Source organism: Orbicella franksi, chromosome 11 (assembly GCF_964199315.1).
Source record: "Orbicella franksi chromosome 11, jaOrbFran1.1, whole genome shotgun sequence".
In the NCBI taxonomy this organism is placed as follows: domain Eukaryota; kingdom Metazoa; phylum Cnidaria; class Anthozoa; order Scleractinia; family Merulinidae; genus Orbicella; species Orbicella franksi.
Window position 1 is genome coordinate 10,289,668 of NC_138155.1, and position 70,821 is coordinate 10,360,488.

Below are 70,821 nucleotides of genomic sequence, written 5' to 3' on the forward strand. Positions count from 1 at the left end.
GTCTGGCCGATACTCATACAGCCGGTCAAGTGTCCCTTTGGGCTCCCCCGGTGGAAATTGATCTTGTGATAACAAAAATTACACTCCTCACTCCTCTAAGGTAGTTAATTTGTCATGCCGACAATTTTTCCGATGATCACAAGTTTTCTCGCTAAGCTTCGGAAAAGAACTCGGCGCTTCTAATAACAAAAGGGCTATTGTTTATGTTAAATCACCAAAACGGACCCACTACAATAGACCGTTTCTTGATTTTTGGTTAAAACGAAAATTAAGTTTAACTGCTTTTTGAACCAAAACCAGATTTTCTGTTTAATTGTGACATTCCCCAGGCCGTATGCGTTAATTATTCAGGTTAAGGTCGACCTAACTCGTACTTGTAACCATGGGAAAGAAATTTCTATCGTTCAAACGATCTGTTCCTTGAAACTCAGAGAAATAATCAAATGCAAGTTTTCCTTTTTCCGTTTTTCTGTATTTTGGATTAGTCCTTTCTTATTATCCAGATGCAGTTTATTTTGTGACTGACAGATGGATTTGTAAAACATGGTTTTGTAGTGATCACCAAAATGCAAAAACAATAGAAAGTAGGCAGGGAAAAAAGTACTGACTAACATGACAAGAAACGCAAGGAAATTCCACACTTTTTTCCTTACTGAGCCTCGAGCGAAACAAGCCGCGGCCCTTTATGCTTGTTTCCGTGGGTAATCTTGTACACGGCCAAGTACAGAAGGGTAATGTCGACCCGCAGAGTTTTCATATCAGCTGGACGAACTCTGTTTGGTGACCTTCGATGCTATTTGGTACCAAAATCACTGAGCGTGACAGAAAAGATATTGTATTTAAAAGGCCTGAAATAGTTCGCCTGCGCCGCAGACAGAAATTTACCTGTTAACCCGCGGTGGGTTGCGCCTGCGACGTAGGCTAGAAATAAAGCAAGTTACTTTCCTGTACAAACTGGGTGCATTTGTCAAAATCAAGATTATTGAAAAAAAAAAAAAAGGAAGAAGAAAAAATAGTCACCAATTTTAGCGCAGACAGCAAAGTTGATACATTTACATTGTTTTGCGTGCGTGACAACTGTTACGTGACGCCAAATTGCATTGCGTGAATGTCCTATATTTACTAGTTGTCAGACTTGTCAGACTCTGTAATGGCAACTCAACATGGCCACCGCATCATTAACAACAGTTCAGGATCTTGGCAACTTACAAGACCTTTCCAAAAAAGAAAAAACCTTCTTTGTGAATGGTCTGAAAGATAGAAAACTTTTTCCTACACTTCCAGAGCCAGGTAAACACGACTGGCTGTCATCACATTCGGAGACAAAACAGTCGCACAATTCTTGGTGGCAAAGACTACAAACTGCCATTCCGCCATCACGAAAAGACAAAAAAAAGATATGTCTTGTACCTCTAGGCGATGAATGGACGCAGTCTAAAGTGGAAATAGATAAAAACGGGAAGAAAGAGAGTTTCTTGTCGTTGCTTCAGCATTTCGCAGCTGTCTCCTTTACGGGTTTTCAAGTTGATGTCCTCCCGCCGGTGTCGATAGGGAAACTCAAGTGTAAAACGCGAATGAACGGTGGAACACTTCAGTTATACATTCCAGATGTCTATAAATACTTACAAGCTAAATGGCCTCCTGGTGCTTTTTGCGTTGTCGGAATCACAATGATTGATCTCTACCCCAAAGAGAGTTGGAATTTTGTCTTTGGGCAAGCTAACTCCTCAATTGGTGTGGGTGTGTTCAGTTTTGCAAGATACAATCCACTTTTCTACGAGGATGATCCCGAGAAAAGGGTGTCACTCTGTACAAGTACCCTTGTGCTATGGAGGAGTTGCAAGGTATAGCATGCATGAAAAAGAAGAAGTCAAAAGGGGCAGGTCAAAAACGAGGGGTGAGGGATGAGGGTGAACCTAACTGGCACTCTGGTTAGCTGTCTACAGTAAGGCCCCAGTACTGATGATAGTAACACCCCCACCGGTGGGGGTAAGGGGTTACCGAGAAAGGTAAGGGGTACCCCTTGCCTTTCTCGCCACAGTGAATATTCCTAGGAGAAATCTTGACGGGTAGGGGGGGGGGGGGGAGGGGAGGGCGGGGGTAATGTGTTCCAACCATTTTTGAGGGTCACTGGACCCTCACTGTTTCCCTTGAGGCCAGTCATCAAGTGCTTATATGGAAACTGATTGCTATGCAGCAGAGATATAACAGGAAAATCATTGAGTAAAGGCAGTGTTTCATAAGTAAGTTAAGACGGACAAAACTTTAGACAGGAAAGCTTATTGAATGTAAGCTCAAGTTTAACTGTACAACTCTGAACAGCTGAGAAATACATGTATATGAAAGACTTTTTAAAGACTTTTGGAAGCTTCATGATATATGATTGCTGTGACATGAACAAGTTCAACATCGTTATTTTCCATAGAAATTAGAGAAGATTTCCTTCGCAGTTATTGCAGAGGAAATCTTCTCTTTCGTCAGTGTGAAGATGGGAGGTATAAAATCTTAAAATGCCACAGCAGAACAAAAGCTTCAGCTTAGTTATCCTCCTGGGACATCGAAAACTCAAGAGGCAACCAAAATTGTGAAATCTACCATGCTCAGCAGGAAAATTTCAGCCTGAAAATTGTCACTAATCTGACACAAAAATGGGAGTTTGTTCTCTTAGTCCTGATTGTCTGAGAGCTGTTGCTAAAAATTGCTAACAGCGAGTAAAACATCCTCAAATTGAAGGCAAAACCTGAACAGATAATGGCAGTGAAACATTTTGCGGTTTCCTTGCATTTTGTTATCTTCATGTTATGCACATACTCGTTATGGTTCTCAAATGACTGAAAGATTTCTTTACTGGAATAATCATCAATACCAGAAAAGTGGAGAGATCAAAGGTAGCTGCCAGGTCCCACCCCTCTCCTTGACTAAAACAATTAGATTATGAGCTCGGGACTTCTATGAGGTGACAGTTGATGAGGCCTTGATACACCTAATCTGGTTACCTTATAATTTAGAGATACTAACTATGAATGTTTGATTTCTTCAAAGGTGATGGTTCATGAGATTTGTCATTTATTCTGTCTGCAACACTGTGTCTACTTTTCTTGTTCTATGAATGGCAGCAATCACCTAGAGGAGTCAAACAACCGTCCAATGTTTATGTGTCCAGTCTGCCTTCACAAGTTGAAGTCCTGGCTGGGTTTTGATGTGAAACAGAGGTATCAAGCAATGCTGGATTTTTGTACATCAATTAAAGATGAAAACTTTGATGGAAGTTGTCGTTGGTTAGAGAAAGCAATTGACGAACTTTCTTGAGTTTCGTTTATGCCACGTTAACAATTACTATTGCTACTTTTACACCAGTAAACACTAGTACTAAACAGAGGATGTGTTAAGCCAATTAGTCAAAACACAGAGCCTCAAATTTGGAAGCTGCATCCTTAAATTTTCAAAAAAATAATATAATTAAGGTGGCTCTGAACCCTGTAGACAGGTTTCTGCAAAAAATTGTGTCTTGTAATGTTAATGACAGTTTCACAATAAAGAGTGTCTAAAGGGTCACCAATCTGTTTTTTGGTTATAACTAAGGTAAAGCATTAACACTGCTTTTAACAGGTTACACTGTTGCTATAGTAACAGTTTATACCATTGAGATAACCACAACTTGTTCACCAATGACTGGGCATTTACATGATGAAAATATTGTAACATCACTTGATAAAGAGTGGTAGCATTGGTCCCTCAAAGTGTATTACGTACAGTTAATTGCTTGAAAGTACCAGAAACCATTGCCAGTTATATTCAGTGCAATTTAAGTACATTTAAAGATGATTTCCAGTTCGTACTGCGCACTCTTGACAGTTTGATTACATTTTTTGTTTTGTTTCATGTAAGATATCACAAAAAGTAAACATTTCACATGGGGGCGAAGCTTCAGTCAGCTCCTGCATCTCGCCCAGCTAGTCGTGCTTCCGTTTTTGAGTTTATGCTCAAGGGGTTAAGTTTGTTGTTCGTTCTAACCTTGCTCCGAGGGTTTTTTCTCTGGGTTTTCTGGTTCTCCACCCTCCACAAAAGCCAACACTCCAAATTCCAATTCTGCCAGGATAGAGGACCCGCATGAAAACTAGCTAAGGCTGATGCGGCATCCTCTGTTTAATCTCTAAATATTATAATTCTGAGAACTGAGTCTAGCGGTATGCAGGCTAAACAAGTCGTTGTTCATTGCTTACTTCATTATTCTTTACTTTTCTTTGTTTCGTCCAGCGATTTAACTAAAGCCGTTGCCGCGCGAAAGCCGCGCGAAAGCCGCGCGAAGGCTGCGCGAACTTCTGCGCGTGCATCGCGTGTAAACTCTCTCCAGTCCTTTCTCGCAACGTATTCGAATCAAATCAAAGATGGCGGATGGACTTGACGTTTTCTGTGACACTTGTTTTGATCACATTTGATAATCATAATCATGGAAAGTGAAGTTTCGTCCGAGGAAGGCACCATTAAAAGCTCAAAAGGCTTAAGATTGTTCTCCAAATGTTGGAAATTGAAAGGCACAAGACCACGGTAAGTCATCAAAGCTTGTTGAGAAGAAGATTCGATCATGGCGAATTTGAAATAATCTATTTGGGCTGCAAGTAAGATCGTGTACATGTGGAGAGATCGGAGGCCAATTTTCCCTCGTCGTGTGTAAAGGAAGTTTATTCATTCATTCACAGCATCGGTGTGAAGTATTGTACGTTATTTGTAAATTTACATTTTTTTTGCACTTGCCAAATGCAATGTAAGCTTAACGTTTTAGTGCAAGGTGCAGCAGTATTTTTCTTGAGAAAGTGATCAGCTTATTAGGTTTTGCCTATATTTTGTTTAGCAGGATCCCGTTAATTTCGTACAGTGACGCGTTAATTTTATACCGGTCGTTTCCTTCTTGTCCTTCTTGGTAGTCAGGAGATCAAACAGACGTCAGCATCACCCCCAGGGTCTCCCAGGGCAATTACCCCGTGTATTCGACAGGTCGATGCGCCCATGGGGGTTGAAATTTGACATCAGTGGTTGATATTGGGGTGACGTGATAGGAATACAATAAAAATATGTGACTTTATAGCTTTAATGCACCTATTGGGGGAAATTTTGAAAGATGACACGGAAAAAGAAGAGTTAGTTTGGTAATAAGATTTGATTTCAATTAACAGTGCACTTATATTTGTGAGCCATGGAGTGGGTGAGCATTGCTCAAGATATGAAGAATTTGGACATCAGTTGGCCAAACAGGGTTTCCTTGTTGTTTCACATGATCATGGTAAATCTTTGTTTTTAATTTCATATTTTTGTTGTATTATTTAATAAATAAATTTATATACATTGTACAGTGTACAATCATGTAAATGAAATTTGCTGCAGTAATTTAAGCCATCCTGTTTAGTGGATTGGGAAGGGGGGGGGGGGTAGGAAATTAGTGACCTTGGACAAGGGAGGAGACTTATAAAGAACCATTTATTTTTAAGTTCAAAATATCCCCCTTCTATATGGTGTCAAAGAATTATTTAAATTTACAAATTACCTCTCTTAGAGGGATCCTTATGCCATGGGTCAAATTAACAAATAGATTGCATGTTGCAATGCGTCTGTTCAGTAACTGATCACAGAAGACATCAAAAGGTTGTAAGAACATCAGTGTCCAGTATCGCGCTGTGTGCCACTTTTTTGTTCTTACCACATTTTGATGTTATCTGTCCAGATGAATCTATCTGTTTTTTCATATAAATCTACTAGTGTTCTATCACGAATGCCGTTCTCTGATTGGCTACACTACTCACTATCTATTCTGTGATAGATAGTGAGTAGCCGCTTCTTGGTGTTTTCGAAGTGTCTGTGAAGAGGATTAGATAAATTTTTGAACGACTAGTAGATTTATACTAAAACAATTAGATTATGGGCTCTCAATTTCTATGCGTGATAGTTGACTCGGGCTGCGCCCTCGTCAACTGTCACATGATAGAAATCTCGAGCTCTTAATCTAATTGCTTAATATAACAAAGAAACAAAAACAAATGTTTACTTAGAGATCTCATCTATATGCTTGTCCTCAAGTTGATCATAAGTAAGAACCAATCAAAATCTGAGAATAATTTGGCTTTTTAAATTAAATTAAAATTGACCGAGTACATACATGGTTTATAAAATTGTGACATCTAGTAAGTATGTACATTGTAATAGTGGAGCCCCGGTGGCCCAAAGGTTGCCAAGCGGAGCACCATACTCATAAGAACCCATGAATTGCTTTTCTCATGGTCATCATGGCTAGTGGAATTGCTCGTGGGCACATTTGTACAATGACAATGACAATGACAATGTGATGAAGTCGTGCAACATGGCAGCCAATTACTCCAGCTAAAAGGTTGACCAAGTCGTGAAATACAGCCTTGGTTTACAGCAGACATATTTGATATTGGACATCTGTGTTATAGTCAATTGTAACCTGTCAAAACAAGGTATCTGCTGACGGGTGTCACCTGACCATATCGCAGGCTCAAGTTTAAAGCTCAATGAGTTCACATGTTTTTTTTGAAGTTGACTGTTGCCCAGGTACTGGTTTTGAATCACAGGCTCGAGCCAGGTTAACTTATTCTAATCAGGATCTCCACGTTTAGCTTTGGTAAAATCTACATCTGTATATTAAAATTGTAACATCTAGACTGTATGTGTAACGTAATAATTTAAACATAACTGTGAAGCCTGAATCCACAATGTGCTTGTTTTGCAGTGGGTCATGGTAGAAGTGAAGGGGAGAAAGTTCAGATCTCTTCCTTTAAAATCTATGCTGCTGATGTATTGAAACACATTGACGAGGCATCTGTGAACAATGGAGGACTTCCTATCTTTCTTTTTGGTCATTCCATGGCAAGTTTATGTCAACAGTTTTTAGTTTAGAATTTCTTGAAGTCTATGGGTTGATTTTCTGAATAGGCCATTTTCAGTATATTAATATTTCTAGCTTGGCTATGAGGCTTGGGGGAACTTAGTGATGGACATTAATTGAAATATGCATCTCTCGACCTTAATACGATTTCTGTTAATTATTTTCCCCAAGCCTCGGAGCCAATTTTAATACATATCGAAAATGGCCTATTAGACCACATAATTTTCTTTACCAGGTGAAATCCTATCAAGGATCTTCAAGGATCTTCACAAGTATCTTATCAAGTCCTGTTTTTAATAAAGACCCTTGAGGATCCTTGTCAAGAATCTTCAGAATCTTTAAGGTTTGTAAGTTATATTTAATTATCTTAGGATATTTTGCTCCTTGAAAGATCTTGCCAAGATCTTTGAAGAATCATCTTAGAGGATCTATGGCAACCAACTTTAAGATCTTTATAACTGTTTCAACATTTCAGAATCCTTGAAAGATCAATTAGTAAGTCTTTACAGATCTTGTAAGATTGTCAGAGATCCTGTGAGGTTTTTCACCCGGTGTGCTTGAGTTTTGTATGAACTAATTGTTATGCAATGAGGTGAAGCTGAGTTGACATAGAACATGACCCATAGAAAAAGAGGGCAAATTATTAGTCTTTATTAACTAATTGTTGTAGCCTGACTATAAAGAACTGAGAACAGTTCAAAATTGACAATTTTACAGCCGAAGCTAATTTACTAGTGAATAATGTTTCAAGTTTAAAGGACAACGTGCATGTGTCCATATTTTATCAGTGGATTAAATAGCAATGAGAGAATTAATCAGATTCATGGCTTTCCAGGTATCCTGCAGAGTGTCCTTTATGTTTTTTTTTTTTTTCAGGGAGGAACTGTTGCAATCATGTGTGCAATGGAAAGGCCCCACTTTTTCACTGGCATTGTACTTAGTGCACCTGCTATTTTGGCGAATCCGGAGACTGCAACGCGTTTCATGGTAAATCAAATGTCAACTAATAGCAAACTCATTCCGTTCCTTCCACTCCAGGCAGCGTCCAGACTACGCTGGAGAAATTTGAAAACGCAGCTTTATTTCTTCGGTTAGGCCTACCGTCCACACTAATACGTCACGAAAACGGCGCTTTTCCAAAATGCTCTTCAAACCGGAGGAAATTGAAAACGCCGGGTTTTTGTTTACGTGTGGACGGAAAGCACTTTGAAAACGGAAGTTTTCGAAAACGATGGCGTTGCGATAATCGTATGATTTCCCTGACCGAGTTTTCCTCAAACACAGATCTAAAATGACCGGTGATTGGTGCGTTTTGAAATTCCTTTGGCGTGGTGTTGACGGAAGACGTTTGAGTCGTTCTTAGAGTGAAATTTCCGTTTTAAAATTTCTCCGGCGTGGTGTGGACAGAGCCTTAGTGCCAAAGTCAACCAAAAAAAAAAGTGACTGTCGAATTGGACTTTGGAAGGTATTGAAAAATATATACACACTCATGAAATTACTGTGCGATAACCAACGTTTGAATTATCGTTTGTCATTTTATTTACATATCTGAAAGAAAGAACCCGATCTTGCGCAGCAAAAACAATTATACATCGAAAGTACATTGACGTATAGTTCAATGGCGTTCTTGAATTTAAGGATTTTTGTACAAAATTCATTGAAAACCGGGTCAACAAATGAATACTATCATGTACACCAATATAAAACAATGCAAGATCAAAAATTTCTGATTCTAATCGACATGTAACCCAGTATGAATATGCTTGAAAGGTTGTTGTCAACCTGCGTTATCCATTAAATAAATGTCAAGTTGTTTGCCTTTTTACAGATCTTTTTAGGAAAAATAGTATCGCGCGTTGCACCTTCGTATCAAGTTGTTGGATCTGAAAATTCCTCTCTTCTCAGTCGAGACCCTGAGCAGGTAAGACCATCACCAAACGATTATTGGCTTTCCATCAAAAACGAAACTTTTTTTTTATTTTAGTGGAGGCTCGGTGGCCTCATGGTTAGTGCGCTCGCCTCTGGATCGACCGGTCCGGGTTCAAGCCCTGGCCAGGGACATTGTATCGTGTTCTTGGGCAAGACACTTAACTCTCACAGTGCCTCTCTCCACCCAGATGTATAAATGGGTACCGGCGAACTTAATGCTGCCAGGGGTAACCCTTCGATGGACTAGCATCCAATCCTGAGGGGAGGAGAAAGACTCCTAGTCGCTTCGTGCTACGGAAACTAGAGATAAGCTCTCGTCCAGATGGGCCACTTGGCTTGTATGCAGACCCTTCCTTCCTCTTACATTTCTCTCTCGATCCCCCCTATCCCCCCCCCCCCCCCTTCCCGCCTAAACGTTCCCTTTCTCTCGTCTCTCTCCCATTTCTCTCATCGTGAAAGTGGATCGGTCGGGTGGTTCAAAACGAATAAAAAACAGTTCAGGCAAAGAAACGTTGTGTAGTAAACTAATAATTGCAAGCGGGTTCTTTCGTTATCTTTCGTTATTGTCTTATTGGCACTCACAAGGTGTATTTTGAATTGCTGCTATGAGAGATGATTTCTTTGATGTCAGAGTTACTTTGAGATGCATACCGGCCATATTGAACGAACTATTGAATTTGCAAGCGAGTTCACTTTATACTTAGCTGTGAGAAGCTTAAGTTTTGTTATGTTTTGACTGTACATTTGTCTCGTATTTTGATAAGGTTGAAGCGCTGAGCAATGACCCATTAGCGTGGAAGGGAGGTCTTAAAGCCAAGTGGGCAATGGCCATCCATGATGCCATGGAACACATCAAAGAAAATCTGCCCAAAATTGAGTGGCCGTTTCTAGTGCTTCATGGAGATGCAGATCAACTCACGATGGTCGAGGGCTCAAAGATGCTAGAGCAAAAGGCGTCAAGTAAAGATAAAACCATAAAGGTGAGGTGTGCATAGTTCTAATTCTTCACTGGGCGTTCGTCTTGTGCTTATGGGAGAATCTTTGTTTATAACATTTGCTTCATTAGCATAAGCGATATGGTTTCTGATGGAGCTACAAAAACATTAGTTCTGAATATTGAAAGAGCACAGCACGATTAACTGTCCCAAGGAATTTGAGCCCGACGAATTGAATACTTTTTGTCCGACGTGGATTTAAAAACTCAAACTTTTACAAAGAATGTATGAGCTCATTATCGCTTTTACCATCCAGAAATTTAACAGTTTTTGAAAGCCAATTTCCTTGAATATTACACCCAAAGAGCCAAAAATTTCACCAATTACTAAGTTAATCACAAGCTCTTTAAATGCTTGTAGTCAATTCGTGTCTCGCGTGATGCCTTCTCTGCGCAAACATGTATGCTCAATTAATGGGGAAAACATGTAAACATTGACGTCAGCAAAGGTTCGCCTATTAACAAGTGTTTTTTTTTTCTTCTTCTTCTTCTTTTTTTTTTTGACAGATTTATCCAGGTTTTTACCACAAGCTTTTGAATGAGCCAAAAGAAGATGCAGCTCTTGTTATGAGTGATATAATTGCGTGGATAAACCAGAGATTGCCGTCGACAGACGCAAAATAATGTTCATTAAACAACTTACGGGGGTAACGATCTTTTTAGTGGAAAGGTCCTCCAGTTTGATAGCCTGCTACATGTAACATGGCATAAACTGTCCATGTCAACGGTGACATTTTTAAATACTGTGCGCCTAGAACTATGAGGCGTTAAGACATTTTATCTTCAGTTCTTAGGACAACTGTAAAAAGTGAAAACTGCTTAAGTGCTGGAAAATAATTCTACGTAGCATATTTTTAGGTTATAAAATAAGAAAAGGTAATGCCTTTTTTTCTTGTTTAGCTGTAATTTCGTACCCAGATTTCACTCTGTTTAACGCTTGGCCATGGGAGATAAGGGTTCGTTTAGCTGGCCCTTTGTGAGCTGAAAATCGCCGGATACCATTGATAACAAAAAATCAATTGCAGCTATTGTAATCTTTTGTTTTTTTGTTTTTTTTTACATTTTTTTTTTTTCACCTCGTCCCTCTTCGTTTTCAATACCCGCTTGTAAATGGTTCTGTTTCGGTGTTTTTTTTGTAGCATGTCGAGTCAAAATTCACGGCTCACAAAACACATGTAGGTTAAATTATGCTTCTGCCGGCTAACAAGTTTTTTTTTTTTAATTAATCGCTGAACCTAAATGTCGGTTATATTTTACTTGTAATGTCAATTAAACTACCATGCAATACTATCATCAGTTGGAATCATCAAATGTCAGTCAGATCAGGACGTAAAACATTTAACGCCTGCTCTGGGGACTTAAGTTAAAAATGCAAATGTGTCAGCTAACGCGAAAAAATAATATTCTGCTCTGTGTACCTACAAAATATAAAGGAAATAGCTAAGGCTAACACTTGAGAAAATTATGCTCTGTGTGCTTAAGTTAATGGAATGGAAACGGCAAACAACTAGAGTTTGCTTTGCTCAGTTTCTAACGCGTAAACAAAGCGGTTAAGTTCCGCTTAACTTCATGATAATCAAAAACTAGAGTAATTGGAGAGAATCACAAATAACGAATCTAACTTAACTAATAGATGTAATAAAGAAACTCGCCTTACTTAAGAGACACTAAAAAAGCGATTTTTCGGCATGTTCTTTTTCCCAAAAAGGGCGCCAACATTACGACTAAATAACAAATGCTAATATGAACATCAGTAACTTACTACAGGAATGGAAATCTGCAATTAGTATTTGGCGCCAATTTATGGAAATCTGCAATTAGCATTTGGCGCTAATTTATAGAAATCTGTAATTAGTATTTGGCGCCAATTTATGGAAATCTGCAATTAATATTTGGCGCCAGTTTATGGAAATCTGCAATTAGTATTGGGCGCCAGTTTATGGAAATCTGCAATAAGTATTTGGCGCCAATTCTTTTAAGACAGTACTTCATCTAATATGCGAAAGTCAGTTCGGCTGACTTAACCTTTTCAATCTTTTCTAATGTAGACTATTAGGTTTATATCAGTGTCAGTGTTTGAGATTTGATTTGTCGAAGTCCTGATATGGTAGTGTCTCTTAAGGAATGCGAACAGTTCCTTTGCTGGAGGTGTTCTTCGCAGAGTTAGTCAGTCTAACTCCCGGCGTTGCAACCACCTTTGGTTGGCTTGCTCGGCGGTTTGGGCTCTGTCTTGGGTCGTGTTGGTTTAGTTGTTACTTTGGGTTTCCAGGCTTGTACAATTTCTACCATTGCGGCTTTGACGGTGGTCTCAATTTGTGTACACTTTGTTCCTGCTACGATCGGTGAACAATATTGCGCACGAGTGGTCACTGCAAAGAACTTAGTTTTCGGATTCTGCAGATTAATGGTTCCGTCAATTTTTGTCGGCCATGTCATCCCCCATCCATTGTCAATCGAGAGTGAGTATATAAATTTAACCAAGTTGTCATCGATTCCTTGTTCAAGCGTCTTCATCTCGGCGGATTCTCCCAAGCACAAGTTTCCTTGATCATCCAGCAGTTTTAATTCTTCTTTGGAAATCCTGGCAGCTCTGTCCTTTAGAAGGGAGATGAAATAGCGGTACAACGGATATCCCTGCCGATACACTGGAGCATTGCTAAACTCGTACTCTTGCACCAAGTGACCGAAGGCAACCTTCTTGAAAGTGTCCGAGCGCAGACCCGGTATAGTTTGGCTGATGAGAACCGGGGTGCTGAATGATGTTGGCTTGATAGGTTCCACAGCGTTGGATAATTCCATCATCGCAAGAGTGACGGAAAATGCAAGGAACGATGTACTGATTCGCATTATTGTTGGCAAGACTGACAGAACTTTGATCTTTCTTCTTCCTCCTCCAGTTGTAAATGACACACCTTGAACAGAAAACTATGTAATAAATGAAGACACGTTGGTGACGTCATACAAACAAAAGGGACAAACATCCGACCGTCTTTAGTTATAACCTTCTTATTCACTTGAGAAACGCCTCTTCCTGATTGTGTATTGTTATAATATAATATAGCGCCAAACATGAGAGCAGGACTAGCGATAAGCACCGCCCTCGCACTGGTAGACGCGTTGTGCTCCTGGAAATGATCTTAGAGCTTAAATAGCGTCAATCAAAATGAAAAAAAGCAATGTTTGTTAAAATAATTGCATAAATTAATTATCATTTACAAGTGACCTTTGGTAAAAAAAAAATTGTTCTCTCTTCTATGAAAACTGCTTTCGGCGACTTTCTCAGATTACAAGCTGCGCCTTCGCAGGAAAAATAGCTCTCTTGAATCGACGCTTAACGAAAGAAAGTGTAATTAAAATAATAGCTTCCTTGAATAGGTAGCGCATAATATGGAGCGAGAGAGGGACTGGGAGTGATATTTAGCGTTTTTGATCCTGGGGCGAGTGTTCGAGTCATATGATGTAAAAATGTACGAGTAATGGAGCTGCTGCTTAGGTCGTGAAAATGTAAAACTGGAGTAATTCTCTTTTTTTTTTTCCAATTCTCCATAATTCACTTTGTTTTACCCCAAATTTTGCGCAAAACAAAGTCGTGAAATGCTCTTTAATTTTGAGGTTTGCATAGAGCATTTTACAACAGATTATGCGAAATTTGGGGAGCAAATACAGTGAATTATGGGGAATTGGAAAATAGGGAATTGAAGAGAATTACATGTACGAAGCGAATCTTACTTATCTAATTGATCTTGATCTACTAAAGAAATAGCGCCAAAGAAAGAAAGGCGCCAAACTGATGACTCAATAAAAAAAATCCTAAGATGAACTTAAAAGTTCCTTACAACACCCAAGAGGGAGAGAAAACATCAATTAGTAGTTTGCGCCAATGTTTTAAAAATTCCAGGCGGCTACTTAGCTTAGCTAAGACTCGATGCTTTTAAAACAGCTTCTCTTAAATTCTCTCCGTCTTTGCAACCTTTGTTGTCCCTATTAATTTTATTTTCCAAAATTTTCTCCCACTTGTATTCATACATTGGTACTTGTGGCCAAAGCTCACGGTTTAAAGAACACTTTTTACTAGACAACAGTTTTTTCAGCGTCTTGATATGTTTAACCTTTGGTTGCTCCGTTACTCATACATTTTTACATATGACTCGAACAGGGTGAGAATGAACCACTTGCACCTTCAGAGTAGAAAAACGTACTGCACAGATTTCTGCGCATCCCTTGCCCTGCTTGCGGGTTCAGGTGATAATGCAAGCTGCAATGGTTGGGAAGAGCGGCGGATGTAAGGGACTGTAATTATGTACGCGAGGATGTCGCTCGGTTGATTTATTTATACTTGGGCGAGCATGAATTTTTTTCGGCATTTCACTGTTAAGAAAACAAGGCTCTCCCTGCCTGCTGAGAGGCTTGTAATATAATTCAAAAGGACAGAATACCAAACGAAAATCCAAGTAATTCACATAACTAGAGCGGTGCGTACTCGACAAGAATCGCTGACAGTAACGTCAATGTGTGTGAGGGGAGAATTTTCCGATATTCGTAAACATGAAAAAGCCAACAGTTCGCAGTTAAGTGAAAGTCAAATAACCATGGTAACCACCTGTCTATCTGTATTATGGTGCAACACCTTGTAGTGAAAACTACCTGAAGTTGAAAGTAGTTAATATTTACGAGCAGAATAACTGACTGCCTATGATGGAATAGCCTAGAACAAGGATGAACTCATTGGCAGCCAAAAGGGGTTTAGAACTTCTAAACGAAACATTAGATCATTTGTTTGGAGCCTAGCCTAAATACAGGGCCGGGTTGTTCAAAGCCTGATTAAACTAACCCAGGATTAGAGAGAATTTTGATTTCAGTTTTGTAACTTTTCGGTCCAGTTTTCTGTTTATGTTGTTTGTCTTTCAGTTTTGAGTTTGATTCATCTTAAACCATAAGCAGAAAACGATATTTCTATACAAAAAATAAAATATTACTTCTTTTAACTTTTAATCCTGGGTAAGTGCTAACCGGCTTTCGAACAACCCGGGTCAGGTGTTTTTAAAATTGTTCTTTGGGTACGCCCCCGGTGGTGGGACGCCGGATACCACTATGCCGTATTGGTTACATTCTGGTTACATTCTGGTTGTGTCCTTGGATTAAAACGATATCGTTGGACCTTAGCTCTGAGTGCTGTTGACGTCTCTGAAGAATGATTCCCTGCTGTAACAGATTCTGGTACTGATCCCCGCAGCAAGAGAGTTTCCCCAGGTTTTTACAGAAGTGCTTTCCCAGGCCAAAAACTATTATCACACGTGAACAGAGTTTATTGAAGAGTGATACGGTTCGTAGTAAAATAATCCAGAACTCAATTGAAGATTAAAGGCAGGCAATTCACGTAACGAATGCCGAGAAAATCGGTTCGAACTGAAATACGATAATGAAAAAAAGAGAAATCTAAATTTACTAATAGACATAAGCACTTGAACATAATACAAAACAAGACTACTAAACGATTACAAGCAATAATGCGTGGTATAAAGATAAGTCTACTCGTGCTAATAGCATTAAAATAACAAAGGCAATGAAAACTTAAGGTATCTGGGCACGCTCGACCTTCGAATAGTCGATAAGCCCACGATAGCAATCAAAAAGAGAAATAGAGCTAACTTAGCAGGGTAAACGTTACACGTGTCGAAGAACGTTCCGAGCATACTGCGTATACATTAGAGTAATATCTCAGTGAGACACAAATCAAAAAGAAAAAAAGACCTAAATACAGGAAATAGAAGGTTACTCACTTAATTTGGTTATATTAACACACGCACCCAACTTGACTTGACGAAGGAAGACGTAGATCTATAGATAATGGCTGGAGAGCCGGACAGTTGCTATCACGCTAGCGTCTACTCTTGAACTGAACTTATTAGGTGGAAAAACGTGTCCGATGAAAGTAGCGGTTCCTTGCCGTTTGTTGAAGGACGGAAATGCCAGCCTAGGGCTTGGCAACCATAAAGATCATCACTTCACGATAATTTCTTGGCATAAACAACTGTCTTATCCTTAGAAAATTCTAGCGTAATAATAATAATAATAATGACACGTCCCGTAAAAGACATCACGCTTCAAAACCAACAAGGCTCTCTTGCTTGTATATTCAGTGGGTTGCTTATGCATATAGATGCAATATGTAAAAAGTGTTTGTGGAAAAATGTGCCTCGCCTAGAAATTTCTTGTATACTGCGAGAAAATAAAGGGTTCAGAAACCGTCTTTACTTGTTTAATATGTTTTACACGATGGACAAAATTCCCACTATTTTTTCAAACTGGGAGCCTGGCGCACAGCCAAAACTCGCGCATGCTTATTACGTTTTTTTTCCTCTCTAGGCCGAAACTCAGTCCCAGTTTCCCCACCTCAGCTCACTCCTTAATTTAGCATGCGCTATTGATTCAAGGGAGCTTTTTTTTTTTTTCCAGGGAAGGCGCAGCTTATGATCTGAAAAAATCGCGAAAACGTTTTCATAAAAGTAATATGACAACAAAATTTAGTACAAAAGGTAAGTGCTTACATGATAATAAATTTATGCAATTATTTTAACGATCATTGCTTTTTCACGTTGATTGACGCTTTCCGAGTAAGCTCTGCGTTCAATTCATGTCAAGAGGTACAGCGCGTCTACCAGTTTAAGGGCGGTGCCTATCACTAGTCCTGCTGTCATGTTACGCTGTTATGACAGCACTCAATCACGGGGAGGCGTTTCTCAAGTGAATAAGAAGGTTATAACTAATGACGGCTGGATGTCTTTTTTTTTATTTGTATGACGTCAGCAAGGCGTCTTCATTAATCACATAGCTTTCTGTTAAAGGAACAACAACTGGAGGAAGAAGAAGAAAGGTCTAAGTTCTGTGTCTCGCCAACAATAATCAGGTGAATCACTAGAGCGCTCCTTACATTTTCCATCCCTCTTCTGATGATGGAATGTTTCAACTCTGTGAAACATAACCCTATCAAACCAACATCATTCAGCACCCCGGTTCTCTTCAGCCAAACTAAACCGGGTCTGCGCTCGGCCACTTTCAAGAAGGTTGCCTTCGGTCACTTGGTGCAAGAGTACGAATTTAGCCAGTGTTAGCAACGCTCCAGTGTATCGGCAGGGATATCCGTTGTACCGCTATTTCATCTCCCTTCTAAAGGACAGAGCTGCCAGGATTTCCAAAGAAGAATTAAAACTGCTGGATGATGAAGGAAACTTATGCTTGGGAGAATCCGCCGAGATGAAGACGCTTGATCAAGAAATTGATGACAACTTGGTTAAATTTACATACTCACTCTCGATTGACCATGGATCGGGGATGACATGGCCGACAAAAATTGACGGAACCATTAATCTGCAGGATCCGATCACTAAGTTCTTTGCAGTGACCACTCGTGCTCAATATTGTTTACCGATCGTAGCAGGAACAAAGTGTACACAAATTGAGTGCACCGTCAAAACCGCAATGGCAGAAAAAGACTGGAAACCCAAAGTAACAACTCAACCCGGCAACACGACCTAAACCAGAACTCAAGACCGAACCCGAGCCGACGAGCAAGCCAACCAAAGATGGTTGCAACGTCGGCAGTCAGACAGACTGAAGCCGCCAAAAACACTTTCAGCTGCAAAGGAATTGTTTGCATTTCCGAAGAGACACTATCATAGCATGACTTCGACAAGCCAAATCGACATAAACCTAATAATCTAGATTAGTTTAAGAAGACTTAATCTCGAGGTATGCATTCATAAGTTTTGATTCCAACTTAAAAAATTTAAGTCAGCCGAATACAAAGGTGGAAATAAGGTGTAGTACTGTCTTGAATAAAATTGGCGCCAAAAGCAAGGTACTCATGCTCGTCGTAGCAGTTTGTTTTTTTAGTCATAATGTTAGCGTCTTTTTGGGAAAATGAAAGTATACCGAGAAATCGCTTTATCCTATTTGAGACGTGTGATTAATTACCCCAGTTTTACATTAACACGAGGTAAGAAGTAGCTCCATTAGTCGTACATGTTTACATCATATGACTCGAAGAGTGTAAGGCTCAGTTCGCCTTAGACCCCAACACGCTAAACATTAGTCCCAGTTCCTTTCATCCCACATCTTGGCATGCGCTACACCGATTCGAGGGAACTATTGTGAGTTTTTTTTTTTTTTCGAGAAGGCGCTTATGATCTGAGAAAGTCGCCGAAAACATTTTTTATAGAAGGGATAACAACGAATTTAGGTGAAAAGGCCAACGCTTACATTATAATGAATTTATGCAAATATTAATTTTAACGAACATTTCTTTTTCACGTTGATTGACGCTCTTCGAGTAAGCTCTGCGTTCATATCAAGGGAGACAGCGAGTGTAGCAGGTCTAGGGCGGTGCCTATCACTAGTCCTGCTCTCATGTTAGACGCTGTATTATATTACAACACTCACAATGAGGAAGAGGTGCTTCTCAAGTGAATAAGTAAATCCAAGAGCCCATCACCTGTTAAATCGAAGGTATGGGTATGTTTTTTGAGATTCCCGATCATAACTCAAAACCATTGGGTGGATAAAGTCAAGAAATTGTTATATTAAAGACGATAAATAAAGAAGACAGTTCTCCAAATTTAAGGTGTGTGCATCGTCCCAAAGTTGAGATATTCGTCGAAATGTTCCGCGCAAAATTATAGGCCTAGTATAGAGCCGCCATGTTGGTGGACCTCCTTTGTCCTCCAATATGGCGGCCGGAAAATAGAGTAAACATGTGAAACTAAATTTCAGGTTCTGTGCTTTGGCGATCTAGTCGACTGATTATCTGAATCGAACCAAAAAAATTTACAAAAGCACTATTTTTTTTTTAATACTTTAACTCCTAAAATGGCTAAAAATCACTAGTTAAGTGTATATTTTTCGACAAACGCGATCTTAGCTTTTTGTCACGCACCGCCATAACTCCGACATTCAAAATGCGCTGGTTTCCAAACGAAGGGCGCTATTGAGCTGGAAAGTTGTAAACAGATATAAATTTAGTACCTCGTATGCCTGATAAGGATAAAAACCTTTAGGGACTCTTTAATTTTGGATTTTAGAATTTGATGACTTGACTTGAACACACTCTATATAACCAACTTAGATTTTGAAACTCTGATGAAGGTGGACAGATTCAGAAAAGAAAAAACAACAGATCGAATTACAAAAAGTCTTAGAGAAATAACTATTACCGATCGCAACACTGAAGCGAGTCTTAAATCGTGTCAGTAAAAATTGCAGTGCACGTATGTTTTCGTAGGGTACCGTAAATATATCAAGCTAAACGAAAAACAAATTTTAGATGGTCACGCAATTTTCACATTTTGTGTGACAAGTCTTTCACATTTTCGCGCGCACAAGGTAGCCAATCACTGCTTCTGGCGTACTACGTTTCAATTGGTTTAGAGACAAAAGGCCCTCCCGTATAAACATTCATCTTGGCGTAGTAGATCGTTCATTTTCCTGTAGCGATATGGTGAAGAATGTATCGAATCTTAACGAGTTTTTTAGCTTTTACAGTTTTTTCTACAAGACCAAATGTTACCTCACAGAACCAGGAGTCCTGTAGCAGAGATTCAAACGGCAAATATCGATATTTTAGCGAGAATGAGCGAGTTAAACTTCGAGAAAAAGCTAAACAGATGTTTTACTTTGGGTATGACAATTACATGAATTTTGCCTTTCCCAAAGATGAACTAGACCCTATTCACTGTACAGGAAGAGGACCAGACTATAATAATCCGTAAGTGTTTTTCTTATTAATGAATAACTCACCAGTGGTATGTGTTCAAGATTTGTTTTTCGCATGTCATGATCAATCGATGCAAATGTATATTTGATCTTTAGAAATTGTGACTTGGAGTTTTCCTCGTAAGTTTCGTTTACCTCGGCTATAGAAGGCTATAGAATGGATCACTCGTGGATGAGTACAATCGCTGTATAATAATGTACTTTGAATTGTTTCAAGGATGATCGAGTTGTAAACATATTGTTTCATCAGTTTTTTGTGATATGACTACTATGTAAGCTTAAGATTGGTAATATTTAAGCTCATTGTAAGCAGAATATCAGCTTAAGGAGTTCAGTTTATTGTGTTTGCTTTTGATTTCTTTGATTGAAGAAGAAAAAAATACAGTTAATAAAACACGTACACAAAGCCACATACTTCTTCCCTCCCCCTCCCCACCCCACTTGGTCTTCTACCGGGTAGGTCTACTTGTGACTTAAAACGTTTAACCGGGACACGTGCTATTTTCTCAAGAACAGCTGTCATTTCAAAACAAATTAATTGAGTGTCATGGAAATATACAGAGTAATGTTACCAGCATTTGCACTAAGTTTCTGTCATTAAAATTTCCACTTCCAGGTGTGGGTTTGGATCAGAGCAGGAAATGAAATACCTTACTGTCTGACAGAACTGGCTTGCCTTAACCTGCTCTCATCCAGATTCAACCCACACCACCTATGCTGCAAATCTGGTATTCTTTCATGTACTGGGATGTCTCACTGTCGTGACAAAAATGTCAGGTCTGCAGTACAAAATACAGTGGCACTATGCCATGAATAGCTAAGCAAGGCAATCAATTAATAAGTACTGGTACTATTTGAGGAAGGACTAGGTAACGATTGACCATGCACGTCAAACTCTTTGTTTTATTTTCTTAACTAGGGAAATTTAAGCCTGTTATATTTTAACTCTCTTATAGCCAGTGAAATGTTAGCTGGTGCAACATCAGGCTCTTACATCTCTCTATGCAAATTTATGCGATATAAAAATTGGCTTTTGTTTTGTTTTACCCTGATCAGATCATGTAAACTTAAGGCATCTACGGTTGAGTGTTGATCAATACCCTCAATCAATACCTTCGATTGACTCCTGATCAACCCTCGTTCAACACTCGATTGATGCTTGACTGACGCTTGGTCAACACCTCAGTTGACACTTGATTGCAGACATGCCGTAGAGTGTCAATCGATACTTATGAGTCGGTTAACACTCACCCCACCATTGACCAATTGTCAATTGAATGTCGATTGAGTGTCCATTACTGGACCTTTCAATAACATGCGGACTCTAAAATTCAAAGTTCAACTGACAAATGCGTTTTTCACTACCACCAATCAAATGTTCGGTGACTCCTCCCAGCTTCCGACTACTGCCGAGCACTGTTTCGTTGTCTGAACTGTGCTCAGCGATTTTATTACTGCGTGCTCAGCAGTAGTGGGAAGCTGGGAGGAGCCGCCGAACATTTGATTGACTGTACCAAAAAATGCATTTTCCGGCTGAGCTTTCAACTTTAGAGTCTGCATGTTATTGAAAGGGGCAGTAACTGTTGACTGAGTATTGATTGAGAAGTTGATTGAAGTGTTGATTGAGGTTCAATCGAGGTTATTGATTGGCACTCAACCTCGGATGCCTTTAGTACACATGATCCTCTGATCAACAGAGTGTAGCAAAGTTTATTTGGAATAATGTAGTCCAGAGCAATCCAACTTTATGTTAGATTCATAAGTTAGATTATTGTAAATGTTTTTACTTGTAGGCTAGTTGTAATCTCTAATATTTCTTCTTCCCTTCAGGTCAAATATTAATATCAATGATGTTTTGGGAGATTTTTCATTAGGACTATTAGAATCTCTTGGCACATTAGCAGTAAGTGCACATGTATACATCTTTATTTTAGAATTTATTAAAATAATGTTAATAATAAATTAAATGCTTGTAATGATTTATATGATATGCAAATTATGCAACTGCTACTTGCATAATTAAAAAACAAACCCATTGTTTTCTGCTTGTTACTGATTTAAGTCAACTGTTGTTTTTGTCAGATCATGGGAAATAGCAGTGAATTTAAGCGAGCTGTACAGCTTGTTATAGACTCTGTAACATTTGAAAAGAACAATACAGTTCAAGTCTTTGAAGCAACAATCAGGTAAGGAATATTAGGTAAATATTCATATGGTGACCAGTGCTTAAAAATATGGTTCAGAGAGTACACTGTGCTTATGCCTTCAAGTTCTACTGTGCATATCGTGGAACCTCGCATTACAGCCACCCCACCTCTTTATTATAGCTGCTTTATTCTGACCTGAACAAAAGCTCAGTTAGTCATTTCTAATTTAAGGAACCTTTTTAATACAGTCACCCTGTTAACATGGCCAGATTTTTGTGGTCCGTTGGTGACCAGATTTACGGGATTCCACATTACATTCAAATTGATATTTACATATAACCTGGTGTAACAATATGACATTTCATGAGTTGTAACAAATTATGTGATTTCAAGAGCAAGTCATACTAGGCAAATTCTTGTATATATAGAAGTTACTTTTTGCAAATACATGGACATGTTAAAATTTTATTATAGTTTGCAGAATTGCTGAGAGATGCATTATTTTGCACTGTGTACATATACAAATCTGACATGGTACTTTAGAAGCTTATTAAGCAAAGCAATTATTAATAATATATTATTATATCTTTGCTCTTAAAATTAGAGTCTTAGGATCCCTCCTCTCCGCACACCTCATCATAAAAGATCCTCTTCAGCCATTTGGTGACATGGTACCATCAGACTATGATAATGAATTATTAATTCTTGCCCAAGATGTTGCAAATAGGCTGCTGGCAGCTTTTGAATATTCTTCAACACAAATACCATACCCTAGGGTAAGTATTAATTATCATGGGAAAGTCCAGACCAATGAAGTCGTAATATTTTGAATACCTGTTAAGACAGGGAGCTGTAACATCCTTGAATGGTCAGGATGCTGGACTCCCAGAGCAAATGGTTCAGGCTCATTAGCCCTGACCAGGATCAAAATTGGGAACTTGTGGTCTTGCGACAAGATACAGGCCTTGATGGTGCGATTTTGCACCATTGACCTCAAATTGCATCCGATTGCACAATTCATGGAAAATCACATAATTCATGAAACATTGCACAGTTTTAATAAAATAAACCATTTATTTAGTTGACGCTTCATGTGGAAAAATGCCACATGTACAAGTCGTTTTAAGATGATTTACTTTTGAAAAAGCCCCCAAAACCTTCCAAAATGTTCCATTTCATAAACAATAAAACTTCCAGGCGTTTCTTGGACGTCCAGACACTGGCACTAGTTGTCATTCTCAGAAATTGTATTTGATGTAACATAAACAATCCCTTTCTTTGCTTGAACCAATGAGAATTGCTGTCACTATACATGTATGTCAACAACAAGTGATGGATATTTTGAAGTCAAAATGTAGCTTCTTTCGTGGAATTTGAAATAAACTGCCCTCGAGGAAAATTTTGTAGTGAAAACGCTTGCTGTTTCTTCGATGGAAAAGGCTCAATACATAAATCACACCAACTGCGAAAGAGAGCAAGAAAATATCCCTTCCATGTGGACGATTAAGGCTAAGATGCAACAATGTGATCGATCATCTTTTTTGTCCCAATTTATGCAGAGATGTTTTTAATTTTTGTTCTTTTATGTTCAATTTGTCTTTGGAGTGGCCCAAAAGTGTTTTTTTTTTTCTCATGAAACCTTGTAAAATATGCTTGAAATAGCTCCAGAAAAAAGCCCAACATTGTACAGTATAGCTATCTTTGTCATACACTCATGTTTTACTGACATTTTTTTTCCCTTAAAGATAAATTTACTGGATGGACTACCTTCAGTGTTTTATAAAGAGACATGTACAGCTGGAGCCGGGACTATGTTGTTAGAGTTTGGGATCCTGAGCAGGTTATTGGGAGACCCAGTGTTTGAAAATTTAGCTCGCAAAGCTGTGGCAGCTCTTTGGAAGCACCGATCACGGGAAACAGGGCTGCTTGGTAAGGAAGTTTGCCATTTTTATCACTGTTCCAGGTTGAGCTTGAGGTTAGCGTGATTGGGCATGTCTCCTGTGTTGCAGCCAAACCTGGGCCGATATCTGATGATATCCCAATGTGATATCCCATCCCCAGTTTTCAAAATCTGCATTTGGCATTTGCTCCAGTGCAGCAGTTTTCTTCCCATGTACATTGTTATTTAAATTGAAAGTGCCAAAATCTGAGACTAACGATATCTTTGAATGCTGAAAGAGCCATTTTAAAATCACTTGTTTTAGCTTAAAAAAGATCTCTCTCCTGGAGAGCAATCTTATGTTTTATGCAATAATATTTGAAGGACAATAAACCCAGTAACCTCCATTTGGCATTCAATGTGTGTGTAATTTTTTTGTAGACGGCTGAATGCCAGAAATGACTGAGTAAAAATAGGTGTGCGAAAGCAACTGGAAGTCAGAATTTTTCTTTTCGTGTTCCACAAATTGCATTGCCTTGTAGAAAACCCATGGGCTACGGTGCACTTGTACATTCTAGATCTTGACACCCACATCGACAGTGAGTGTGTCAGAATTCAGCCTATTAAACTAAAAGACCTTCGGCTAATGGTGCATGTAATTCATTATTGATTGTTGTAGGTAATGTAATAAATGTGGAGACAGGGGACTGGACTGGGAAAATGAGCGGATTAGGAGCTGGCTTAGACTCGTTTTATGAGTATCTGCTTAAGGTACAAATTGAGATTCTTATATACAGTATACACTGTAGTTGTTGATAGGTTTGCTAACTGTGATATTGTAATTCTGCTGAACTTTCCACCACACTGCTTTTTTGGTAAGTACAATAGCCTATGTAAATATCAGCTATGTATTGTACAGTGTATGTAGTGGAAAACTTGAATTTTGCAGTTCATCAAAAAGAAAAAAAAAGAAAAAAAAAAGAAAAAAAGAAAGAAAGAAAGAAACGTTAAATGTTGAATTTTTATAGTGGTTGATGCCTTAAGCTACATGTACACTTAGCTAGTTCTCAGGCATACCACTTAAATTGAAAGAAACCAATATTTCAAATAAACATAATAGGCTTAAACATCCCTACTGGCAGGAGACAGACCAGTTGGCTATTCACAAGCATGACTGAGGAGCTGAGCTAGGGTCTACCAAGAAACAACTCCAGCTTCATGGTCAGAGCAAGACTAGAACCCACGTCCTCTGGATGTCAAGTCCGGCACCCCATTCGGGGGCGTAGCCAGGATTTCAAAGGGGGATCACACTGTGTCAAAGTGAGGGTACTCACCAGATTTCCGTGTCATTTTCACCACCTGTTGCATATTAGTTGCCTAAAAAAAGGCTTATAAAAGTGGGGGGGGGGGGGGGGGAGGTCAGGGGCATCCCCGGACCCCCTTAGCTATACCCCCGCCAATCACTTTGCCACGCTGCCTCCCTTAATTCTAGTAAACTTCACGCTTGGCCTTGTTTATTGGCGTTGTGAGGAGAAATTAAGTTCTGATCACTATTGGTGCTAAAAAAATAGTTGTTGAGGGCGCGTTTACTGCAGGGTGCAGGTCCTGTCTTGCAACTTGTAAATTCTCGAAACTGAATGCATTTTGTTTGACTTTTAGGGCTACATCATGTTTGGTGAGACAGAGGATTTGAAAAGATTTAATGACATTTATAGAGCAATAAATAGATATCTACGAAAAGGGTAAGAAAATAATTCTTACCGAGATCTTACAGAATATCATAAAATTAAAAAAAAGTTACCAATGAATCTGCATCTTTTTGGTGACTTTTTTTTTTTTTTACCTAAAACACAAACGGCATGGAAAACATCACATGTCAACATCATGTTACTTGTATATTATTATCAGCTATATTTTGACAATTATTTTTCGTTTCCTCTGAGAATTTGAAATAGTGGCAGCTGTATATTAAAAAAAAAATGTTTAGCTCGTTTAAAAACATGTTTCACTTTCATCTTCTCCAGTCGACTCAAATGCAACGAGGGAAATGGCACGACACCGTTGTATGTTAACGTCAACATGAATTCTGGCGAAACGGTAAACACCTGGGTTGACGCGCTGTCCGCTTCGTTTGCAGGGGTTCAGGTACTAGGTTAAATATTAGTTATCATGTAACTGGCTGGTGAGTGCAGTGGCGTATCTAAGGGAGGGGCCCGGGGACTACCCCCCTCCCCTCTCTCTCTTTTGGTTAGAAAAGAAGAAATTACGAAAGGAAGAAAAGCCGGCAGGGCAAGCAAAACAAAACCGCCCTCCAACCGCCCCCCCCCCCCAACCCCCCAACCCCCCTTCCTTAGCTCAAGGTCTGGATCTGCCACTGGAGTGTGATGTACGGTGCAGAGTGTAGTGTACAGTGCTGACACATTACAGTCAGGATCCGTCCCTGCTCACTTCCAGTTTGTATTGACTCTTGATAGGCAGAACAGAAATTTTGGAACCAGTGCTATCCAAAGTGCACTCCGCCATAAAATAGAAAAGTAAAGTTGGAACAGCAAAAAGTTAAAGCGAAACGCTCAGTGTCCCATGCTCTAGGAAGAAAAAGTACATTTTCAATACTAAGACAAAAAGGAAATTGTCTCTAAGTCGCAAATAGCTTTTTGCAGGCACTCAGTTGGTTAGCAAGCGGGGCAAAGAACGACCAATCCCCTGCCGTATTCTATTTTTCTGTCGTACCTTTTCTCGCTACTTCCAACTAAGCGAACTCCTGGAACAGGCAAGATCACAAAGTGCTGACAGATCTAATGGTGAAATTACTCAATGCTTTACTGAAAATGGAACTACAAGCAGAATAACAGCCTTAAACTGATTGATTATGACGTTTTCTTAGGTACTAAAAGGAGATATCAAAGAAGCTATCTGCACGCATGCTCTGTACTATGCGATCTGGAAAAAGTACGAAGCAATGCCAGAGAGATTTAACTGGCATACAAAGCAGTCTGACGTGCACTTCTCCCCACTGAGACCCGAGTTGGTAGAGTCAACCTACCTGTTACATCAGGTAAGACTTGTAGGTCAATAATTAGCTGAAGTTTATTGAATGAAATGTCAATATATTTCAAAATACCGTGACTTTCACTTAGCTCCTTTCAGCATCTGCATTTGTAGACACGCTGTGTAGCGTAGGAAAAACTCGGCTCTGTTTGGCAATGTATTGGATCTGGATCATAAGCGACGGAGTCGTAAACAGAATCGGAAGAAATGGAAACGTTCTGATTCTTCCGACTGCGATTCCGTCGAGTTTATGACTCCGCCTACCGTACGACTCCGATTTTCGATATTCACTAGGTCGAGTAAGCTCTCTTACGACTCCGGCTACGACTCGTCGCTAGTGGAAACCAGCCAGGCTTTGGCGGACAGCAAAATTGTCTTTTTTTGCGTTGGAAAAAATATTACGAGTTGGGTGGTAAGCCCGTGAGGCTTCTAATTACTATAACAAATTATCTTTCTACCAAAGGCCACCCATCATCCGTTCTATCTACACGTTGGTCGGGAAATCATAAGGGACATAGAAAAACATTCTAAAGCCAGGTTAGTGTTTTAGTCTCTCGGCTTCCCTTTCTATATATATACTGGCTATCATTCGCTGTTAAGATGTCACGGCGAAATAAGTTAGGTGGATAAAATTGGACTGGTGCTGCCCTGATGGTTAAAATGTGCAGTTTCAGAAAATACATGTACCCATACTCCCCCCACAGAAGGGATTGGACTTTTCCTGGGGTGGGGGTGGGGGGTTCTATAAGACCAACAAATTTAAAAAAATGTAGAAAGCTTAATTGGAATTTCCAGAGGGGTGGGGACGGGGGTCTTCTGCAGGGGAGGTATGGATATTTTCTGGAACTACACAATACGTTGGCCTTGAAATTGGTAGCCGAGAATTCGAGCGCAGCCAAGCGTCATACTTTATTTCACAGGTATATGAACTCTTGACCCTAAGGTTGTTTGTATTTGTGGTTGTTTGTAGATGTGGCTATGCTACTTTACACGATGTGAAAGATAAAACTCAAGAGGACAGAATGGAAAGCTTTTTCTTGAGTGAAACGAGCAAATATTTATACCTTGTGAGTATTACAAGTAGATTAAGATCACCAGCAAAGCAGCTTGTCAATCGATTGTCCATATTCCGTCGGTTCGTGCGTCCCTCCGTGCATCTCTGATATGGTCAGTCAGTCAGTCAGTCAGTCAGTCAGTCAGTCAGTCAGTCCGTCCGTCCGTCAGACAGACAGACAGACAGCAAGCCAGCGAGTCACTCAGCTACTCAGCAAGTCAGTCAGTCTGCCTGTCTGCCACACTTCTCTGAGCGTTGAAAAAATAAAGATCGCTTACTTAACAACCGTGTTAAAGTAACTAATGTGTGAATGAATGACACCGGAATACGAGGCAGTCACACCACAGGTTACTGATGACAACTTATTCCGTTTATAGTTATTTGATGAAAAGAACCATGTCAATCAAGATGCTTCGAACTACATCTTCAGCACTGAGGGGCATATCTTTAAGCTGGATACTCGGTTTAGGAGAAGACCCTGGGATCTAGAGTCCAAGAGATATGTTCAAAAGGGCACAAAAACAGCCTCTTACATTGGCTCTGTAGGAAGGCATAACGACAGCATTGGGGTAGGTCGGCCTGTTTAGATTTATATTCAAAAAGCAATCGTGTACCTGATGTTCTGTGATCTCCTTTTGGCAGATTCATGTTTTTTTTTGTTTTTTTTTTTTGGAACGAGGACGCGACGTGGCCCTGGGTTCAAATCTTACTCCTTGTCACTGGATGGATTTGTGTTCGCGGGTCCCAAACTCAACTCTTCTATTCTTGTAAATAGCCAACTGGTCAGCTTCAGGCCTGTCAGGATTCTTAACAAGTTCTGTTTACTAAATACATTTTTGTTTCTCCATGTATAGTGTTCCCAATTAGCACAAGATTGCCAAATACCATGACACTTCAAGTGATTTATATATTTTTCCTACATGTATCGGTTTCCATCTGTTTATCTTCCAGTGTGCCATGTTTTGTAGTGATGTGAACAGTCCCTTGCCAATGGATATCCGTTACTGGGAAGAGGTGGAAAAAGCAGTAGGAATATGAGCGAACAATTCAAGCCAGCGACGAGAAACGCCTTCTTGTTAAGAAGCAACTTCTTCCGAAAACTCGAATGCTAAAATAACAACAACAAAGAGAACTAACTTTCAATTTTCTTGCGGTGTTATGGTGAGAACACGTCCCAATGTCAGCTTAGTCACTCGTGGCTCGTAATGGTTTTGCGTTATACGACTGAACACAATATTATGTACAACAACATTTGTCTTTATCGCTTTACTCGTTATTATCGTCATCGTCGTCGTCATCATCATCGTCGTCGTTGTCATACTCATCATTATCGTCGTCGTCATCATCGTCGTCGTCGTCGTCATAGTCATCATCATCATCGTCGTCGTCATCGTCATCATCGTCGTCATTGTCGTCGTCGTCATAGTCATCATCGTCGTCGTCATCGTCATCATCGTCGTCGTCGTCGTTATCGTCGTCGTCATAGTCATCATCGTCGTCGTCATCGTCATCATCGTCGTCGTCGTCGTTATCGTCGTCGTCATAGTCATCATCGTCGTCGTCATCGTCATCATCGTCGTCGTCGTTATCGTCGTCGTCATAGTCATCATCATCGTCATCGTCGTCATCGACATCGATATCGTCAACGACGTCATGACATCCTCATTAGCATCATCATTTCCCATTCCTTGCTTGAAGAACTGCGCGAGATATCAAACGAATAGACTTATCGAAGAGACGATGATGCAGTTCAAGTGCGCCATCGGCAGCTTTGTCGTTGATGTTAATTAAATTAATTCCAAAAAAGGCCGTCATGGTTAGGGATAGTGATAGGGGACGGACCATTATTTTTCATGGGAACGGGGGGGGGGGGGGCGTGGGTTGTTAGGCAATTTTCTGGGACATGCAATTTTTCTCACCTGTAGGTTGTGCATGATTTTCACGGGTGGGCAATAACTTGGGCGAGTTTTTTTTTTAATCAAAAGTAAGACCTGGATACCTGCTTAATGTTTCCCCCATGACTCTCCTTGTACGATTCTTTTTTCCCAGCCGTTTTTGCTGTGCGGGAAGTGTTTTTTATGGGGGGGGGGGGGGCATTTCCCAATTCCCCCCCCCCCCCCAAACCCACCCATCCCAAAAAAATAATGGCCCGTCCCTAAGAAAACACGGGCGGGGGTTATAATTTCCATTTCAGGTAGGCGTTTAAAGTGAATAATATTTTTGTACAAAAAATGCAATTAAAGCCAAAATGAGAATTGCCTGTTTGACAGTCGTCGATTCCTTCGTCATCTGATTCTTCTGACTATAGAAAGGTCGTTGTTCACGTTGTTCACAGTTTCAAAATGGTTTTGTGACACGTGCCATAAATTTTGCAAACAGTTAGAGAGTACATCCGTAAGCAGATTTGGAGCTACTTAAATGTCCAATGTCACGTGGTCTTTGATGACCGAATTCACGTGTCAGAACGTCTCGCTTCTGGAACCTCGATTTGGGGCTGGGGCCATCCTCGTTGCTAGGACTTTTCTCTTACTGATTGGGAGGGCGCCATGGAAACGAGATCGGTTGGGGCCTGGCACTGGCAACCTCGTTCTTAGGGCTTTTCTCTAGAAATTATGGGAAAAGACCTGGGGCCCGTTTCTCGAAAGCCCGGAATTTTTTCGGGCCCGAAAGCCATTTTTAGTTAATCGGTATTTAAAAACAGAGAGGTGTATACGCCTGAAACTTCTTGTATGAAGAGAACCTCTGTTCGAATTAAGAATATATGAATAAAACAGCTCTGTACGTAGTCAAAAAGGTTTGAGATTTCGCTACGGCTTCTCGGGTGCGAAAACGTTTCGGGACCTTCGAGAAACAGGTCCCTGGCAACAAAGTTGTGGTAATAGATCGTTGCCCTTATCCTTCCTCTGAGTCTGTTGTCCTCCCTTACACTGATACTTGTGTTTTTGCATGACGGGTTTCTTTGCGGTGTTCCCTAGATCGCAGTAATTGTACGTGGCTCTTGTGCTTCCTCTTGAGCCTGGGCTTGAATGCCCTAGCTGTTCCGTTGATGTATTCTTTTCCACAAACTGGTCCCTAAAGCCCGCGCGTTTTTGGTCAGCGGTGACCTAAGACTCAATATTAATGCTCTGGACGAAATCGAAAACCGGAGCCAGAAATCCCGGTTCCAGATTGATTGTGCGCATGCGTTCAAGTTCGCCATGACAATTTCTGAACAAACGTAGCGAAAGTAACCGCTGTAATTATGCTGGCTCTACCGATTTCTCTTGGGGGTCTCGATTTTATCCTGGTCTCTGGGTTGGAGATTGTCTTTTCCACAGTTCGCACGTTCCAATTTGTATTCCTGTTTTATTTTTAGCCTTGAAGTAGCAATGCCTCGAAACGCTGCTCACAATAGTTGTACGGCCAACAGCGTTGCAGTTTTATTTATTTATTTTTTGTCTGTCTAATTGGGCAATAATTTATAAATAACTTACAATGAAACGAAACGAAAAAAAAATAGTGACTGACGGCGGAGGGAACAGGATCAAACGGCGCTCTTTGTTGAATTACAGCGGCATCGTTAACGGACTACTTTACTAACTTTTCTTTGTTACAGATGAAGCCATACAAGGGCGAAAAGGGAGTGGTTTTTTTTCGGCGACAGAGAGGAAAATTCATTAAACAGCGCATTTCGATTTTTTTTTTTTTTTCAAATATGGACGAGGTTTACGTAATCTCAACACGACAGAGCTGGAGAATAGCCTCAGAAAGATAACCGTCGCCATCATCGGAAGCGCACCGAGTCGATCGATTCACCCATCCTGTCCTGCTCCGAGCTGTGAGGAGCTGTCTTCACGAGAAGAGTATCAAGAATAAGCAAGGCATATCCTGTCAAGACTGCAGACCATTCCTCCCTTACAGAGGAGACGCACTCGATCAGCTGGATTAACCGAAGAAAATGGTACTAGACGCCCACGAGATTGCCAACCTTATCAGGAAGAGGAGATGGAGGCAAAGCAAAACTGAGATGTATTGAACTGATTTTGGAGATGTTTGTTACTGATTTGTAGAAAGACTCGCAACTTCTTTATTTACTCTACTGCGTTTCCGGCTTGTTTAATCATCGGGAAATAAATTTACTCATAACAACTTTGAAGACAACTTACATGCTTACAACAAAAGTGTAGGAGAGAACGGACGAAGGCAGAACTGAAGTAAATGTAATGTTTCGGTTGTTATTACTAGACCATTAAACGTTTGGAAAATGACGAGGGTCTAAAGTGATCTACAGAGTCACCTTAAAGACGACAGATGAAAAAGATTGGCAATAAGAACGATGACATTACATAACAAACATGTTTTATTGTATAGCGATAACAAAGATGATAAGCATAATTACCGACTTTATTTTTATGACTGAGAAAATTGCTTCATGGAGATTTGCTAAGAGCACGCTAATTTATCGTTAATTCTTACTTACTTTGCACTGCAGCGAAAATTAGCGCGGGCGCGTCAGCAATTTTCTCAGTCATATACTAAATGAGTGATCGCAGAAAGCTCGAGGAATTAAGGATTTACACTTCTCGTGATATTTGAGAATTCATTCAAATTGCACTCGCTGTAAGGCTCGTTCATTTTTGAGAGAATTTTCAAATATGACCTGTAGTGCAAATCCTTAATTGCACTCGCATTCGTGCGATAACCTGTACTTATTTCATGATACTACATTCTGAAAAAGCAATTCTTAAAAATTCTCATAGCACGGCAGTGACAACCCAACTTCATTTTACATATCGTGTCCAGTTTATTCATATGCTCATTTATAACCAGTCTATTCAGATTTCTAATCATATCGTTTGTTTATCAAAGTGCCCACAGAGTGCCCGGGCTAATTTTAAGGGTTTTTTTAGAAAATAGCATTCCAGGTTAAGTGATCAAATTGTGATTTTCAAATTTGGTGTTTTTTGTTTAGCTTAATTTCTCTTCTTTGCTCGAATTTGGATTTCATGATTTTTTTCAAATTCGTTTCGTTTCTTGCAACCCCTTTTTCAATCAGTTGTAGAGCTGTTCCGACTTAAAAAAAAAGAAACCCAAAACATATTTTTGAAAAACAAGATAGCGGATATGTATCACGTCATTTTGACATTCTGTGACGTCATCACTGGCACGTGATTAGCGCTAAAATAATCAAGTTCAAATGCTTTTTGCACCATACTTTAAAATAATACTTTTGGATACACATAGGTTGGATGGCAAGGGCACAAAGTTCTCGCGATCAGGAGTGAAAAAAAAAAAAAAAATACAGTCTAAAGAGGATTTTATAATTTGCTTCATTCTCTTACGCTATCTGCTTGCTGCTTTTACAACTTTGTTTTAACGAGATGAACACAATTCTAAGGGAATCTCACCGGCGGAGGTCCCATTCTAGCTGCGCTCATTCTCTTGTAAGCAATGTAAACCAGCAAAACTCCTACTAACAAACCGAGCACAACACAAGCGATCGCTACCCCGGCCACCGCTCCTGATGATAACCGGGTTTGCTTCTGTGTCGTTGGCTCTTTGGGACACAGAGAGGATACGCTGAATGCATCAGGAGAAGGGTAACGCCACTCAAACAAGTAGAAGTTGACGTTGGACTCAAATTCATCTTCTGCCGTTGCATTTATCGTTATGTTTCCTTCTATCTCCAACCTAACGGGAACCTGAAAAGAAAACAAAAGTCATTCTACGAACATGTTCATTCGTTTTTAAGATTCCCGCAACTTGAACTGGAAATACTTTCGCGGAAAAAGGTTAGGGCAAGTTAACAAGCTCGATCTACATCCGACTTTCAGAGCGGAAAAATGTACTGCACAGCTTTCTGTGCATCGTTAGCACTACTTCTGGGCTCAGGTAATAATGCAGGCTGCCTTGGTAGAAAGAACGGCGGACTGTAGTAAAGTACGCGGGAATGTCGGTCGGTTGATTTTTTCATACTTGGTCAAGCATGAATTTTTTCTTCGGCATTTCACTGTTAATAAAGTCTCCCCCGCCTCCTGAGAGGATCTCTTGCTTATATATTCAGTGGTGTTTTGGTATGGATGCAATAACTAGCAGAAGGTGTGACGAACATGGAGGCGAGATCTTACCGGCTGTTGAGGCGATTGAGTAAAGTACCACCTCCAAATCATTCTAGACTTATATTCTCCAGGCCAGTTGACTCGAGTCTGTCTCCACACGTCACATTTGATTCCCCGCGCAGTAGCTTTTCCTTAGTAAACAGGTTTCGCATCTTGATCTTCAAACAACTGCATTTTACCAAACGGCGTATTGATTCTGAAGTGGTACTTTCCGGCTATCAGCGTTGGCTTTACGCTCTCTAAGACAATTTCTTGGCAACTTCCTGGAAATTAAGTTACAGTATTTTAAAGTTATTATTTATTCTTTGACGTAGAAATAACAAGAGCTGGACAGCGGAGTACCCTATTTTCCCCATCAACCCTATTTCTAGGCGCGCCCGGGATCCTCTCCAACCCAAGGATCGCGGGCGCACCGAAACAGCCACGGCTGGAGACTGGGCCTACCCTATTCCGCCTGGGATTTTTATCAATCAGGGGCCACGGGGAAAGGAGGAAGGGGAGCGTTAGGGGTTGGGGGAGGCACTTTTGTATACACAGCTTATTTACTAATTAACAATTTGATCTGTAGCACGCAAGGGCTACGGATGGGCTATTGACCCGTGGCCTTTAAGGGCGAAGGGTCTAATTGTTTTAGTATCACCCAACTAGTCGAACAGAATAATAAAGTTAGCAAAAAGAATTAGACCCTTCGCCTTCAAGGGCCACGGGTTAATAGCCCATTCGGCTTTGCCTCATGGGCTATTGACCCGTAGCCCTTGCGGGCTACGGGTCTAATTGTTAAATAGTCGCCTGTCAATCGTTACGTCGCAAAACGCTAAAATAACGTATTTTCTAGTCATCGACCATCAGGGATCCGCCATCATTTTATAAGTTTCAAAACTGCCCCAAAATTGTCCCAAGATATAAGGATACAAGAAATGTACAGACGTTCAAATCTCCAAATTAAACTTAAATAAACACCAATTTTGGGCAAAAGACCCTTTTAGCTTTGAAAATATGGTTGCGTTAGAAACTTTTAGTCGCGTGACACACCACCTGACAATCGTTAGTTAAATTCAAAAAGTCTGACCACTTGAGTTCGAATGCTGTTTTCGTAAGGACGTCTTGAAATCATCGCGGGCGCTTTGGTTACCTTCATCCCACTCCAGCCTAGCCTGTTCCAGCGGATATCGGTAGTTGAGGAGAAAAGAGGGCCAGCGAGAGAGAAAACGAGGGGGGGGGGGGGGACTGAGGCGAGGCCCTTCCCATCCTTGCGTCAGTCCCGCGTGGTTTTTTGTTTGTTTGTTTGTTTGTTTGTTTTCTTGTTTTTTACTCACTCGCCTCTTTTTGCCCTCGTCCCTAACTACCGAGAGCCTGGAACAGGTTTACTCCAACCAGGCTAAATAGCCGTTTACCAATAAATGCTGCGTCCAGAATATCACGATTTAATCAAGGTGGTATAGGTATATTTACTTATTACGTACCCGCTTATCGTTAAGTGGGCCTGTACATATAATGTGCAATATTGGTAACATGTTTTTGATTTCCAACTATACAGTGCTCATAAGAGAGCGGGAAACATGCAGAACCGTCGGCATATAACCTCGAAAGTTAGCCCTGTTTTCAAACGTCTCTACCTGCTGGCTAACGGAAGTCTACTTCAACATTCATCTTGCAGCATTGTCACAACAGGAAGTATATGCGAGTCATAATAAAAGTCATAATAGAAGTTGTTGTTGAAGTGTGAGTGTGGAAGAGAAAGCTTTGATTTAAATATAGATACACACTAACACAGTGACATTGAACAAGTTTATCAACTTTTGCATTTCTTTTTTTGTTTTTGTTTTTTTTTTTGCCAAAACTGCGCTACTTTTTGGGGAAACTATTAATTCAAATCTTCTCACCTGTCTTTCTGTTGTAGAAGGTACTGTTCCTATTTTCCATGTCCCGGATAGCAACTCCTGGTTCATTACTCGACGGTCGATTCGGGCGTCCGTTATAATCAACTCTGTAGAGTTGTTTATCGAGGTCATAATATTCCTATTAAAACGACAGACGAACACAGACCTTCAGTCTTGTAGAGCATTGTAGAACAAGAAATCTCAACAGGTACAAAGTCGGGGTGCACAGTGATAGTCTTATCCCTATAAATCCCGGCAGTTATCAAAAAGTAATTTCTCATTAGAATACCAATACAGTATCAAGAAAACAGGTGACGAGAATAAAGACAATCATCAGTTAAGTGGTAATGCTTTCATCTAACACCAAATTCTCAGAACTGATATTAAAAGAACTGTATGGCTGTCAGTAGGGAGAATATGAACGTTGTGAATTTGGGACTGAAAGGGTTAAGTGGTTTGAGTGCTCTCCCGGCAACCTCCCAAGTTCATCCATGGATCGGTAGAACCAAGGTAAAAGTGCGGACTTTTTGTTAAAACAGCGAGATCATTTTTAGTTATTTTGAAGGGACTTTAATTAAAATATTTCGAACAGACGTTCCTTATGGCTGTATCATGTTTATTAGGCATAACATGAAAATGAAAAGAAGACTATCTTTTGTTTTGGCGATCTATTCATAATACGGCTTAGATATGAAAGCATCAGAAAGGAGTACCTTTTTTCAATTAAAGCATACGAAAGGGATACCTTTTCGGCCAAAATGGTATACAAAAGGGTAAGAGGTTGGACCTCGGGGGGGAGCCTCCCCGTACAAAACCTTGTAGAGAAGCCCCCCCCCCCCCCGAAGACACCTCACTTTCACGGTGACTTTCTTTTCGCTAAAGCTTTAACTGTATATATAGCGACGCGTAACGAACCCTAAGAGAGTCTGCCTTGGAGGCTACGAAGTATTTTACCCGAAGAGACTCCAATATAACAAGGACAGGGGTGCTCGACATACCTTTCAGGGGTTAAAATTAAGGGTTTGGTACCTCTTGGGGTGCTCAGCCTCAAAGGCTCACAGCGGGAGCTTTCGCTGTACCTTGCAGGGTATTGAGCCGAAATAAATCAATGTCAGTGAAAAGTATTGTTTCAGAATTGGTACCTCTTAGTGGTGAAAAAGGGACAAAGTCAAGCCACGCTGATAAAAAAAAGGATTTGGTACTTCGTAGGGTTCTTTTCAAAATCTCCGCTGAGCAGCCCCGTCCTCTATATTTGGGATTCCCCTCGAGGGTTTTTACCTACCCGTTTCCCCCAAATACGAGTGGAATTTGAGTTCACGTACTCCAGGTTGACGTCGAATCTCCGAGGGAGTTTTGGTAGAGGGGGAGGATATACAGCCCCTCGACACCAGATTTCTCTTTGCGGTTGAAATTCAGGATCGATAAAGAAAAAATCGAGAAAACTGTACGAATGAATGATTCCTCCACTGAGATTTACCGCGCTTTGAGGCCGGGCTTCAACAACAACTGGGGCGGGGGTGTTTCCAGACGTGTGCAACCAGCCATTGACGGAGAACCTGGGAAGAGTTATAGATGAGAACCCGGGATGAGGAATAAAGCAAAACTTCTATACGACGACCACTGTAAGGCAGAGTTATCTGGTTTCAATGAGGTTAAGTGTATGGATAGGCGCATGGTCGAAACAGTCGATCAAGACCTTGGCCTTTGAATGGATACGGCCTTAAGGGGTGGTGGGGGGGGGGGGGTGGAGGAGTCCATGTAAGCTTAACGAGTCTTTCTGGGGCTAAGGTATGCTATTCTAGGTGATTCTGTTAAAGACAATTAGGCAGATTATAGGTAACGCCATGATCTATAGAAATAGCTTCACCGAGTTGCTTTTCACACCACTTTGTATTATTTACGCGATCTTAGGGGATCCTGTTAGATAGAAATGACCTTAAAGGTGTTTTCCGGTTTTCCTCGACCTCCACAAAAACCAACATCTCCAAATTCCAATTCTGCCAGGATAGATGGGGCTTCCTCTTTAAATATTGTAATTATATTTATTAATTTACTTTTATCATTATTATTTTATTTTAAGGTCACGTCACGCCATTAAAGGTAATTCTTTGATAGACGAACTGGTCCTTTAGCGGGGTCATGTAGGTCATGTCTGTTATGTTATATTATGTTATGTTATGTTACGTTATGTTATGTAATTCTGTTGCAAACAAAGTGGTCATAAAGGGGATTTGTCACGCTTATGGTTTATACTAACTGATCCATGAAGCCAGGTTCACACTTGTCAGATAAGCATAACACTAGCGAAATAAGCGTAAGCGCAAGCACAAGGAGAAGTGGGAACCTACTTATTTTACTAGTGCTATTCTTATCCGACAAGTGTGAACCAGGCTTAAAAGAGAGGGTCGTATTTTAGGTGGATTCTGTTACATAAAAACTGAGCTCGGATCCCTAAAATAACTTTAACCATCTGTTTTCTTCCTATAGGTTATCTCGTAACACCCCCTTGGAATGCATGAATGCTCGCCTAAAATCACGCGAAATATGGAAAATATATCTCGCGAGGGGTAAATTTCAAACGTTGGCCCCGGAGCTCTAGTTTCTGCAATGGAAAAGACTTTCGACTGATGCTGCTGTGAGGATGTAGTGTGAATTTAAAAAAAAAAAATTCTGGTCGAGACAAAACCTTACCAGTAGTCCATGGCGGTTTCGTTTTTACATATTCGCCATCCTTGAACTGGGATATTGCGAACGGTTTTTCTTCCAAGGTATCTTGCATTCTGAGTCTTGTTTCTGTACACCAAGTCCAAGACAACAGTCGCGCTGCAAGCGTCGCCAATCAGCTTCAAGGAGCTTTCGCTGGGTGGAAAACGACATCTATATCGATCATATCTAGCTTGCGTCCTGCAGAATTATGAAAAAATAAAAAAAATAAAAAAAAAATACTCTCAATACTAGACTAAAAGAATCGCACCTGAAAGTTTCAGGGAGTGGAAACCACGTTTGTTTGACGTATGTCCGAGGATAACAAACAAAGATGGCAAGAAATCGTCATAAAATACCGCTCAAATTGCTAGCACCTCTCCTCAGTCGGTTGGGAGACCACTCTGCTATCACGAACAGATCCTGCCAAATTTCAGTGAGTTTTAACATAAAATGTCTGTACCACGGAACCATCTATTATACGGACAGCAGAAATGTACCTGAGCTGCAGACAGTAAATTTCTTATGAACGCAACTTGTGTGTTACTGTGAGAGCACTGAACCGCCGCAAAGCAACCTAGGAGACTTAATCCATGGAATAATCTTTGACGGACATGACTGAGTTGTACTCTCTTACATCGTGTTTTAGTTATTGCTCCAGTTCCACAGGTCTGAAATTAGACGACCCGACGACTCGGGGGTGAGAGGGGATCTTCTCTAAACAGACAATTTATGATAAACTTATGGGTCACCGTAGCTTCTTAAAACGAGGACTTCTTAATCTCTTCCTCTATACTTACACGGATAATCCCTAAATTTGGTCTGTTTGCGTATGAATAGGGAAAACAGTCCGATTTGTAAGTAACAGGCTTACATGAATAATGTCGGGGCTCAACTAACTGACGTCTTGATTTCACTACACCACTACGGCGACGGTTTACAGACTTGACAAAAACAGAAGTTAAAACCTCTTTGAATGTAAGAGCAGTCTCCATGCAGTTGATTTGTAAGTTTAGTCACACACCAGGCACAAACTGACCGAAGGGTTTCAGCATATAATCATTAAACCACACTACAAAATTTATTTTGATGAAAAAAGTCAATGTAACGAATGATTGATAGCCTTTATTTGAATGGGCACTCCCAAAGGCTTCACGCAAGTTAGAACTGCAGCAATTGACTCTAACATAAAGGTTAAACTTACCATGTAAAGCTCTTGCAGTCGTCTAGAAATAAATTGGCGATCTCATTCTTGGATTTGTCGTAATATGTTTCAAAGTCGTATTTATCCGCTATCAGAGTGAAGGTTCCTCTTTCTTTGTCAGCATCGTATCGCTCATCCACAAAATACGTTACATTCCTGTGTTTCAGGCTGACCTCCATACGGGTGTGAAATTCAACGGGAGTAACATTCTGCGGGAACGGTTTGTGACTTGGATCCTGCGAGTTACTGGAGCAATCAAGAGAGCTTACCAGCTCAAGGAAGAAAAGCAGGAGAGACGCCAGACAAAGTGTCGACGACAGCATCTTGATGCACAAAGTTAAAGGAAAAAGATGTTTTTGTTCGCCCATTAGGTTAATGTCACAGGCAATGCTTTCGTGACGCTGGGTAGCCGATTGCGTGGCGTGATGGTAGCGTGTCACATCACGGAATGTCGATGCGTAGTAGAGACTTGGACAAATATATCTGGTATCTCTTCCCATGTGCTGGGCCTTAGAAAAAAGGATAGGTCTTGAAAATAGCCCCCCCTACCCCCAAGGGGCACTCCCTATAATGGCCTTTACGGGGAGGTTCAGCCCGAAAAATCCCCGAAAAGGGTACCTTTTACAGGCTGTAGGTATATAAAAGGGGTAGGGATTTCACCACTTGGGGTATCTGAGAGTGTCGGAAAATCTGTCACTTAGATAGTTAAAAGGGCTTTTAACTAAAATATTCCGAACAGACACATCTTATGGCTGTATCATATGATTAATTAAGCAGAGTAAGCACTACATGAAAATGACAAGAAGATCTCCTTTTTAGGCGATTTATTCATAACACTGGCTGGTTCTGTTATGAAAGCATGTGAAAGGGTTACCTTATTTAATTAAAGGTATACGTTAAGGGTACCTTTTCTGTCAAAATGGAATACAAAAAGGTAACGGGTTGAACCTAGGGGCGGAGCTTAGTAGAGTGCCTGGCTGGGGGAAATAACACACAACGGACAAATTGCCCGTGAGTGGGCTATCCGTGGGCCGGAAAATGTCTACAGTGCTATAATTAGTAACTCAACATTCAAAAAAGACAGTCAAGGGAAAGGACCAGCTGGTCATCAGTGGAGCGATTTGTTTAAGTTATGTTTGACGAATGCGGCGTCCCTTTTCAAATGCAAATTAAAAGGGTTATCAGACTTTCAAATTACTTCGGCTTGAATAGACGCCGCTGTTTTATGATTGGAAGCAATTGCCTTCGAATTTTAACCTCAAGTGTCAAAATAAACAGCTGTGTACAAGTATATAGATCATTTCTATACTTTGGTATGATTGAAAATGGCAAATGGAACTTGGATAGGCTGGACGTCAAAGTATCTGTCGGTAAATTGAAGGTAATTTAAAGATGTCGTCTTACTTTATTTTAATGGATTCTTTGTGATGTGAAAGTATCGTTTTTTTTTTACGATTTTCTTGACGCAACTTTGCCAGTCTCTGAGGTAAGGCAGTTTAAGATAAACTTATAGAAACAATTTGTCACATTAATTTGAAATATCAAGGCTTGACATTCCTTTTTTAACAAATGATAGGGTAACTAGAATGAGTTATGGCAGTTCGTTGGGGAAGAAATAATTCCCTCGTTCGGTCCGGTCAGTCAGTCAGTCAGTCAGTCAGTCAGTCAGCCAGCTAGTCAGTCAGTCAGTAAGCAAGTCAGTCAGTCAGTCAGCCAGTCAGTCAGCCAGCCAGCCAGTCAGTCAGTCAGTCAGTCAGTCAGTCAGTCAGCCAGTCAGTCAGTCAGTCAGTCAGCTAGTCAGTCAGCCAGTCAGTCAGTCAGTCAGTCAGCCAGCCAGTCAGTCAGTCAGTCAGTCAGTCAGTCAGTCAGTCAGTCAGTCAGTCAGTCGATCATTCGGTGGGTCGTAAACTATTTTTTGGTCCGTGACAACTTCATTAAACGATTCAGAAAGGAGGAAAAACCTTAATTAAAACGAAACCCATGGCGCGTACAATTCTTTTGCACCTGCTATGTTCCCCCTACATTTGCACCTGCCCACGGTGATTTGCCTAAAGCCAACGCTAATTTTAGTGAGCAAGAAAAAGGCTCGTAATTGATACGTTTGGGAGTCACGAAGCGTGATTGTCTAATACAGAGTTTGCATGCGTGAGGCGTTATATGTGAAACGAGAATTGAGACTTCAGTTTCCTGTCAATTTTCACTTTGGACTGGCAAGTTCTAGGTACTGACTTTGGTAAACATAAAAAATGTTACCTAGTTTACCTGTAATTTGTTTTCTCAGTCCTAGCTGCAAAAAACACAGCAACTTTTTGACCTGGGAAAGTGATCTGTTCAACTTGATGGCTGAACAATATTCTAGCGATTTAAATTGTAAGTATAAGGCCCGCTAAACAAGACGGAAATGCACTAATACCCTGACTCAAAATCAGTTGCTTGTAAACAGGTCGAAGTCTACTACAGCTAGTATCACAGCTGTGAACCAAGTTGATACACAACGTTTTGCAAATCTTACAGAGGAAGTAAACATGTTTTTTTTTCTTACTGTCTCTTTTTAATTCCGTCACTTACATTTCTTTACATTACATTTTTTTGGTTCTTCTGAGGCTTCAATATCAAGAAAGCAAGCCGCGAGTTCATCTACTTCGGCTGCAGCACTCGGGAATGATTCGGAAGGAAAGCTTCTGATGATATTCGTAAACGTTCGTGTTGCCGTTGGAGAAGTCTTAGAGAACCTTCGAAAATCGACTTCGGAAAGTATTCTCAAATCTTCGGAAAATCGTCAAAAACGTCATTTTTGAAATACTTTGAAATAAGTGAAAGTTCAAAATTAGTCATTTAAAAGTTCACTGGTTTTATGTAAAGGGAACCAAATTATTTTGATTCTAAAGGCATCTCACGCTAGCTTCATATTGTCTTTTACAAAAAACGAACACTTTCTCATTTTGCATTATTTATAACGGAGTCCTCGTGACCTTTAGGGAGGCGCGGTAGCGTCATGGTTATTGCGCTCGACTCCGGATCGAGCGGTCCGGGCTCGGCCTGGCCGGGGACATTGTGTTGCGTTCTTGGGCAAGACACTTTACTCTCACAGTGCCTCTCTCCACCCAGGTGTATAAATGGGTACCGGTGAGTTTAATGCTGGGGGAAACCCTACGATGGAAAGCATCCAATCAAGGGGGAAGTAAAAATACTCGTAATCGCCTCATGCTAAAGAAACCGACGATAATCGCCGGCCTGGTGGGCCAACTGTGTCGTATACAGACTTTGGCTGTACGAACGTACCATTTTCTTTTCTATTTATGCCTTTTTCCATCCCCAGGAGTGAAGGCTCGACACCAAAGATCCTCGCGTATGGACAAAAGCTACCTAAAAAACATGAGAGTGACATTTTTTCTATTATTATTATTATTATTATTATTATTATAGAAAACGCACAGCTTAAGAAAGTAAATCAAGTACTGAAAAAAATGGCCCCGGAGGGAATAACTAACACCAATGACCTTATCTATGCTGGAGCTGTTGTTGTTACAGAAGAACTAGGTGTGAGGAATAAGAAAGGAACAAAACCAAAAGAGCCCTTATGGAAACGAAGATTGACAACACAAGTCAAAGAAATGAGACGGAATCTAAGTAGAGTGACAGCACTGTTGCATGGCAGAATGTTAAAAGAACACCACAAACGTGAGCTGGAGCGAAAGTACAAGATTGCTGAAATAGGCCTTAAACATGTCTCTGAAGATCTCAAACAAAGAATTACTGCCAAGGCTACAAAGATCCGAAGATATGAGAACAGAAACAAACAATTCCATCAGAACAGATTGTTCGAGACAGACCAGAGAAAATTTTATACGGAACTAAGTGGAGACAAAATCTCATCTGATATGACACCTGATTCAGAAGAAGCCAAGCAATTATTATTATTATTATTATTATTATTATTATTATTATTATTATTATCAATATAACATGAACTACAATGGGACAGTAAAAGGAGATAAAAAAGATAATACAGAAGGAAATGATGTGTGTTACAAAAATACAAACGAAAAAGAATTACAAACTATTACAAAGTAAAACATTTCGAGTAGGTACGTTGCAAAAAAAAAAAAAAAAGAAACAATTACTAAATTAAGAATTAATTAAATTAATCAACAACTTGACTAAGTAAGTAAAATGAAAAAACCTCAAATAAAGTCTTTCCACTTTTTGTTGAAACTGCTATTTGCTGTGAAGTATTTAATTTGTTTTTAAGTAAAGAAGGAGAGCCGTCAAAGGGTACATCATCGCTGTCTTGGATAGTGCAAAAGATATAATACTTGGCCACCAGGGTGACAGTTGAAAATGTGGTTTGATTCTGTGGACATTTTTATTAGTCCTGCTTATGATCAGAGTAAAGGACGGCGTACTCGCTTTACAAGGTGAGCTAAATAAGCTGGTCAAGATGATCCCAGTTTGACAAGACAGCAATCCACGCTAAATTTTCTTTAAAATTGGGAATTACATTTCGATTCACTGTTACTTATATAGTTTTGGTTTCACAGAGGGTGGGTCAGTTGTCAGCAATACGCTGTTAAGTCTTGGATATCCAAACAGCTACCCAAACAATTTGGATTGTAATTACTCCGTACCTATTCCAGACGACATGGCGATGAAGATTTACTTTCACGATTTTGATGTGGAGTATCATCCAACGTGCGAGTGAGCGAACACGAAGCTATTAAAAATGTTATGTCACGATACCCCTGTAATTATATATTCTGGTTTATATTAGCATATAAGTCTACTGACATTCTACCACGGATGCTGTTCGCTGATTGGCTAGGCTACTCACTCTCTATTCTGTTGTAGATAGTGTGCAACCCAGCTGTGAGCGCTTGTTAACCAACTGGCGGCCGCTTCTTTGCGTTTTCGAAGTGTCTGTGAAGAGGATTTAGATAAAGTTTTGAACGAGTAGTGGATTTATACTAAAATAATTAGATGACAATTGATAAACGTGAAAAGGCACCTCATTTTCCCCTAAGATGCACCATATGCAACGTAACTGATTTTATTTTTCTGTTAATGAAGCTATGACTACTTGAAGATTACAGATGAGGAAGGTGAGACATTTGGTATGATATGTGGTTGGCGTTATTGGACAGACGTTGTTGTGACCGGTGACTTCGCCCTACTGATACTCCATTCAGATTCTGAGGTTCAGAAGAAAGGATTCAATATATCTTTCATTGTTGTTCCAAAACCTGGTGAGTGCAATCAAAAAAGTCCTCTTTTACATTGGACACTTGATCTGCTCGACTTTGTATAAGTGTGTCCCAAAAGAACGTCTGATGTAATGTACATAAAGTCTGGTTTTCACTACGACATTACCACAAGCACAAGTATAGGGGAATCCTTGTTTACAATATTCGTCTCATTAGCATAAGCAATTCAGTTTCTTTTGGAGCTACAAATAAATCAGTTCTGAATATCGAAAGGTCATAGTACGATTAACTCCGCCAATGAATATGAGCCTGATGTATTGAACACTTTTTGTGCAACACAGGCATAAAAACTCAAAACTTTACAAAGAATGTGTGATCTCATTAGCGCTTTTGTCACTCAGGAATTTTGCAATTATTGTTAGACCATTTTTCATTGAATATTGCACCCAAAGAGCTAAACATTTCACCGTGTATTTAAAAGTTTCAACAGCTCTTTTGCTGACTGAAGTCAATTCATATCTAACATGTTTCATATTGTAAGCAAAGCCGTATCCTGATGGGTGAAAATGGAAATAATGACGTCAGCATGAACCCCCTATAAGCATAACTGGAGCGAGGACGCGCAAAGCATAAGCATAAGAACAAGCAGAAAAGAACAAAAGTTTTTGTTCTTCTTGTCCTTGTGCTTATTCTAATTTCAGGTGAGAGCGCGCTGCTGTAAGCATAACATAAGCTTAAGTCCGCCATCTTGTTTTAGTGTATCGAGGAGGTAAGGAACAGAAAATAAGACACTTATCCATTCTGCGCATGTCTACATGCTTATGTTTGTATTGTGGGTGTCCTTACTACCGTTATACTTATGCCTTATGCTTGTACTTATGTCGTATAGCAATTAACACCAGGCTTATTCATAAGTTTGTAAAACTGTCGACTTTGCCGGGAGTGTCTGTTACGGGCTTTATTGTCGTATGAACATTAAGCTTATATTACTCTCCCGCGATATGGATATATGATTATGTGTCTTGCAACAGGGAGGGAGAATTTTTTCCTCTTCATGTTTTTCTGCACCTCTGTCGTAATCATTCGAGGACATAATAAAATGATACCAAGATGCTTTAATTTATTGAAAAGAGAAAGAAATGGTGAAAAGTCACATGATCAAACCACTATAACACCAAAATGTTTCCGGAAAAGTCACAAATTTTGACCACTGTAGTTTGAGTGCTGTTCAGGTTACAAAAGTTTGATATCAACTCGGACAAAAGTGCCCCGCCCTTTTTATCGCTCATGCTAAACAGCGTTTACTTAACGCTATTTCAGGGCCGTCTTAGTTTTCTGGTAGCCTCAAGTACAGCTAGCTCGAAAGAAGCCGAACAGTACGATTATGCAAAAAGTGGAGGTTTACTTTAAGATTCAATTTTGCAGAGATGATAGAATGTGGTTCTGTTGTTTACGACACACTGACCAGTCCTGGTTACCCAAACGACTATCCACCAAACATGGATTGTAATTACTCGGTTCCCATTCCACTCGATATGGCGATGAAACTCTTTTTTTCACGAGTTTGATATGGAGTATGATTCAAAATGCGAGTAAGTGGAAAGATTACTGTCATTATGTTGAATATGATATTCTAATCAAACAGAGCTCGATATTTAATGTTGAATACATTATTGACCAGGCGCGAGGGCTCTACGGACATAATATAAACCTTGCGGTCTTGACAGTGTGACCAGTTCTCAGCTTCAGTTAAACTCTATCCAGACCCACACACAATTTTCTTATGTGTTTGGAATCTCTAGCGTAGGCTACGACGCTCCCTGGTTTTCCTTTTATTGAAGGATTCCTTGAGAAAGACAGGGCTTACTGGGGCTTGAACGATTCCATGCGAGTTTGGCTTCTGGTATCATGTCAGGTTAACCGTTTTGGCAGGCAAACGCGTAAGGTCATGTTTGGGCTCTGAAATTCAACGAGCGTGTGCAATAGTAATTGTCAGTTGATCATGCTTTAACGTACATAATCGAGTCATGATGTCGGCGGGACTTTGGAGAACACGAAAGCCAGAAGCACTCTTCAGCGCGCATAACCATAAATGGTCTTACTAATGATCAGGTTAGACTAGACTGAAATTATAAGTCACTTAAGTAAAATATCTGCGACTCTCTGTCCGCTTTCCTCTGCGTTGCATTTTTTTTCTCTACTTTAAGATATGACAACCGTACTTAAAGATAACTAATGAGAACAACGAGGAATTTGGCGTTATCTCTGGTGAGCAACTTGAGGCAGACGTTATTGTAACTGGCAACTACGCCCAGCTTATATTCCTCTCAGACGCTGAGATACAGAAAGAAGGCTTCTTCATACCTTTCACTGCTGTCCCAAAGTCTGGTTAGTCGTGACCACTTTACCTAAATGGTACAAAATGCTGCTAGAGGGAAGAAGGATGTAAGGAGTGTCAATGCAGAGCAGGGTTGTTCCCATACAGAACTCAGGATCATCGGTAACAGTAACAAACAGGTCTGTGAAATTTTCGGATTACAGCACTCGGCTGCATGCAGCACTAAGCCTCATTACATTTTCATTGTTCTCTTACGGACGAAACTAACGCTCTTATACAAGTACACCTGGTGTTTCCAGAAACCTCTCAAAGAAATTAAATAGCCTTGTTGCAAATTTTCTAAATTCCAATATTACATAAGAAATAGAACATTCCAGAAGGTTTTAGGTCACTCCTGAAAGGCTTCCGGTTCGATATTTTTAATAACAACTACAAGTCGTAATATTTGCGAAGGATTTGAATAAAGTATATTCTGCCCCCATGTGATTGCCAAAATGTTGAGCAAAGTTGTGCAGATAAAATATAGAAACGGTACCGTTAAAATCTGTGATTGTTTATATAATATTAACTTCAAAAGATCGCAAATGACACTTGATGATTATAGGGAACTCTGAGCTCTGAGAGAGAGAGAGAGAGAGCGAGAGAGAGAGATCCAGATACCCCAGATCGTTTCCCAAATGTCCTCGTTCCTTTTGCTACTTTTCGTTAAATCTGTTAAGTCTGAGATATTATATCATTTCATTGTCGCTCCATGGCGTAAAAGCATTTAGAAGTTGAACTGCAATTTCCCAGTCAATATAAAATTGAAAAACAGCAACGTTGTTGGATTTTGAAACAAAGTTGAAAAATTAAAGGTAAACGGTCCAAACTGTTCTCTCACAAGGAGACACTTGACTGAGACATGGAAGGGAATGACTAAGTTAAATCTATCAATGTTTCAAAATCCGTGAAATCCGTCTTTTCCGCCGTGTTTAGTAAAAAGTTTCACTTAACTGCCTCCCAGTACTGGAAGTTTCCACCGAAGGTTTTTCCTATTAATGGCGGAAAGGACGGATTTCGCGGATTTCGCGGATTTTTTCAATTGATTTTATTTAATTCTTCTCTTTAAAACTGTAAGTAAAATATTATTAACGATATATTATAATATATTATTTATATTATACTTACAGTTTTAAAGAGAAGATTTAAATTAAATTAAAAAATCCGCAAAATCCGTAAAATCCGTCCTTTCCGCCATTAATAGGAAAACCCTTCGGTGGAAACTTCCAGTACTGGGAGGCAGTTGGATGAAACTTTCTTGTAACCACGGCGGAAAGGACGGATTTCACGGATTTCGCGGATTTTTTAATTGGTTTTATTTAATTCTTCTCTTTAAAACTGTAAGTAAAATATTATTAATGATATATTATAATATATTATTTATATTATACTTACAGTTTTAAAGAGAAGATTTAAATTAAATTAAAAAATCCGCAAAATCCGTAAAATCCGTCCTTTCCGCCATTAATAGGAAAACCCTTCGGTGGAAACTTCCAGTACTGGGAGGCAGTTGGATGAAACTTTCTTGTAACCACGGCGGAAAGGACGGATTTCACGGATTTCGCGGATTTTTCAATTGATTTTATTTAATTCTTCTCTTTAAAACTGTAAGTAAAATATTATTAACGATATATTATAATATATTATTTATATTATACTTACAGTTTTAAAGAGAAGATTTAAATTAAATTAAAAAATCCGCAAAATCCGTAAAATCCGTCCTTTCCGCCATTAATAGGAAAACCCTTCGGTGGAAACTTCCAGTACTGGGAGGCAGTTGGATGAAACTTTCTTGTAACCACGGCGGAAAGGACGGATTTCACGGATTTCGCGGATTTTTTAATTGGTTTTATTTAATTCTTCTCTTTAAAACTGTAAGTAAAACATTATTAATGATATATTATAATATATTATTTATATTATACTTACAGTTTTAAAGAGAAGATTTAAATTAAATTAAAAAATCCGCAAAATCCGTAAAATCCGTCCTTTCCGCCATTAATAGGAAAACCCTTCGGTGGAAACTTCCAGTACTGGGAGGCAGTTGGATGAAACTTTCTTGTAACCACGGCGGAAAGGACGGATTTCACGGATTTCGCGGATTTTTCAATTGATTTTATTTAATTCTTCTCTTTAAAACTGTAAGTAAAATATTATTAACGATATATTATAATATATTATTTATATTATACTTACAGTTTTAAAGAGAAGATTTAAATTAAATTAAAAAATCCGCAAAATCCGTAAAATCCGTCCTTTCCGCCATTAATAGGAAAACCCTTCGGTGGAAACTTCCAGTACTGGGAGGCAGTTGGATGAAACTTTCTTGTAACCACGGCGGAAAGGACGGATTTCACGGATTTCGCGGATTTTTTAATTGGTTTTATTTAATTCTTCTCTTTAAAACTGTAAGTAAAATATTATTAATGATATATTATAATATATTATTTATATTATACTTACAGTTTTAAAGAGAAGATTTAAATTAAATTAAAAAATCCGCAAAATCCGTAAAATCCGTCCTTTCCGCCATTAATAGGAAAAACCTTCGGTGGAAACTTCCAGTACTGGGAGGCAGTTGGATGAAACTTTCTTGTAACCACGGCGGAAAGGACGGATTTCACGGATTTCGCGGATTTTTTAATTGGTTTTATTTAATTCTTCTCTTTAAAACTGTAAGTAAAATATTATTAATGATATATTATAATATATTATTTATATTATACTTACAGTTTTAAAGAGAAGATTTAAATTAAATTAAAAAATCCGCAAAATCCGTAAAATCCGTCCTTTCCGCCATTAATAGGAAAACCCTTCGGTGGAAACTTCCAGTACTGGGAGGCAGTTGGATGAAACTTTCTTGTAACCACGGCGGAAAGGACGGATTTCACGGATTTCGCGGATTTTTTAATTGGTTTTATTTAATTCTTCTCTTTAAAACTGTAAGTAAAATATTATTAATGATATATTATAATATATTATTTATATTATACTTACAGTTTTAAAGAGAAGATTTAAATTAAATTAAAAAATCCGCAAAATCCGTAAAATCCGTCCTTTCCGCCATTAATAGGAAAACCCTTCGGTGGAAACTTCCAGTACTGGGAGGCAGTTGGATGAAACTTTCTTGTAACCACGGCGGAAAGGACGGATTTCACGGATTTCGCGGATTTTTTAATTGGTTTTATTTAATTCTTCTCTTTAAAACTGTAAGTAAAATATTATTAATGATATATTATAATATATTATTTATATTATACTTACAGTTTTAAAGAGAAGATTTAAATTAAATTAAAAAATCCGCAAAATCCGTAAAATCCGTCCTTTCCGCCATTAATAGCAAAAACCCTCGGTGGAAACTTCCAGTACTGGGAGGCAGTTGGATGAAACTTTCTTGTAATCACGGCGGAAAGGACGGATTTCACGGATTTTGCGAAAATGTTCAGATTTGTTTTAATATCTCTTTGTAAAACTAAAGCATAACATTTTGCGCTTTTATCCTTTGGCCTTTAAAATACAAGATTTTACTTATCTCTGGTTTCTATATTCTGTTTCAACTGTTTTTATTGAACCACATCCCACATTTGCGGTGACATAGAAAATGTTACATCTTTCTTCAAAAGCCAGTGACACTGATACGTCGCTTTCCTACCTTCCCCAACATCAAGATGAGAACTGTCTCAGTTTATTTATTCTTGTTCGTGTTTTTAACATGAGTCGTAATAATTGTGTGATACACGGTGAAAACACGCCGCTGTAGATAATGTTTTCTCAACTCTTTTCGCTTGCCTCATTAGTTCTGGTTGATGTTGTTGATAGCCCCTACTGGGACCATGAGTAGACATCATTTCCTAAATTCCTCTCACACGAATTTACCGTCACTGTGGCTTGTTAATCGAGTTTATTGTTTGGTGTAAAATAACTGTTGATTGCTGACCAGTGCGACAAAAAATGGCATCGACATGAAAATTACGTGGCGAGAAAAGTCGTCTAGAAAACTCACTGGAAAGCATCTGCGAACTGATAGCGTGTCACAATTGGCCATTTAAAACAAATAATTACGCCTTCTGTTGATTGCATTTGTGTGGTATAATTATCCCCGGGAAATTCACAAGTCTTCTCTCTATAAAAGCGAAACACCTTTCAAGGCTTACATCGTCGTTCAAGATGCAGAGGGCTCGTTATCCATGCCGTCAACTAAACAGCAGGACGATAAAAAGCGCTGCGTTGTGCTACTTGAGCCCGGTAGTTCTGGGAAAATGTAGTCTTATCAGTGCAAAATGTGCTTGCAAAGTTCAGGAGGAAGGTTTTGAAAATGCGTGGAATGGCGTGTGTCGCACTAGAGATGCCTGTGATAAAGCTCTGCAAGGTTTGTTTATATGTGTGTTGTTTGAAATGTCGAGCTTTTCTGTCGTTGTTTTGGTGGAATAAATTGATGCAGATTCAGTGAATAATATCTTGTTTCGTCTATTTTGCAGGCATAAAGAATGTCGCATTCTTTTTCAGCGCCATTAGCACGCAAAGTCTAAAGAAAGAACAAAGCAGGAAAAAAGCACATGTCGAGGAAGAGGGGAGCGATGATGCAGACGAATTTCCAGATTCGAGTCAATTGGGAAATTCAACAAGCCAAGAATGGGTTGCAAGTCACTCCACAATCATAAATCAGAAGTTGTGCCCATGTGTGAGTTACTGGATCGCTCTGACCACGCCAAATGGTGCGCCGTGTAGTCCTCTTGTTATCCACCGTGCCCTCCTGGAGTGCAGCGTGGATGTCTTCGCAACTCAGGTAACAACTTTATTCCAATCGTAAAATTGACATAAGTAACACTAATCAGTTATAAAGTGTAACAACTCTTTTACCGGCTTATTACAAAGCAAAAAAATAATAATAATAAATAAAAAATAGCGAAAGTCAGGCTTTACATCAAACGTATAAGTGCCCAAGATAATTCCAACGGTTAGATTCAACAACTTTTATTTAGCCTGGAATTTCAAAGTACACTAACGATGAATTTCCTCGGTACTGAAAATCACTGATCACTTGTTGACCAGGCGAATGCTGGTTATTATGAAAGAACCGGAATCAACCTCTTAAGTATTTCTCAATCTTAGGTCCCCTGTCACGAGGGTAAAGAAACCGGAGCGATGAAAGAGCTGTTTAAAGTCCTTAAAGACCACAAGAACCCGTTTATGGAGGATTTGGTGAATTCGTCTTACCAGTATTGCTTTCGCGATGAATTTGAAAGTTTCGTGGGGGACGCTGATTCAGTGGATCTCGACGAATGCGGCACGGAGAACGTAGTCCGAATTTGTCTCGTCGATCCCTCGTTTTATTCCAGTCTTTCGTGGGCTTTGAGGAAACTTCAAGATGTAAAACTGGTCATCGACCAGTTCGGCTTCCAATTAGACGGCTCGGCTGTTCCAAGAGAGAATGAGATCGTCTACGAACAGGCAAGATTGTCCGATAAACTCACAGTGCTTGTCAATGACATCGGTATCGCCATGAAGAGGCTGGGCTACGCTTTGTACGGTGGAAAAGTGTACAAGAAATGCGACAAGGCAAAGTACACCTATTCCTACAAATGCGAGGTGGAGGCGTTCGTTAATAGTTTGGCGGCTAACGAATCCTTCAAGGCGCGACTTCTAAAGGACATGAAGAAGGTCATCGATATCCTAGCCAACCCGCACTGCGAGGTCATTCGACCACTTCGCGTAGATTATAATTTGATTGAGGTTAACGATGGCAAGTGCTGGTCAATCAAGGAGCGTCGCTTCCTGGAGAATGTGATCGCGGACAAGGACATTGGTCATGTTACACCGCGAGCGTTTTCCCCGTACGATCCAACAAGAGAGCCAGAACCGAAGTATTTCAAAGAAATTTTGGAAAACAGCCTCACAGAAGCTGAAATTGAAGAATTTTGCGAAGATTTCTTGAGGCTCTTGAATCACAATCAAAAGAGACACAAAGACAAAGTTCCTTGCCTAATTGGCGCTGCTAATAGTGGAAAGACGAGTTTATTTCAACCAATTCTAGGCCTGGTACATCATGGCAACATAGCGACTATCACTAAACAGCGCGTCTTCAATAAGGCCATGATCAATCACTTCACAGAAGTAATCTTCGTGGACGAAGCGAATCCTTCCACACTAGATATAGATGACTGGAAAATCCTAACGCAGGGAGGTTACACGGCCTGTGACATCAAGTATCAAACAGCTAAGTCATTCATTAACCGTTGCCCGATGCTTTTAACAGCGCAACAGAAACTTGAATTCGGACCAGAAGATCAACCAGCAATGGACCGTAGGCTAAGGAACTATGTCTTCAAGAGTCTGCCTAACCCAAGGAAGAAAGCTGCAGAGTGGCTCAGAAAGCACTCCATGGATTGTGTTGTGTGGGCCTCGACGAAAGCGCGTCCGACGACAGACCAAGAAGAAAGCTCCGACAGCAGCTTGGAAGAAGAGCAAATCGGTGACGACGTTCTTAAAGACGAGGAGAAGGACGCTTTACGAGCGTTGCCTCTCGCAGACGTCTGGACTGACGCTCTTGAAGAGACGGGCGAGCCAGCCACAACAGCTGACGCTGCCAGTGACGATAAAGTGGACTCGGATGACGACCAGCCCATTCGTAACTTGAGGACAGCACTTGCTCTATCTTCCACAGGCTCCCTGAGACATAGACAAATTGCCAGCATCTTGCACACGCGCGTCAGAGAGAAGGAAGAAGAGAATCGGCGGAAACATGAACTACATGAAGCAAGAACATCTTTCCTGAGAGAGAGGGGTGTCAGCAGCGAGATTGCCGAACTGTTGCCAGAATACCCCGACGCAGCGATGCCAAGTCAAATTCAAAGACAACTGCAGGAGCACTGCGACGAACAAGAAGCGCACCAAGAGCAAGAAAGACGCGAGAAAGCCCGTCGAGCGTTCGAAGGCACCTGGATAAGAGCCACTGAGGTCGAGCTAAAGACCTGCTGCGACGAATATCAACGCAGTAGCGATCCCACGGTTCGCTTGAACGTCAAAGATTGGATGAGGGTCCTGTGCGACAAGTTAAAAATGCATCACGAGTCCTTGGGCACTTTCAACACTGCCGAGGCTGTCCAAGAACGAATCAAAGTGTGCACCGCTCTTGGACTGCTGAGAAAAGAGCAGCACCACCTAGTCACAAGCGTTGCTGAAAGGCTGCCTGTGTTGCCTGTCCTCAGTTCAGAAACCGAGGGAGTACAGCAACATGCACATGAGACGGATGACGAGCAGAGTATTTTCATCACGCAGCAGTGTAATGGAGTGGATGAGACGGAAGAGGTACAGAGTATTTTCATCACTCCTCTTCCGAACACAAGTGGCGCGTCTGTGCCTCATTCAAGCTTCGACGACTGTGCAGTCTCTGCTGAACTACTTCGAGCTAGTACTTCTAACAAAAAGAAGCGAAAGAGGCAATCCAGCAGTCAACGAGCAGTCAAAAAATCCCAGAACGTTCTAACTCGATACTTTACTAGTCAAAAGTAAAAGCGGTGTTTTTTTCCTCGTAAGATAGGCCGTAGGGTGGTCTTTTTCAGTAGTTTGATAATTAGGATAGAATTAGAATTAATAATAGATAGGATAGAATTAGGCACTCAGAACGCTACATGTACCTACGATAACTCGTTACAAGAATAGACTTTTGTGTCCAAGAAAATAGAGTTTATTACACTTTATCATTTATAAAACGCGTTCCGTAGATGTGTTAACAGGCTAGCTGTTTGTCGAATTGCGATAATTAAATGGTCCAGTTTCCTCTGCATTTTAGTTGGTGTGCATTTGTTGTTTTTTGCTAGTTGAATTGCTAACCGAGTGGCATCTTCATTCCAGCCCTTTTCTTTAGAGAGTCCGCTGTTCTTCCGTCTTGAAATTGGAAATCGTCATCTCTCAAAATAGCAGTCCACTGTCCAAACCCGTGCTTAGTTATCCCTTCCTTTAGAAAATCGTCCTCTTCTTTTGTGAATTTCAAAACACGACGAATGTTCCTCTGAGAGCGCAAGATTCTTTTAGGCAGGGCGTCCCTATTGGGGGAGGAGTTGATATTTTGCACTCTTCCAACTGAAGGCCCGGCGTCGGAAGTTGAATCTCCGAGTCTTGCGTGGACGTCCTCGTCCACCTCTGAACCCTTGGCACCTTGAAGTTTTTGTAGGCACTCGTGACCCTTCAAAGCAACTTCACGGGATCGTTGCTTTTGATAGTGAACTTTGGCAACAGCAGAGCTGTGTTTTTGGTCTTCCGACAAAATCCTCTGCTCCTCGCTAGTGAGCTCATTGAGGCTCTGCGTTTCAACAATTTGGCGATAACGCGTGGGATGGATGTACTTTCCAATTGCTTCGAACACCAGTTTGCTCATGATCTCCCCCAATTTACCATGTTGGCCCCCATTTCTGTTGACGAGAACGAAATCGCACTGGGGTTTAAGCAAAGGTCTGACGTTCGAGATGTAGCCATTGAGAACTTGCATGTTTGCATCGGTCAGAATCAAAGAATCAAATCCATACTTTCCAGCAGTCTTGAACGTTTTCTGATCAATGAATCCACCCTTTTCCTTAGCTGTAGCAATCATGTCCACCGTCAAATATTGATAAGTCATAGGACGCGACCCCTTCACTTTGATGAACAGATACATGGCAACGAATTTCGTGGCAAATGTCAAGTCTGAAGGGTTAACTTGAGTTGGACTCGATTTGCAAATCTTCACGGTATTCTCGTAGCGCGGCAGATGGAATTTCACCACCTCCAACAACTCCTCCATTGTTGCCCAATGGCCTCTCGCTTCTAGTGTTTCGATGTCTAAATCTTGTGTCCACTGCAATCTCATCATCTTAGCAACCGTCTTTCGCGCTCTTTTGAGGTACAGCTCTGTTGCAGAGAACTTTCGAAAGACTGCTTCTGATGCGCCATGCAGCTTTCTGAAGTCGATCATTTCAGAAATGGCATCTATGTAGCCTAAACGTCCACCATGTCCAAGCTTGCATTCGTCTTGTAAGTAGTCGATAAACTTGAACAACAAATTTGGAGAACACAGACTAAAGTCCACCACGTCAAAAGTCAACTCTTCCTCGTCTTCACAACAAAATCTAAGAAACTTAAAGCATCTTGTCACTATTTGTTGAGCTGCGCGATCTTTCTTGCAACCGCCACCACTTCCAGTCAACCATCTCGTGAATACTTCGCCAATGTCACACGACAATGAAAATGAGGGAAGTAACTTTCCGGCATGTTTTGTAGTCTCACTTGTTTGATCTTGAATTGTGTTCACCATTGGAACATTTCTTGCTACCTTTAGCGAATCTGTGATTTCTTTCGAATTGGGCTTTTCATCGAAATAAAAGAACCAACTGTGCTTGGTATTAACGTGTTTTCTGCACCCTCTTTGACTTTGAAATCCACCATGGTCACACTCTTGTATTGGGCAGTGATACAAGCTGTCGGTTTCATCCTTTTCCAAGTGAAGCCGTTTTGGTTTGGGTGATGCTCCATCGATATCCGACCAATTGACCTTGCACTTCTTGCTCATTTTTGCCTTTTGAAGAGCATTTGGCCAACACGATCTCCTTTAAATCTGACCCATAACCAAGGAGCCGATGACAAGCAAAGGAACTGCATATATGTTTGTATTTGCCAAGTCATGCCCTTACTTGCCCGCCCTCATTACTATTGTGCAAAATTCATGACAGTGACATGCAACCAAACTCGCCCAAGCAGGTCTGAGCGCGCCCTATTGTTTGCCTTACAAAGTACACCTCCATTTGGGAACAAAATAGGAATGCGCAGAGAAATGGTCCGAAATCTGGTCCCAAATGACCAATTTGGGAACAATGTGTTCCATTCACAGAGAGGAACTCGGAAGAAAAGGTCCTAAATTATCAATTTGGGAACAATATGTTCCATTTACAGATAGGAACTCGGAACAAAACAGTCCTATATTTCGTAATAAGTGGCCAATTTGGGAACGAACTGTTCCATTCACAGATGGGAATTCGGAACAAAAATATCAATTTGGGAACGGTATGTTCCATTGGCAGATGAGAATTCGGAACAAAACAGTCCTAATTTACCAATTTGGGAACAATGTGTTCCATCAACAGATAGAAACTCGGAACAAAACAGTCCTAAATGACCGATTTGGGAACAATGTGTTCCATTTACAGATAGGAACGCGGAACAAAACAGTCCTAAATGACCAATTTGGGAACAATGTGTTCCATTTACAGATAGAAACGCGGAACAAAACAGTCCTAAATGACCAATTTGGGAACAATGTGTTCCATTTACAGATAGGAACTCGGAACAAAACAGTCCTAAATGACCAATTTGGGAACAATGTGTTCCATTAACAGATAGGAACGCGGAACAAAACAGTCCTAAATGACCGATTTGGGAACAATGTGTTCCATTTACAGATAGGAACTCGGAACAAAACAGTCCTAAATGACCAATTTGGGAACAATGTGTTCCATCAACTGATAGCAACTCGGAACAAAACAGTCCTAAATGACCAATTTGGGAATAATGTGGTCCATTTACAGAGGGGACCTCGGAACAAAACAGTCCTAGTTTATCAATTTCGGAACAATGTGTTCCATGCACAGAAAGGAACTCGGAACAAAACAGTCTTAATTTATCAGTTTGAGAACAATATGTTCCATTTACAGTTGGGAACTCGGAACGAAATGTTCCTCTTTTAGACTAGAGTGAACGTTTTGTTCCTACCATGCAAAAAATCTGGTCCTCTTATAGTCAATAGGAACACAAAAACGAGGAACAGTCGATACTTGAGGAACGTTCCTTTTGGAATATGGGAACAGCCAACAAAACTTAAAATCAGCGAAAAAACGAGGCAAAGACTAAAGAAAAACTCAAAAAAGCGTAAATCGAGCGCTTAGGTGAAAAGGGAACAATCTTTAAAAACTGGTGAAGTTTGTTTCGCTCAAAGGCAGCGAAACACGCCATGATAAATTTTTGGGAAATGTAAAGGATCGTTTTCCAAATGTCCTCGTTCCTTTTGCTACTTTTCGTTAAATCTGTTAAGTCTTAGATATTATATCATTTCATTGTCGCTCCATGGCGTAAAAGCATTTAGAAGTTGAACTGCAATTTCCCAGTCAATATAAAATTGAAAAACAGCAACGTTGTTGGATTTTGAAACAAAGTTGAAAAATTAAAGGTAAACGGTCCAAACTGTTCTCTCACAAGAAGACACTTGACTGAGACATGGAAGGGAATGACTAAGTTAAATCTATCAATGTTTCAAAATCCGTGAAATCCGTCTTTTCCGCCGTGTTTAGTAAAAAGTTTCACTTAACTGCCTCCCAGTACTGGAAGTTTCCACCGAAGGTTTTTCCTATTAATGGCGGAAAGGACGGATTTCGCGGATTTCGCGGATTTTTTAAATTGGTTTTATTTAATTCTTCTCTTTAAGACTGTAAGTAAAATATTATTAATGATATATTATAATATATTATTTATATTATACTTACAGTTTTAAAGAGAAGATTTAAATTAAATTAAAAAATCCGCAAATTCCGTAAAATCCGTCCTTTCCGCCATTAATAGGAAAAACCTTCGGTGGAAACTTCCAGTACTGGGAGGCAGTTGGATGAAACTTTCTTGTAATCACGGCGGAAAGGACGGATTTCACGGATTTTGCGAAAATGTTCAGATTTATTTTAATATCTCTTTGTAAAACTAAAGCATAACATTTTGCGCTTTTATCCTTTGGCCTTTAAAATACAAGATTTTACTTATCTCTGGTTTCTATATTCTGTTTCAACTGTTTTTATTGAACCACATCCCACATTTGCGGTGACATAGAAAATGCTCCATCTTTCTTCAAAAGCCAGTGACACTGATACGTCGCTTTCCTACCTTCCCCAACATCAAGATGAGAACTGTCTCAGTTTATTTATTCTATTTCGTGTTTTTAACATGAGTCGTAATAATTGTGTGATACACGGTGAAAACACGCCGCTGTAGATAATATTTTCTCAACTCTTTTCGCTTGCCTCATTAGTTCTGGTTGATGTTGTTGATAGCCCCTACTGGGACCATGAGTAGACATCATTTCCTAAATTCCTCTCACACGAATTTACCGTCACTGTGGCTTGTTAATCGAGTTTATTGTTTGGTGTAAAATAACTGTTGATTGCTGACCAGTGCGACAAAAAATGGCATCGACATGAAAATTACGTGGCGAGAAAAGTCGTCTAGAAAACTCACTGGAAAGCATCTGCGAACTGATAGCGTGTAACAATTGGCCATTTTAAACAAATAATTACGTCTTCTGTTGATTGCATTTGTGTGGTATAATTATCCCCGGGAAATTAACAAGTCTTCTCTCTATAAAAAGCGAAACACCTTTCAAGGCTTACATCGTCGTTCAAGATGCAGAGGGCTCGTTATCCATGCCGTCAACTAAACAGCAGGACGATAAAAAGCGCTGCGTTGTGCTACTTGAGCCCGGTAGTTCTGGGAAAATGTAGTATTATCAGTGCAAAATGTGCTTGCAAAGTTCAGGAGGAAGGTTTTGAAAATGCGTGGAATGGCGTGTGTCGAACTAGAGATGCCTGTGATAAAGCTCTGCAAGGTTTGTTTATATGTGTGTTGTTTGAAATGTCGAGCTTTTCTGTCGTTGTTTTGGTGGAATAAATTGATGCAGATTCAGTGAATAATATCTTGTTTCGTCTATTTTGCAGGCATAAAGAATGTCGCATTCTTTTTCAGCGCCATTAGCACGCAAAGTCTAAAGAAAGAACAAAGCAGGAAAAAAGCACATGTCGAGGAAGAGGGGAGCGATGATGCAGACGAATTTCCAGATTCGAGTCAATTGGGAAATTCAACAAGCCAAGAATGGGTTGCAAGTCACTCCACAATCATAAATCAGAAGTTGTGCCCATGTGTGAGTTACTGGATCGCTCTGACCACGCCAAATGGTGCGCCGTGTAGTCCTCTTGTTATCCACCGTGCCCTCCTGGAGTGCAGCGTGGATGTCTTCGCAACTCAGGTAACAACTTTATTCCAATCGTAAAATTGACATAAGTAACACTAATCAGTTATAAAGTGTAACAACTCTTTTACCGGCTTATTACAAAGCAAAAAAATAATAATAATAAATAAAAAATAGCGAAAGTCAGGCTTTACATCAAACGTATAAGTGCCCAAGATAATTCCAACGGTTAGATTCAACAACTTTTATTTAGCCTGGAATTTCAAAGTACACTAACGATGAATTTCCTCGGTACTGAAAATCACTGATCACTTGTTGACCAGGCGAATGCTGGTTATTATGAAAGAACCGGAATCAACCTCTAAGTATTTCTCAATCTTAGGTCCCCTGTCACGAGGGTAAAGAAACCGGAGCGATGAAAGAGCTGTTTAAAGTCCTTAAAGACCACAAGAACCCGTTTATGGAGGATTTGGTGAATTCGTCTTACCAGTATTGCTTTCGGGATGAATTTGAAAGTTTCGTGGGGGACGCTGATTCAGTGGATCTCGACGAATGCGGCACGGAGAACGTAGTCCGAATTTGTCTCGTCGATCCCTCGTTTTATTCCAGTCTTTCGTGGGCTTTGAGGAAACTTCAAGATGTAAAACTGGTCATCGACCAGTTCGGCTTCCAATTAGACGGCTCGGCTGTTCCAAGAGAGAATGAGATCGTCTACGAACAGGCAAGATTGTCCGATAAACTCACAGTGCTTGTCAATGACATCGGTATCGCCATGAAGAGGCTGGGCTACGCTTTGTACGGTGGAAAAGTGTACAAGAAATGCGACAAGGCAAAGTACACCTATTCCTACAAATGCGAGGTGGAGGCGTTCGTTAATAGTTTGGCGGCTAACGAATCCTTCAAGGCGCGACTTCTAAAGGACATGAAGAAGGTCATCGATATCCTAGCCAACCCGCACTGCGAGGTCATTCGACCACTTCGCGTAGATTATAATTTGATTGAGGTTAACGATGGCAAGTGCTGGTCAATCAAGGAGCGTCGCTTCCTGGAGAATGTGATCGCGGACAAGGACATTGGTCATGTTACACCGCGAGCGTTTTCCCCGTACGATCCAACAAGAGAGCCAGAACCGAAGTATTTCAAAGAAATTTTGGAAAACAGCCTCACAGGAGCTGAAATTGAAGAATTCTGCGAAGATTTCTTGAGGCTCTTGAATCACAATCAAAAGAGACACAAAGACAAAGTTCCTTGCCTAATTGGCGCTGCTAATAGTGGAAAGACGAGTTTATTTCAACCAATTCTAGGCCTGGTACATCATGGCAACATAGCGACTATCACTAAACAGCGCGTCTTCAATAAGGCCATGATCAATCACTTCACAGAAGTAATCTTCGTGGACGAAGCGAATCCTTCCACACTAGATATAGATGACTGGAAAATCCTAACGCAGGGAGGTTACACGGCCTGTGACATCAAGTATCAAACAGCTAAGTCATTCATTAACCGTTGCCCGATGCTTTTAACAGCGCAACAGAAACTTGAATTCGGACCAGAAGATCAACCAGCAATTGACCGTAGGCTAAGGAACTATGTCTTCAAGAGTCTGCCTAACCCAAGGAAGAAAGCTGCAGAGTGGCTCAGAAAGCACTCCATGGATTGTGTTGTGTGGGCCTCGACGAAAGCGCGTCCGACGAGAGACCAAGAAGAAAGCTCCGACAGCAGCTTGGAAGAAGAGCAAATCGGTGACGGCGTTCTTAAAGACGAGGAGAAGGACGCTTTACGAACGTTGCCTCTCGCAGACGTCTGGACTGACGCTCTTGAAGAGACGGGCGAGCCAGCCACAACAGCTGACGCTGCCAGTGACGATAAAGTCGACTCGGATGACGACCAGCGCATTCGTAACTTGAGGACAGCACTTGGGCTATCTTCCACAGGCTCCCTGAGACATAGACAAATTGCCAGCATCTTGCACACGCGCGTCAGAGAGAAGGAAGAAGAGAATCGGCGGAAACATGAACTGCATGAAGCAAGAAGATCTTTCCTGAGAGAGAGGGGTGTCAGCAGCGAGATTGCCGAACTGTTGCCAGACGACCCCGACGCAGCGATGCCAAGTCAAATTCAAAGACAACTGCAGGAGCACTGCGACGAACAAGAAGCGCACCAAGAGCAAGAAAGACGCGAGAAAGCCCGTCGAGCGTTCGAAGGCACCTGGATAAGAGCCACTGAGGTCGAGCTAAAGAACTGCTGCGACGAATATTAAAGCAGTAGCGATCCCACGGTTCGCTTGAACGTCAAAGATTGGATGAGGGTCCTGTGCGACAAGTTAAAAATGCATCACGAGTCCTTGGGCACTTTCAACACTGCCGAGGCTGTCCAAGAACGAATCAAGGTGTGCACCGCTCTTGGACTGCTGAGAAAAGAGCAGCACCACCTAGTCACAAGCGTTGCTGAAAGGCTGCCTGTGTTGCCTGTCCTCAGTTCAGAAACCGAGGGAGTACAGCAACATGCACATGAGACGGATGACGAGCAGAGTATTTTCATCACGCAGCAGTGTAATGGAGTGGATGAGACGGAAGAGGTACAGAGTATTTTCATCACTCCTCTTCCGAACACAAGTGGCGCGTCTGTGCCTCATTCAAGCTTCGACGACTGTGCAGTCTCTGCTGAACTACTTCGAGCTAGTACTTCTAACAAAAAGAAGCGAAAGAGGCAATCCAGCAGTCAACGAGCAGTCAAAAAATCCCAGAACGTTCTAACTCGATACTTTACTAGTCAAAAGTAAAAGCGGTGTTTTTTTCCTCGTAAGATAGGCCGTAGGGTGGTCTTTTTCAGTAGTTTGATAATTAGGATAGAATTAGAATTAATAATAGATAGGATAGAATTAGGCACTCAGAACGCTACATGTACCTACGATAACTCGTTACAAGAATAGACTTTTGTGTCCAAGAAATTAGAGTTTATTACAGTTTGATCATTTATAAAACGCGTTCCGTAGATGTGTTAACAGGCTAGCTGTTTGTCGAATTGCGATAATTAAATGGTCCAGTTTCCTCTGCATTTTAGTTGGTGTGCATTTGTTGTTTTTTGCTAGTTGAATTGCTAACCGAGTGGCATTTTCATTCCAGCCCTTTTCTTTAGAGAGTCCGCTGTTCTTCCGGCTTGAAATTGGAAATCGTCATCTCTCAAAATAGCAGTCCACTGTCCAAACCCGTGCTTAGTTATCCCTTCCTTTAGAAAATCGTCCTCTTCTTTTGTGAATTTCAAAACACGACGAATGTTCCTCTGAGAGCGCAAGATTCTTTTAGGCAGGGCGTCCCTATTGGGGGAGGAGTTGATATTTTGCACTCTTCCAACTGAAGGCCCGGCGTCGGAAGTTGAATCTCCGAGTCTTGCGTGGACGTCCTCGTCCACCTCTGAACCCTTGGCACCTTGAAGTTTTTGTAGGCACTCGTGACCCTTCAAAGCAACTTCACGGGATCGTTGCTTTTGATAGTGAACTTTGGCAACAGCAGAGCTGTGTTTTTGGTCTTCCGACAAAATCCTCTGCTCCTCGCTAGTGAGCTCATTGAGGCTCTGCGTTTCAACAATTTGGCGATAACGCGTGGGATGGATGTACTTTCCAATTGCGTCAAGCACCAGTTTGCTCATGATCCCCCCCAATTTACCATGTTGGCCCCCATTTCTGTTGACGAGAACGAAATCGCACTGGGGTTTAAGCAAAGGTCTGACGTTCGAGATGTAGCCATTGAGAACTTGCATGTTTGCATCGGTCAGAATCAAAGAATCAAATCCATACTTTCCAGCAGTCTTGAACGTTTTCTGATCAATGAATCCACCCTTTTCCTTAGCTGTAGCAATCATGTCCACCGTCAAATATTGATAAGTCATGGGACGCGACCCCTTCACTTTGATGAACAGATACATGGCAACGAATTTCGTGGCAAATGTCAAGTCCGAAGGGTTAACTTGAGTTGGACTCGATTTGCAAATCTTCACGGTATTCTCGTAGCGCGGCAGATGGAATTTCACCACCTCCAACAACTCCTCCATTGTTGCCCAATGGCCTCTCGCTTCTAGTGTTTCGATGTCTAAATCTTGTGTCCACTGCAATCTCATCATCTTAGCAACCGTCTTTCGCGCTCTTTTGAGGTACAGCTCTGTTGCAGAGAACTTTCGAAAGACTGCCTCTGATGCGCCATGAAGCTTTCTGAAGTCGATCATTTCAGAAATGGCATCTATGTAGCCTAAACGTCCACCATATCCAAGCTTGCATTCGTCTTGTAAGTAGTCGATAAACTTGAACAACAAATTTGGAGAACACAGACTAAAGTCCACCACGTCAAAAGTCAACTCTTCCTCGTCTTCACAACAAAATCTAAGAAACTTAAAGCATCTTGTCACTATTTGTTGAGCTGCGCGATCTTTCTTGCAACCGCCACCACTTCCAGTCAACCATCTCGTGAATACTTCGCCAATGTCACACGACAATGAAAATGAGGGAAGTAACTTTCCGGCATGTTTTGTAGTCTCACTTGTTTGATCTTGAATTGTGTTCACCATTGGAACATTTCTTGCTACCTTTAGCGAATCTGTGATTTCTTTCGAATTGGGCTTTTCATCGAAATAAAAGAACCAACTGTGCTTGGTATTAACGTGTTTTCTGCACCCTCTTTGACTTTGAAATCCACCATGGTCACACTCTTGTATTGGGCAGTGATACAAGCTGTTGGTTTCATCCTTTTCCAAGTGAAGCCGTTTTGGTTTGGGTGATGCTCCATCGATATCCGACCAATTGACCTTGCACTTCTTGCTCATTTTTGCCTTTTGAAGAGCATTTGGCCAACACGATCTCCTTTAAATCTGACCCATAACCAAGGAGCCGATGACAAGCAAAGGAACTGCATATATGTTTGTATTTGCCAAGTCATGCCCTTACTTGCCCGCCCTCATTACTATTGTGCAAAATTCATGACAGTGACATGCAACCAAACTCGCCCAAGCAGGTCTGAGCGCGCCCTATTGTTTGCCTTACAAAGTACACCTCCATTTGGGAACAAAATAGGAATGCGCAGAGAAATGGTCCGAAATCTGGTCCCAAATGACCAATTTGGGAACAATGTGTTCCATTCACAGAGAGGAACTCGGAAGAAAAGGTCCTAAATTATCAATTTGGGAACAATATGTTCCATTTACAGATAGGAACTCGGAACAAAACAGTCCTATATTTCGTAATAAGTGGCCAATTTGGGAACGAACTGTTCCATTCACAGATGGGAATTCGGAACAAAAATATCAATTTGGGAACGGTATGTTCCATTGGCAGATGAGAATTCGGAACAAAACAGTCCTAAATGACCAATTTGGAAACAATGTATTCCATCAACAGATAGAAACTCGGAACAAAACAGTCCTAAATGACCAATTTGGGAACAATGTGTTCCATTTACAGATAGGAACTCGGAACAAAACAGTCCTAAATGACCAACTTGAGAACAATGTGTTCCATCAACAGATAGCAACTCGGAACAAAACAGTCCTAAATGACCAATTTGGGAACAATGTGTTCCATCAACAGATAGAAACTCGGAACAAAACAGTCCTAAATGACCAATTTGGGAACAATGTGTTCCATCAACAGATAGAAACTCGGAACAAAACAGTCCTAAATGACCAATTTGGGAACAATGTGTTCCATCAACAGATAGAAACTCGGAACAAAACAGTCCTAAATGACCAATTTGGGAACAATGTGTTCCATCAACAGATAGCAACTCGGAACAAAACAGTCCTAAATGACCAATGTGGGAATAATGTGTTCCATTTACAGAGGGGACCTCGGAACAAAACAGTCCTAGTTTATCAATTTCGGAACAATGTGTTCCATGCACAGAAAGGAACTCGGAACAAACCAGTCCTAATTTATCAGTTTGAGAACAATATGTTCCATTTACAGTTGGGAACTCGGAACGAAATGTTCCTCTTTTACACTAGTGTGAACGTTTTGTTCCTACCATGTAAAAAATCTGGTTCTCTTATAGTCAAAAGGAACACAAAAACGAGGAACAGTCGATACTTGAGGAACGTTCCTTTTGGAATATAGGAACAGCCAACAAAACTTAAAATCAGCGAAAAAACGAGGCAAAGACTAAAGAAAAACTCAAAAAAGCGTAAATCGAGCGCTTAGGTGAAAAGGAAACAATCTTTAAAAATTTGGGAACGGTATGTTCCATTGGCAGATGAGAATTCGGAACAAAACAGTCCTAAATGACCAATTTGGAAACAATGTATTCCATCAACAGATAGAAACTCGGAACAAAACAGTCCTAAATGACCAATTTGGGAACAATGTGTTCCATTTACAGATAGGAACTCGGAACAAAACAGTCCTAAATGACCAACTTGAGAACAATGTGTTCCATCAACAGATAGCAACTCGGAACAAAACAGTCCTAAATGACCAATTTGGGAACAATGTGTTCCATCAACAGATAGAAACTCGGAACAAAACAGTCCTAAATGACCAATTTGGGAACAATGTGTTCCATCAACAGATAGAAACTCGGAACAAAACAGTCCTAAATGACCAATTTGGGAACAATGTGTTCCATCAACAGATAGAAACTCGGAACAAAACAGTCCTAAATGACCAATTTGGGAACAATGTGTTCCATCAACAGATAGCAACTCGGAACAAAACAGTCCTAAATGACCAATGTGGGAATAATGTGTTCCATTTACAGAGGGGACCTCGGAACAAAACAGTCCTAGTTTATCAATTTCGGAACAATGTGTTCCATGCACAGAAAGGAACTCGGAACAAACCAGTCCTAATTTATCAGTTTGAGAACAATATGTTCCATTTACAGTTGGGAACTCGGAACGAAATGTTCCTCTTTTACACTAGTGTGAACGTTTTGTTCCTACCATGTAAAAAATCTGGTTCTCTTATAGTCAAAAGGAACACAAAAACGAGGAACAGTCGATACTTGAGGAACGTTCCTTTTGGAATATAGGAACAGCCAACAAAACTTAAAATCAGCGAAAAAACGAGGCAAAGACTAAAGAAAAACTCAAAAAAGCGTAAATCGAGCGCTTAGGTGAAAAGGAAACAATCTTTAAAAACTGGTGAAGTTTGTTTCGCTCAAAGGCAGCGAAAAAAGCCATGATAAATTTTTGGGAAATGTAAAGGATACCCCCCGGGTACCACAGACAACATAACTGGGGCCAAATACTGCCGTAAAGGTCTCTCCAACTTTAAAGGCAACTTTACGCTTGTCGTTAAGTTGAGCAAATTTGCCATTTCGCGCTGTGAAAGTTCCAATTTGCCGATAACTTGGAATTTACATCATTTGAACACTCTCCGTTGGTTGAGCCGTTACACGAGAGTTCTATTCAATAACCCCACGTTTCCATTACATGGTTTTTTACCGTATAAGCTTTCTAAGAGTCTCCATTTTACATTAACATGGTCTTTACAGTTTTGCGAAAAGCCCCCATTATCTCATTTAAATTTTTTAGACAGCCTTCGCAAGGTCCCCCTTTTTGATTTACATGTCACCTCACTGGTACATCCTCTAGGTTTTCCATTTACATGGTTTTTACATAATTCTTACAGGTTCCCTTTTTTCATTTACTTGGTTTTTACATGTTTCTTACACGCTCCCTTTTTTCATTCACATAATTTTTAGCGGAGCTCCGGCGGCCCGAAAGGCCGCCTTCGGGCCGCCAAGCGGAGCCCCATACTCATATGGGAAAGAAAAAGAAACCCATGAGTTGATTTTCTCATGGTTTTCATGGCTAGCGGTATTGCTCGTGGGCGCGTAAGCACGACGACGACGACGACAGCAGCGGAGTTGCCCAACATGGCGGCCATACTCCAGCTAAGCGAGGTTGACAGAGACATGCACCCTCAGTTTGTAGCGTAACTCTTTAATATTGGACATCCATGTTATGGTCAATTGACATTTGTCAAAACAAGGTATCCGCTGACCAGTATCACGTGACCATATCGCGGGCTCAGGTTTAGAGCTCATCGAGGTCACGTGCTTTTTTTGAAGTTAACCGCTGACTAAGTGCTGGTTTCGATTAGATCGCGGGCTCATGTCAGGTTAACTTGTTGGCCGGGTTGTTCGGAAGTCTGTTAACGCTAACCCAGGATTATAAAAGTTAACCGAAGCATAATTTTTCTTGTATACAAATGTTTTTCACTGCTTTTCGTGTATTTTGAGGACCTTGAGATAATTGAAACTCAAAACAGAAGGCCAAACAACAGAAATGGAAAACTCCACCGTAAAGTTTCAAAACTCAAATTAAAATTCTCGCCTATCTTGGGTTAGCTTAATCGGGCTTTGAACAACCCGGCCCAGAAGCTCCGCTTTTAGGCTTGGCTAAATCTATATATAACATGTTTTTTACAGGCCCCCTTTTTTCATTTACATGGTTTTTACAGGGTTACAAACATAACATTTCCAGACTTTTCTCTGTATTCGGTTGAATTATTTACACGTTTCTCACATGGTTTAGTAAAGCAATTTACATGGTTTTTACAACGGGAGATACTGCAAAAATGCGTAAAATATTTTACAGGTTTTTCCATGCTCTTGAAATAATCATTGTCGACAAAGACAATATAAATCACTATTTACAGAACATTTATATGCTGTATTAAGAATGGCTGACTGTTAGGATCGAGAAACGCCGGTCAACGTCCCATTTGACAAATCGCTCATATTTTGCCCAAAGATACCCTTAGGTGACCTAATTCTAAAAATCATATTTAAAGGTTCCAGCGAATTTTTATTTTTCAGAAATTCGCGAAAATTTGAAAGCGCGGTCAAAGTGCGGGTTTTCGTGTAATAAAATGACCGAAATAAGGTGCGAGGACGAAGCGCTGCTTAAGTCTTAAAATAACCTCAATTGACTTCAAACTTCACACAAATGTGGAACAACCACTCTAATTTATTCCTCGCTTTAAACTAATCTCAGATATGTTGATATAGTGGTTGTCCGAACCATTTTAAAAACAGCTATGAAGCGTGTGAAAAATAACGGCAAAATATAGGTCATGTTTAACAGCATAAAAATGCATCTGGTACCTTACTTTCCGATTATTTTACTTTACAGCCTTAAAATATCATTATTAAAGATATACCATGCCAAGTTTCATGCTCGAACTCGCAGTATTTCCCTTTGTGAAAAACGAAAATCTATGTCAATGTGTTGGGCGCAAATAATACAATAATTATGCACGAACCAGAGACAAATCAATTTCAATGGCGAAAGTAAAAGGCTGTCATTAATTAGAATCCCTTCAATTCACTACTATCAGTAGAAACATAATGTCCACTGCATAAAAACTGTTTTTAGACGTTTTCGAACCATTGCGCGTTAACTTTGTTTAATTTCGTGTCCGCCGTCATGTCTAGTTTGTCATCGCGTGTATTTCCTTAATGTCAACAACACGTATATGGTTGTCATAACAAACGCAAGAGATTTCCTGGAACCTTAATGTTTTCGATTCACCAAAACGCTTTAAGTTCGTTAAGACACAATAATGGGTCAACTTGGAATGCTTTTTAGCATCAAGGACGTTAAAGGATTGTAAATTAATTGAGTTGAAATATCTCGAAGCAAATCAAAATCGCGCCCTTATTCTAATTTGGTAAATAGCCGATCTCCGTTCAAGTTCAAGAAGTCGAGAGGTTAATCCGGCAAAGTATTACCGGTACAACAACAAAATCAAACCGAGGTCATCAAAAGTGTAAGTTTAAAAGTGTAGTGGCAAGTTCCAAATAAATTTCGCCTATATAAATTGGAAACAAGATGTGAAACGGTCTGACCGGAAACAAATAAACAAAATATTAATACGACTAATTTAACCCGAAAATGTTACAGAAAACATACCTAAAAGCCGTCTATTCCCCTCGATACCACTCCATATTGCCTTAAAGAGCCCAAGCTTTCTGCTGTAAGAATCAGAGGCCTCATGAATCTGTAGTTATTATATCGGCAACCATGCTACGTGGCTGATATTCGAGACTCAGTAAAGGTTGTCACACAACCGTACGAGCAGCCCAGTCACGCTTTCACTGCTCTTGCGCAAATGTTCAACATTTCGCAATTTACATAAGCCGACTACAAGTTTAAAGTAGTGACAGTAGATTGAAATGTGCTTTTTAAAGCTGTCCTATCGAGGAACAATTATTTCTTGTTTTTGAATGGCTCTTAGTTGTAGCTACAGTCGGGGAGGGGGGGGGAGAGGGTATTCCCGGTAGCTTTCACGCAGGAAATTTTTGAAATTGTGGTCCTTGAATTGGAAATGGGATTTCTGTTATTCTGAGGCCAAGTTAGCTTGTTATGTTTTATCTCTCTTTTTTTAATCTAGGGGGTTCGACCGAACCAGCCAAAGCCCCCTAGATCCTTCCCAGCTACCCCAAGTGATATTCAGTCTAACCCTAGAACTATTTAGGCTAAACTCTCACTTCTTCTGGCTTGAATAAGGTTGGTCTGTTTACTGTTAACACACAGTAACACTTAAAAAGTCTACAGTCTGCAGTTCAACACCTGGCCTGCGGTCCAAAGTCTGCATCTTACACTGACCACATTGGAAAGCATGCCGTTTTTGCAAAAAGCACCATGAAAACTGGACCATCCCTCCTCCCCCAG

At 40.4% G+C, this 70,821-nt stretch overlaps 6 protein-coding genes and 1 pseudogene across 7 annotated transcripts; 4 read left to right on the forward strand and 3 right to left on the reverse strand.

The window, feature by feature from the left end:
• Nucleotides 1–1,093: 1,093 nt before the first annotated feature.
• LOC145502824 (archaemetzincin-2-like) lies at nt 1,094–4,256 on the forward strand. Its single transcript, XM_081482216.1, has 2 exons — nt 1,094–1,844; nt 3,043–4,256. The coding sequence occupies exons 1-2, from the start codon at nt 1,164–1,166 to the stop codon at nt 3,307–3,309; spliced, it is 948 nt and encodes a 315-aa protein (XP_081338342.1). The 5' UTR covers nt 1,094–1,163; the 3' UTR covers nt 3,310–4,256.
• Nucleotides 4,257–4,306: 50 nt separating this feature from the next.
• Nucleotides 4,307–10,448, forward strand: LOC145502907 (monoglyceride lipase-like). Its single transcript, XM_081482307.1, has 7 exons — nt 4,307–4,548; nt 5,175–5,281; nt 6,746–6,886; nt 7,782–7,888; nt 8,730–8,822; nt 9,595–9,810; nt 10,332–10,448. Exons 1-7 carry the CDS (start codon nt 4,451–4,453, stop codon nt 10,446–10,448), a joined length of 879 nt encoding a protein of 292 aa, XP_081338433.1. The 5' UTR covers nt 4,307–4,450.
• A 1,548-nt stretch (nt 10,449–11,996) lies between these two features.
• LOC145502908 (uncharacterized) lies at nt 11,997–12,806 on the reverse strand. Its single transcript, XM_081482308.1, has one exon. It carries the CDS (start codon nt 12,669–12,671, stop codon nt 11,997–11,999), a length of 675 nt encoding a protein of 224 aa, XP_081338434.1. The 5' UTR covers nt 12,672–12,806.
• Nucleotides 12,807–16,741: 3,935 nt separating this feature from the next.
• LOC145503328 (uncharacterized) lies at nt 16,742–17,989 on the forward strand (annotated as a pseudogene).
• Nucleotides 17,990–19,037: 1,048 nt separating this feature from the next.
• On the forward strand, nt 19,038–29,514 carry LOC145502683 (ER degradation-enhancing alpha-mannosidase-like protein 1). Of its 2 annotated transcripts, none has more exons than XM_081482029.1 (13): nt 19,038–19,584; nt 21,423–21,495; nt 21,675–21,778; nt 22,344–22,515; nt 23,485–23,668; nt 24,298–24,389; nt 25,278–25,360; nt 25,643–25,763; nt 26,503–26,673; nt 27,130–27,203; nt 27,637–27,733; nt 28,098–28,289; nt 28,672–29,514. In XM_081482029.1, the coding sequence occupies exons 1-13, from the start codon at nt 19,325–19,327 to the stop codon at nt 28,756–28,758; spliced, it is 1,710 nt and encodes a 569-aa protein (XP_081338155.1). In that variant the 5' UTR covers nt 19,038–19,324; the 3' UTR covers nt 28,759–29,514. The 2 variants fall into 2 exon arrangements, with proteins under 2 accessions (XP_081338155.1, XP_081338156.1); XM_081482030.1 differs by having other exon boundaries at nt 19,525–20,461.
• Nucleotides 29,515–31,670: 2,156 nt separating this feature from the next.
• Nucleotides 31,671–40,197, reverse strand: LOC145502983 (uncharacterized). The gene is made up of 6 exons (XM_081482400.1): nt 39,606–40,197; nt 38,390–38,602; nt 36,981–37,254; nt 35,702–35,837; nt 33,828–34,081; nt 31,671–33,401 (listed from the first exon to the last, which is right to left on the reverse strand). Exons 1-5 carry the CDS (start codon nt 40,103–40,105, stop codon nt 33,951–33,953), a joined length of 1,254 nt encoding a protein of 417 aa, XP_081338526.1. The 5' UTR covers nt 40,106–40,197; the 3' UTR covers nt 31,671–33,401; nt 33,828–33,950.
• A 14,364-nt stretch (nt 40,198–54,561) lies between these two features.
• LOC145502381 (uncharacterized) lies at nt 54,562–56,893 on the reverse strand. The gene has a single exon (XM_081481702.1). The coding sequence runs from the start codon at nt 56,725–56,727 to the stop codon at nt 55,012–55,014; it is 1,716 nt and encodes a 571-aa protein (XP_081337828.1). The 5' UTR covers nt 56,728–56,893; the 3' UTR covers nt 54,562–55,011.
• Between the last annotated feature and the right edge of the window lie 13,928 nt (nt 56,894–70,821).

Bases quoted from the DNA above. Each gene is read 5' to 3' on its own strand.
- LOC145502683 (XM_081482029.1), top strand. From the start codon at position 19,325: ATGTATCGAATCTTAACGAGTTTTTTAGCTTTTACAGTTTTTTCTACA. The intron at 21,496-21,674 runs GTAAGTGCACAT...TGTTTTTGTCAG, and splicing joins AATCTCTTGGCACATTAGCA to ATCATGGGAAATAGCAGTGA. The intron at 27,734-28,097 runs GTGAGTATTACA...TTCCGTTTATAG, and splicing joins CGAGCAAATATTTATACCTT to TTATTTGATGAAAAGAACCA.
- LOC145502983 (XM_081482400.1), bottom strand. From the start codon at position 40,105: ATGGGAAGAGATACCAGATATATTTGTCCAAGTCTCTACTACGCATCG. The intron at 38,603-39,605 runs GTAAGTTTAACC...ATAATTCTGCAG, and splicing joins GACTGCAAGAGCTTTACATG to GACGCAAGCTAGATATGATC. The intron at 35,838-36,980 runs GTAGGTAAAAAC...TCGTTTTAATAG, and splicing joins CTCGTATTTGGGGGAAACGG to GAATATTATGACCTCGATAA.
- LOC145502824 (XM_081482216.1), top strand. From the start codon at position 1,164: ATGGCCACCGCATCATTAACAACAGTTCAGGATCTTGGCAACTTACAA. The intron at 1,845-3,042 runs GTATAGCATGCA...ATTTCTTCAAAG, and splicing joins TGCTATGGAGGAGTTGCAAG to GTGATGGTTCATGAGATTTG.
- LOC145502907 (XM_081482307.1), top strand. From the start codon at position 4,451: ATGGAAAGTGAAGTTTCGTCCGAGGAAGGCACCATTAAAAGCTCAAAA. The intron at 5,282-6,745 runs GTAAATCTTTGT...CTTGTTTTGCAG, and splicing joins TGTTGTTTCACATGATCATG to TGGGTCATGGTAGAAGTGAA. The intron at 7,889-8,729 runs GTAAATCAAATG...GCCTTTTTACAG, and splicing joins AGACTGCAACGCGTTTCATG to ATCTTTTTAGGAAAAATAGT.
- LOC145502908 (XM_081482308.1), bottom strand. From the start codon at position 12,671: ATGCGAATCAGTACATCGTTCCTTGCATTTTCCGTCACTCTTGCGATG.
- LOC145502381 (XM_081481702.1), bottom strand. From the start codon at position 56,727: ATGAGCAAGAAGTGCAAGGTCAATTGGTCGGATATCGATGGAGCATCA.